Below are 72,089 nucleotides of genomic sequence, written 5' to 3' on the forward strand. Positions count from 1 at the left end.
CTTGTGGGGGAGGGGGGATTTAAATCGGCAGTGCTGGTGGAGCGGGGGTCACAGGAGGTGTTCGTTGCAGAGATCTGAATATGCACATGCGCTGCCTCCAGGGTCCATTTTCCCAGAGGCCATTGCATTGCAGCAATGGATGTGTGGAGACTCCGAGCCTTCACAAAATGTCGGCGGAGCTCCAGCACCACCGAGCACTGCCAAACCTGCCACACCAACCTGGGATGGGAGTCAGATCATTGCCCTGCAGCGTTGGACCACCGAGCACCCCCTCTCTTCCCATCCCAGGGCCAGCACATTCGCCCTACAACTGCTGCCACCACACTCCTGGCAAGTACATTTGGACTATAAGATGCACCTCCCTTCCCCCCCCCCCCCACAATTTTTTGGGGAAAAAAGGGAGTCTAATAGTCCGAAACATACAGTAATTAATTTCACACTTTTGAAATCTAGCGGGGAAGACCTGGCCGTGAGAGTTTTTTTTTGTGAAATTATGGTCTTTCCACTTCAGAATTATCATCCCAACAGTGCTCAATGGAATCTTCATTAGTTTACAAATTCTTATGTAACCAATGCCAGCAGTATGTTTTGCAACAATAAGCTTGAGGAGGTATTGAGACAGCTCACTGGTTTGACCCGTCATGAGATTTTTCTTGTGTAGCATCTTGGTCTATGAAAAGGTGTTTCATTACTATCAGTTGAGCAAGCTATTATTTTTCAATAGGAGGCAGTATTATTTTCCAATTACTGATAGATTTCTGCTGGTGTCAGGACTTTCCCTGGCTATTTGCACCTCTCTTTTTTCATGTATTCAATACATTTTCCCTGGGTCATTTCTCATTATTACACATAATTTATAGACATCTATGGTTTGATTTATTTGCCTGTGTAGACTGGATGGGCTGTTACAGACATCTGCTGAGAATTTCATGTAAATAGCTAATTTAGAAAAAGATTTACTTAGAAAATTGGTGATGTGTTCAATACTTATTTCACCAGCTGTATAGGCCATTCCACATGCCCATTTTTCAAGGATGAAACACCCATTCAAGGGCATGGGACAGCAAAAAACACCCCAGTTATGTCTCAGGGTATTAGCAATAATCCTATAAGGCATAATTAAAAAAAATAAAATTATATAGTTAGCACTGTTGCTTTGCAGCACTGGGGTCCTGGGTTCAAATCCCACCAGTTATAACATCTACAAGGAGCTTGTATGTTCTCTCCGTGTTTGTGGATTTCCTCCGGGTCCTCTGGTTTCCTCCCACACTGCAAAGACATACTGATGGGGCTCACAATCTAAATTCCCTATGAGGACAGTGCCGATAATGGCTGTAAAGCGCGGTGAAATGAATGGCGCTATATAAGTAAAATAAATGAAAATAAATATATAGACAAAAGTCCCAGGACACGGTACACTAAATCATTGAATTGGGGTTTTTCATTCAGTCCCATTGTCACCAATGTTTAATATCCGGCCCCTTACCGGATGTATGAGCTCAACTATACCAGTGCAGTCCTGTAATAGGAGGTCACTAGTGTAACAAGAAAGGTCATTACATTTCTTCACTCCTAAATATTCCAGCATCAACTGAGTGGTATTAATGGGAAGTGAAAGTAAAGCAAATCAGCCATGGAAGTGGAGACCACATAACGTTACATAGTAGGGGGGGTCACAGAGAGCATAAAAGTCACCAACGCTTTGCTGACTCCATAACTGCAGAGTCTAAACCTCTTTGGACATTAACAAATACAGCACCATGTAAGGTCTCCATGGCCGAACAGCTGCATGCAAGCCTTACATCACCAAGCATAATGCCAAACACTGGATGCAGTGGTATGAAGTAAGCTGTCACCGGACTCTGGAGCAGTAAAAACATGCTCTAGTGTGTGAGGGATCATACTTCACTAGTTGGCATCTGATGGACGAGTTTGGGGTTGGCGAATACCAGGAGAACATTGCCTGTCTGACTGCATTGTGCCGGCTGAAAAAGGAGAATATCTAGTTGTATTTGAGGGACTGGCCTCAGGTCCTTCGCTCTAATGTAGGTCATGGGCAACCAAAAAAAAGGGTCTTCCCCAAACTGTCCCTACAAAGTCATGGTTGGGCGACATTGGTGTTGGAGAACTTGACTGGTCACACTTGACCTCAATCCTCACCCAACACAATTGGGATGAACTAGAACACAGATTGGGAGCCCGGCCCTCTCCTCCAACATCAGTATCTGCCCACACAGTTGCGCTTCTGGATGAATTGGCAAAAATTCATAGACATCACTAAAATCTTGTAGAACTCCTTCCCAGATGAGTGGAAGATTCTATAGCTGCAAATCCATATTAATGTCTATGGATATAGAATGGGACGTCATAAAAGCTCCTATAAGTATAATATACATAATACTTGTGTATATAGTGTACATGCAGGGTTGAGGGAATCCAGGGAATGAGTGGCATTTGATGACCGAAACTAATTGATAGTTAAACTGTGTCTATATGGTTGAGATGAATGTTGACAGATTTGCCGACAAATGAGTATGCTCTAAATTTGCTATTTGGAGTCCTTATCGAAATTTGTAGAGGAAAGAGTGGTCATGTGTATGCAGCGCCCCAGAGACCTGGTCATTTCAGTAATGTCGCTCTGTCACTAAGGGGAGTGATGGTACGTCTGATGGCACTAAAGGAGTTCACCTGACCAGGTATCACCAGCACACATTACACTTCACACTCCGGCCACCAGGGGGAGCAAAAGGTTTTATTTATTAGGCCACTCCTCACACTGGTAAAACTAGGGGCTGGGGAGGAAGTTAGTCAGAAGCTGACTGGGTTTTGTTCAGGCAACATCCCGTGGCAGGGGGTGTTGCAGGGAAGATTCAGGGGGGTCCCTGTCAGGCGTGCGAACCTGGCAGGTACGTAGCGACAAGGCAGAACGTTACGGAACCGTGCCTGCACACCCCGCGGTGGTATCCTAAGAAAGGACACGAAGCAAAGGATATTGTGGACAGTGAGAAACGAGATCAAGCACAAAGGAGAGCCAGTAGGAGTCGTGCCCGGAGAACGGCAACATCCTTCTGAGGTGCGTAGCCGGTGCCCGGAACACAGAGGAAGTAACTGACTTTATGCCTTACTTCAAATACCGCAGGACAGATAATTATAGGTTGGCTGTCTACCTTACATCACCTAAGCAGACATAGGGGGCAACCATGGAGAGGGGCATCTCTAGGGTCCCGGAAGAGCTCCGAGCCTACCCGTCAAACGGGTGCGTCCTTGCCATAACAAACCTGGGGGACAGAGAATAGAAAGAACTAGAAAGAACTGGAACGAACGAGAATAGAAGTTGTGAGGACTATCCCGAATGCTCAGCAGGGAAGAACTACAACACACAGGCGCTAGTGGTAGGCAACGATTTCCACCTGCAAAGGGAACTCTGGATGTGCCTTCGGACCGGCCGGTCTCAGACAGCCCTGTTAACCGTGCTCTGGATTGAGGATCCTGAAGTCACCAGTAAAGAGGTAAAGAGACTGCAACCCTGTGTCCTCAATATTGTCTGCACCTCACATCATCACCACCTACCACCGTGACATCCCCAGAACTGAGCCAGAGAGGACCGGTACTGAGTAACCCGCGGCCCTGCGTCTGGGGGCGTTCCATGTAAATGTGTGTATATGTATCCTTCTGTGTCTAGAAGGGAAGGAGGCCTTCCTAATCTCATAGGACAGAAACCAGCAGAAGTGATCACTTGTCAGATGTATGATAAATGCCTTCTGCCAGTAACTGTGACCAGGGGGAGATCATTACAGCAAGTATATAGATCACTGGATGCTGTATACTTCTCACGCCCAGGTCTTCATGTCACCAAGTGGTCATCAGAATCTTCTTTTCACAGAAATGCAGTTGCAATTTGGGAAAATAATCCAAAAGCCATTGCTCCTTTATTCTAGGCTTCAGTGGAGAAAAAATAGTCACTAGGCCGATATGATGGTCAGTAGGACATTAAAGGGACACTGTCACCTGAATTTGGAGGGAACAATCTTCAGCCATGGAGGCGGGGTTTTTGTGTTTTTGATTCACCCTTTCCTTACCCGCTGGCTGCATGCTGGCTGCAATATTGGATTGAAGTTCATTCTCTGTCCTCCGTAGTACACGCCTGCACAAGGCAATCTTGCCTTGCACAGGTGTGTACTTCGGAGGACACAGCATTAACTTCAATCCAATATTGCAGCCAGCATTTTTTGGGATAATTGCATTCCGTGTAGACCCAATGGTCTAAAGCAGAATAGCACCCGATATTGTGAAATTTAGAAGATTAATTGGCCTCTGTGGGGAAAGCCAAAAACAGGATTCAATTCAGTCACCTGTAATTAGGAAAGCTATGTAAAAAAACAAATTGTCACCTCAACAAATGGCGGTCCTGACCACACGACTGGATGTGACCGGTTCTCAACATGCCTGATAGCTGCCTGAAACCAGCCCGCACCCGGCCATTATTAGGTCTACACTCGATGGAAAGGGCAGAACAAAGATCTGGCAGCTCGTTCCTATACAGAGGGGCGCTGCAGGGAGTGTATACAGCACAAAATTAGGGGTTTGTTGGTTTTTAATATTACATTTCTATGGGGGTACACATGCCTAAGCATCCCACTGTGGCCTATGCTAAAGGGATGGAGGATAACACCAAGTGAGTGGGAACAGATGAGGCCTGTACACAGCCTAAGGCCGGCGTCACACTGGCGTTTAAAATGGCCGAGTGCAATGCGATAAAAAAAAAAAAAAAAAAAAAAATCGCATTGCACTCGGACCAATGTTAACATATGGGGCAGCTCCCAGCAGCCGACTTTTTGTCGGCCGTTTTCCTCGGTCCGAGACAATCGCAGCATGCTGCGATTGTCTCGGACCGAGGAAAACTCTCAGCTCATTCGCACCCATATAAGCCTATGGGTGCGAGTGAGACAGCGCACACCACTCCGATATCATCCGAGTGATGCGCGTTATAAGCGGACCCCAGCAATGGAGGAGATGGAGAAATTCATCTCTCCGCCTCCTCCGCAGCTGTGCTCTGATCCTCCCTGTGCGAGAGAATCGGAGCACAGACGCATGACACTCGGCTCCTGCTCTGCTGCGAGCAGGAGCCGAGGGTCATTAGCATATCGCATCCGATGCAATACGCTAGTGTGACGCCGGCCTTAACCATGTAAAGGATCTGATTCCCATTATTATTTTATCCTAACCTTGAATCCAGTAACTGATAACATGGGGTCCCATCATAGGATCTTTAATATGAGGTTATTGTTCCTCATCTTCCAATTTACTTTGAACCAGCACAGATCAGATTTAAAATTTGTTTGCCTTCCCCCCTGTTAGGGCTAGCGGAACGCACCGAGAAAATAGAGATGTTTATTATAAATGGTGCGTTCACAGCCCGGGGTCCACTGTGCAGGAGGAACCTGCTGCTAGCGAATGGCGGCACTGTTTGGCGGTATAGAAAAGCTCTGTTACTCCACAGAGTAGCCGTGAAAGGAAAGCACTGCGCCCTATTAGCCTCGCAGGAGCCCAAGCTTACTGCCAAGCTGATAGCAGTCAGTGGTCATGCAACATGCAATATCCTCACCGGAGGTGCCGGTATTCTAGGGGCTTATTTCAGCCGGGTCCCTGAACACACTCATGCATAACCACACTGGCGCAAAGCACATATATGAATTGACACTAGCGCATGGCCGTGCTGCCATGCCAGCCTTAAAGATTGCCTTGTGCAGGCATGTACTACGGAGGACAGAGAATGAACTTCAATCCAATATTGCAGCCAGCATGCAGCCAGCGGGTAAGGAAAGGGTGAATCAAAAACCCCAAAACCCCGCCTCCATGGCTGAAGATTGTTCCCTCCAAATTCAGGTGACAGTGTCCCTTTAAATAGGTGCAGCAAGTAAAAGACCTTCCTAGAAGGACCAATGAGAGACTGCCATACCTGAGCATGTGACCCTAAATCTCCACGGAGAGATCTTGCCCTGGGCATGCTCAGTGTGTGCAAAGCAGGACTTAGTCCTAGCACTTAAAGGACCTTCCTGAAAGGTCCAAAGGACTTAGCTGCAGTATCTGACCATGTGACCCTCGATCTCCACTGAGAGATCTTACTCAGGGCATGCTCAGAACGAGAAAAGCAGGACTTAGTCCCAGAAGCGTCTGCTCGCCGCTGCCCAGCACTGACTCCAATGGCAGAAGCCGGAAAAGCAGCAGTAACTCTTTGTACAGAGTGGGACTGAGCAAGACGCTGGGACCAACGTCTCCACTGAGCAGGCTCCACTGCGTCAGAAGAATGGGAGACCGCAGCGGAGATGGCCCGAGATTCCCCCTGTGCAGCTCAACTCGACCCCTAACACCCCCTTTCATAAAACCCTTAGACACCATTTGTTGAAAAAAAAAAAAAAAAACAACTTGGCTTTGCTGACCCTCCCTGGGTCCAGCACCGAGTCTCTGCCACAGCTCCCAATTTCTGTTATTGTCTGCTGTGCAACAACCCTGCGGCCTACATCGGAGCTCTGCGATTGCTTAGGCAGAGCTGCTGCGTTCACAGATCGGCTGCAGCATTGCCAACATGACGTCAGCACTGCAGACAATAACAAGACCAGAAGCAGCAGCAGAGACTCAATAATGGACCCAATGAGGGTGAATAATGCGCAGGGAGGTTACTTTTTTTTTATAAAAAACAAACACAAATAGTAAACCCTTTTAAGAATTAAAGCAGCGGGAGGTCAGTACATTAAATACCATTAGTATAATAGCAGAAAGGGAAGGAATCCATTCTTAGCCCCAAGAGATCAGACAGTGGGGCCTCCCTTACCAGGCTCCTCATACTTACATGGAGCAGCACTGTCCACTTCCATACAATCCAAAAACCATATAAACTGCATGGACATTTTACTGGTTTACCCCCTCATGGATCTTGCAGATGTTACATTGCAGTTGAAATAAATCAGAAAGCCTTGTGTTGAGCGAGGATAGGCAGCCGCTCAACACAAATCCAGCCCGCCCCTGAGGTGCCCACTCTAGAGCTAGTGGTTTTTTTTTTTTATTACAGGCATGAGTTGCATTTTCTTACATCAGCTCTGCCAACTTTTTGAAAAACGGGAAGAATTTAGAAGGGCAGAGTATGATAAAGCTCAGCCGACAAATCCTTCATAATTTTTTTCACAGCAGTGCATCACTGGCATACATTTCTGCTGAAAGATGCGCCCATATCACTAGGAGGGGCATTGTGTAAAGGGCTGCTTCACATGTCCGTGCAAATCCAACCGAGCAGACTGGCCGCAGCGTCACATAAGTCTATGAGGCTGGCAGAGCCATGGCCAGGCCGAGCACAGACTTTTCTGAAGCAGCCCTTATGCCAGCGGTCTGTCAAGGATGGGGGAACAAAACAACAAAAAAACACCGGATTACGTACCGGTAATGCTCTTTTATAGAGCCACGACAGCACCCACTGAGAGAGGGGATCCGCCCCTAGGAACAGGAAACCCTACGGAGAGATAAAAGGGGCGGTCCCCCTCGCTCCCACAGTTTGGGTTACAGAGATTGCGAGGAACCGCCCACCAGTTTTAGTAGACAATTCTTTATCATCATTTATAATAATTTAACTACGTATAACTACAAGAATCCACCACCCTTAGTGCTCATATGTACACTAATATATATAAATGGGAGGGAAGTGAAGGGGTGCTGTCGTGGCTCTATAAAAGAGCATTACCGGTACGTAATCCGGTGTTTTCTCTTCGCCACGACAGCACCCACTGAGAGACTTTCAGAGATAGTTATTTGGGGGGGATTATCATATTAAGGACTGATCTACCGAAACACAAGTCAGTGGAGGCAGATAGATCTAATCTATAGTGACTATAGAAGGTAGAAGGAGAGGACCAGGTTGCGGCCTTACATATGAGTTCTATAGGAACCTCTGCTCGTTCAGCCCAGGATGATGCTATCGCCCGGGTGGAATGTGCCTTCACAGTCTCAGGTGGATTCTCCCCTTTAGATGAATAGGCCAGGTATATCGCCTCCCGAATCCATCGGGATAGTGTGCCTTTTGTAACACCAGATCCTTTCCTTTGACCCTGGAAGGAAACAAAGAGAGCCCTGCTCTTCCTCCAGGCGCTAGTCCTATCCAGATAAGCTATTATAGCCCTTCTCACATCTAAAGTATGGTATTTCTCTTCCTCCTGGTTTGTAGGATTATTATAGAAAGAAGGAAGAAGGATCTCCTGAGATCTATGAAATTTTGTACACATTTTAGGAAGGTAGGAAGGGTCTGTCTTCAGGACAATTCTATCTGGAAAAATTGACATAAAGGGAGGATCTACAGATAGTGCCTGTATGTCACTTACCCTTCTTGCCGATACTAGCGCGACAAGAAGAACAGTCTTAAGTGAAATATATTTAATGTGAGCTAAGTCTAGAGGCTCAAATGGATGACCTGTTAAGGCTTCCAGGACCAAATTAATATCCCAAGGAGGCATCTGGGGAATCTGAACTGGCTCTGATCTCTGGCAAGCTGAAATAAATCTAGCTATCCATCTATTACCCGCAACATTGTGACTATACAAGGCTCCTAGAGCAGAAACTTGTACCTTCAGAGTATTAACTGAAAGGCCTAGGTCACGTCCTTTTTGAAGAAATTCTAGAATAGTGGAGACGGGAATTTCACTAGACAACGCTGATGGATAGAGATCTAGAAATTTCCTCCACACTCTCACATATATATCCGTAGTGGATCTTTTTCTACTTGTCAACAAGGTATTAATTACACTATCGGAGAAGCCTCTTAGTTTTAACAGCTGCCTCTCAAATTCCAGGCTGTCAACCTTAGTCCCTTCACATGAGGGTGGTTGAAGGGCCCCTGGGAAAGAAGATCCTGATCCTCCGGGAGGATCCACGGATCCGAGATGGACATGGCTCTGAGCAGGGAAAACCATCGTCTTTTTGGCCAAAATGGGGCAATCAGGATTATATTTGCCCGGTCCTCCCTTATCTTCCTGATTACTGTTGGTAGAAGAATCAGAGGAGGAAAAGCGTATGCTTTCTGAAATGTCCAAGGAGTCTGAAGGGCATCGAGAATGTCGGGATTGTCGGCCCGGAACATTGAAGCGAATCTTTTTAGTTGTCGGATTTGTCTTGTGGCGAAGAGATCTATCTCGGGTGTACCCCATTTCATGGTTATCATTTTGAAAATTTGATGATTTAGGACCCACTCTCCTTGGTGGAGGGTATGACGACTGAGGAAGTCTGCTCTTGAGTTGTCCACTCCTCTGACATGTAGCGCTGACAGGGACAGAAGATGTTCTTCGGCTATGGTTAGAATGTCTTCGGTTATAGACATGAGCGTTCCTGATCTTGTTCCTCCTTGATGATTGATATAGGCGACTGAGGTCATGTTGTCGGACAGAATTCTGGTATGTGTCCCGTGTAGCTGCGGAAGGAATTCACATAGAGCATGATAGATAGCTTTTAGCTCTCTTATATTAGAAGAGTCGTCTGACTCCGTGACTGACCATAATCCTTGGACTAAATGGTCTTTTAAATGTGCGCCACAGCCAGTAGGACTGGCATCAGTATATATTATATTTGAGGGTTTAACTACCCAGGGAACTCCACTGACCAGGTTTTTTGGATCTAGCCACCATATCAGAGATTGGATTACATTATTAGAAAGGGAAATTTTAATATTCAAATGACCATGAGATTTTTCTTCTTCATGTAAAATTGCATACTGTAAATGCCTCGAGTGAAATTGGGCCCATGGAACCGCTGGGATACATGACGTGAAGGAGCCAAGAAGGGACATGCCTTCTCTCAAAGAAATTAGAGGTTTATCTATTACCGACTGAACTTTATTCCTGACCGTTATCTGTTTATTTTCCGGAAGGAAACATTTCTGGCTTGTAGAATCTAATATAATCCCTAGGAAAATTTGCCGAGTTGTTGGGATAAGTCTAGATTTTTCCCAGTTTACTATCCAACCCAATCTTTGCAGAGATGCTATCATATCACACAACCGTTGTTGACATTGCGAAGGAGAATTTCCTACTACTAAGATGTCATCTAAGTAGGGAATTACGAGAGTGTCTTTTAGTCTTAGATATGACATTACCTCCGCCATTAGTTTAGTGAATACTCTTGGGGCTATAGATAGCCCAAAAGGCATTGCAGTATACTGAAAGTGTCGGACACACCCATTCAATACAATCGCTACCCGTAGATATTGTTGATGCTCTGCATAAATAGGTAGATGGTAATACGCATCTTTAAGGTCGAGAACTGTCATAAAGCAATAGGGAAACAGGAGTTTAATGGTGGACCGGATAGATTCCATCTTAAAGGTTTGATTTTCTAGGTAGATGTTTAATTTTTTAAGATTAATAATAGTTCTGAATGTTCCATCTGGTTTTGGAATCAAAAATAACGGGGAATAGAATCCCTTTCCCTCCTGTAGGAATGGAACCTCCACCAAGACTCCCTTAGCTAGGAGATTTATTACCTCCTGCTCCAATGCCTCTTGTTGTAACTGAGTTTTTAATGAAGTCAATAGAAATGAGTCCGGAGGGACTCGGGAAAATTTTAATTGTAACCCAGAGGCAATAAGGTTATTTGCCCAAATATTTGCTGTTATGGCCCGCCATTCATTAGCAAAGGAGGACAATCTGCCTCCCACAGGTAGATCTGTCCTAACGGGGTTTTTCTTCAAACTTGAAAGGGCGCTTCCCAAAGAACGCACCCTTTTGTTTTGTGTCTCTTGTGGCCCAGCGATCCTGGTTCTTAAACTCCTTCCTTTTATTAAATGCGGCCTTTCGGAACGCTCTCCTATAAAATGGAACGTAATTATTACTATTTGGAAAGCCTTTCTTCCTTTCCCCTGCTTTAGTTAAGATCTCATCCAGTTTGGTACCAAACAGGTACTCACCCTGACATGGGAGGCTGCATAACTTAGACTTGGTCTGAGGGTCACCTTTCCAGCCCTTAAGCCATAGGGCCCTACGTGCTGCATTGGTTAATCCTGCCGACTTGGCTGCCAGGCGTATAGAGTCTGCAGATGAGTCCGCTAGAAAGGCTGTGGCACCTCTAATCAGGGGTATAGAGGACAATAATTTCTCTCTCGAGAGAGACCTCCTTTCAGCCCTTCTTCCAAGTCACTCAGCCAAACAAGCATGGATCTTGCGGTGCATGTGGCTGAGATTGCCGGTTTAAAGGCCCCTGCAGAAGTCTCCCATGCTCTTTTAAGGAGCGAATCGGCTTTGCGATCTAGAGGATCTTGTAACGAGCCTGAATCCTCTACAGGCAGTAAGGATTTCTTTGATGTAGACGCCACAGCTGCGTCTACTTTTGGGGCTTTTGACCATGTTGTGAATTCTTCATCATTAAAGGGGTAGCGTCTCTTTGAGGATGGTGGTAACCCCCTCTGCCCCTGGCTTTCCCACTCTTTTTTGATCAAACTTTTTACTGCCGTTATTACCGGAAAAGAGGGTCTCTTCTTTTCGGATAGGCCAGCAAACATAATGTCTTGCTGTGTTTTAGGGACTTTAAGATCTTCTATGCCCATGGTATTGCAAACTGAACTCACCAGATTGTCAATGCTGTCTGTGGGGAAGCACGTATCCTGATCCTCATCTGAGGATACCTCCTGCTGCGATCTATCTGAGTTTGTATCCTCTAACTCAGAGGCCTGATTGGATACAGGTGAAACGTATCCTCTTTTCTCCTTAATACGTGGCTCTCTGTCAATGCTTTGTAGGGCTCGTAATTCCTCCCTAATCATGGCCCTTATATCCTCTGATTTAACTGATGCTTCCTCATGTAACGTTGATTTTATACATGAATCACATAGCCTTTTAGTGTAACTATCCGGAAGGGGCTGGATACATAACGCACACTGCTTGTGTTTCGCTTTTTCCTTCCTTTTTGCCTATATAAAGGGAGAGGGACAATAATCAGGCTAGTGGGGTAGATGCACACTCACCCAGAAGCTGACCGATCAGGTACCGGCTGAGGAGGAGACACAGGCGCAGGTGGCTTTCTTTTGGACGATCCGCTCTGCCTATAGCGGCTGCTGCTGCTGGCATGGCTACGAGGGGCGACAGTGGTAACCTCTAGCGAAGGTACCGCAGGCTCTCTCGGTGAATCCATCTTGGACGCCGGAATGCAGCGCCGGCGTCCTTTTTACATGGAGGCCGCCATGTTCTTCCTGTTGAACCCGGAAGTACTCACCACTTCCGGGTCGCGGCCATCTTGGATCTCGTGCCACACTGCCCGACGTCATCTCTCCTCTGCTCCCACACTGGATGCATGTATCCGGCGTCCAGGGGAGCGAAAAATTGGCAGCAATACCCCCGCAATTACCGCCAGCAGCGGCGCCGCAGTTCGGGTATAATCTTCTGCCGCAGGCTCGCCCGATGCGTCCTCCTGCCCGTGACCCATGCGACCTGGAGCCCTGGCCTCACGGAGCCTGCCAGCGGAGGGGGAAACTGAAGCCAGGACCCCCGACGCTGCTTCCAGCACTGGAGCCCCTGCCGTCCTCTCAGGTAAACCGCACAGGCGGCATCCAGGCTAGGTATCCTCTTCTCCATTGGGTTCCCTTAGGAACAGGAAACCAAAACTGTGGGAGCGAGGGGGACCGCCCCTTTTATCTCTCCGTAGGGTTTCCTGTTCCTAGGGGCGGATCCCCTCTCTCAGTGGGTGCTGTCGTGGCGAAGAGAAAAAAGTGGTGCGCCTCCCAGCTAATGTGTCCTAGAGTTCTGGCTCATCTGGACAGGTTCTGCATCATTAGGCAACTCCACAACTATGCCAGCATCCTTAAAGGGACTCCGTTAGCAGAAAATGATTGGCCCCGTCATAATCTACCAATGGTTTGGCCAGTCATTTATATACACCTTCCAACCTGCTTGGTTTCCATCTATCTCCTCCACTCTCTGGGTCTATGAGGCCAGAGCTGTCAATCAAATAAGGTGGGGGGAGGGAGATTGAGGGAAAACAAGCAGGTGAAAAGGTGTATAGAAATTATTGGCCTCATCATGAAGCACTGAACAGTGGGACTTATGATTGAAGTCATCCTGTGCTGACAGAGTCCCTTTAACCACTAGTAACAGCTGAGGATTTCAGGGGGGGGGATAAATATTTTGGGATAAAGTCTTTTATTTGGCAATGTGCCTCCATGGTGAACTGCAGTTAGTCTTTGAAATGCATTGCCAAGTAAAATAAATACATTTTATTCCATAATATTTAGTCCTCCCAAAATCCTTATCCTCCCCTATGGCGCCCATATCTACTCAGTTTTTTTCTATCCTTGAATTGTTACTCCAGCAAGAGTCATCAGGACTGGCATGCAAAATTCAACTCTTAAGAAATCAGGGACCATGTGCCTAGAGGGCAAGAGGACTAGTAAAGTGTATTAATGAAGTGATGCCAACACTTCACTCCCCTGCATTATGCAGAAGACGGGCACTAGAACAGCAGATGGAGGTAAATTATATACCTTCTTTAAATAGGAAGGCGACGTGGGCAACCTGCCAACTTGTGTCTACATCCACAAGACACTACGTGGTACCAGAATAATATCATGCAATTAACAGCTTACAGAAGTTGGCCAGGGCTCTGATCTTCAGGATTTATCCCTAGGAGAAATCAATATCAGATTGGAGGGGCTCTGACACCCAGCCCCCACTAATGAGCGGGAGCAGCTTCCCTGGCCACACAAAGTAGTAGACAGAGCGGGACCACCACAACTCTACACACTGATTACAGCTCAGCTCCTAGTTACTTTAATAGGGGCAGACGCAGCACCTGAGAACATCCACTGCGCGCAGTGTATAAAGCTGTGGGCTTCTGGCTCCATTGTCCACTCACAGGAGTCAGGGGACCTAATAGCAGCTGATCAGTTGGGACACAAACCCCCCCAATCCAATACTGAGGACTTCTCCCATGGATAAGGCATCAATAACCTTTTAATATACCTCATGTTTTAAGCTCATTGCTTGTTAGGGTGAGACCGCCTATTGCTTACCTTAGGGCAGAGACAGACTGCCGTATTTCTCGTGCCAGAATCGCATCGTAAACCTCGTACTGGCTGTTGGTCCTCCTGACCTGAGCTTGGAAGCTGCATACTTATCCATCATACTGTTTTGCTCAGGTCAGGAGAAGTGCTGGCCGGCCAGTCCGTGCAGTGCGATGCTTGCGCGAGTTATACAGCAGTCCGTCTCTGCCCTTAAAGGGACACTGTCACCTGAATTTGGAGGGAACAATTTTCAGCCATAGGGGCGGGGTTTTCGGGTGTTTGATTCACCCTTTCCTTACCCGCCGGCTGCATGCTGGCTGCAATATTGGATTGAAGTTCATTCTCTGTCCTCCGTAGTACATGCCTGCACAAGGCAATCTTGCCTTGCGCAGGCGTGTACTATGGAGGACAGAGAATGAACTTCAATCCAATATTGCAGCCAGCGGGTAAGGAAAGGGTGAATCAAACACCCAAAAACCCCGCCTCCATGGCTGAAAATTGTTCCCTCCAAATTCAGGTGGCAGAGTCCTTTAAAGACTGCAGCAGCCTCATACCCCAGACGTGTTTACATCAGGCAGCCATCTTGTATTGCTGCAGATCTTTGTGGATTGGCTGTCCCATTTTAGGCCTCCCCGCCACATGTTCCCCCAGGCCACCATGAGGGCGGCAATAAAATGGCACTCAAAACAAACATTGGCAAATATTCAAAGACCCATCACATTAATGAATGCAATTGCCCCATATTACAAGCTCAGATATGGAAACCTTCTTGTACAGTAAGGACTGGTTTGGCAGTTTACGCATATAGTACTTTTTTGCACGGCCAGGAACTGCACGGAAAACCACTTACAGCATTTTACGATGCATTTTTTTTTTTTAGCTGCACGGCTTGTAAAGGTGAAGAATATGAATACAACATATTTCACATATACAAGTCGTGAGGCAGTGGAAAAAAAGTCACAGTAAAACCGTGTGCAAGGTCCCATCCTTAGGCTGGATTTACATAGTGTTACTGTAAAACTGCGTCGATTTGAAAACCACATCCATCAAATTGTCAGCAGTTTTCGGGCTCAACTGTGGTCGCACCTTAGCTGCAAATTTGCATGTCACCCCTTTGTAAAATAGCTTACAAAAAAATGTGTATGTATATATCTATATATATAATTGTCTAAGGGTTTTTCCGTCTGTCTGTATGTCTTTCTGTCCTGGAAATCCCGCCTCTCTGATTGGTCGAGGCCGCCAGGTTGCCTCATAATGGTTGCCATGGCGACGATGATGTCATAAAGGTTGCCTCGACCAATCAGCGACGGGCACAGTCTGCCGCGAATTCACCTCAACCAATCAGCGACGGGCACAGTATCGACGTAGATGTCATAATGGTTGCCATGGCGACGATGATGTCATAAAGGTTGCCTCGACCAATCAGCGACGGGCACAGTCTGCCGCGAATTCTGGAATCATCGTTGTCCATATACTACGGGGACATGCATATTCTAGAATACCCGATGCATTAGAATCGGGCCTCGACCAATCAGCGACGGGCACAGCGACGATGATGTCATAAAGGACGTAGAGATAAAAGAGGGAGGAGAGGACAAAACAACAGAGATAAAGAGGGAGGAGAAGACAAAACAGACTGGAGAAAAAAAAATGGCTCAAGATCTTTCCTCCCTTCTTCTGAGATGCAATTAACTCATTGTTGGCCAGTAGTACTGTTATGATCAGGTGGCCTTGGAGCAGCATGAAAAAACCTTCACTGGAGCAGTGGTAACTTTACTGACCGCAAACCCTGATCCTATCACCGCAACTAGAAGTAGCCGTGGGGTGTGCCTAACCAGACCTAGACACAGCCTAAGGACTAAATATCCCTAATGATGGAAATAGGAAAACTCTCTTGCCTCAGAGTAGATCCCCAAAGGATAGGTAGCCCCCCACAAATAATGACTGTGAGTAGGAGAGGAAAAGACACACGCAGACAGAAAACAGGGATAAGCAAAGGAGGCACTTCTACCTAGGTAGGAAAGGATAGTACAGGATACTATGCGGTCAGCATAAAACACTACAAAATATCTACAGCAGAAAAATACAAAAACTCCACCACCCAACTAAAGATGTGGAGAGTACATCTGCGACTCCAGCGAGTCCAACTAGACTGAGAAAAACATGAGACATAGTCTAGCAGGAACAAAATAGAAACAAGATAAGCACAGAAAATAAACACACAGAAGTGTGTCTAAAAAAAATGAAGCAAACACTTATCTTAGCTGAATTGGCAGCAAGCAGGAGAGGCCAGGCAGAGGACCAACACTTCCAAAGGAACATAGACTACTGGCAAGGACTAATGAGTCCTGCACAGCTAAATACCCCAGTCAGAATTGCAATTAGCAGAAACACCTGTCCAAGACTGCTGCTCCGGAATAACTGCATTACCATCAACAACCACCGGAGGGAGCCCAAGAGCAGAATTCACAACACCTCGAGTTCATATGAGGACATCCAGCAGAGGGCGCATCACCGCGAATGAAGGTAACTACAGGTCATTGACCTACATTCCATTCATTCGCTGGGGTTTTACTGGCACGAGCACAGCTGCATTATAGAGTTCCTGCCTGTAAAATAATTTAACCCCTTCAGATGGATTTACATCGTGGGACATATTGACGGAAGGTATGTGATATTGTTGGTTTATCATTTTTAATTTGTTACAGGTCGAGGGTCTTCAGGTGGATTGAGAGTGGAATAAAATATTACAACAACATGTGAGTTTATTTCATTAAAAAATTTTTGCAATATTGTGTGTTTTTTTATCCACAATAATCCACAAAAGGACATTGCTAAAGAAGCTTGTACATAATACTGCTTCTATCTATATATCTATATAATTGTCTAAGGGTTTTTCCGTCTGTCTGTCCTGGAAATCCCGCGTCTGATTGGTCGAGGCCTGGCGGCCTCGACCAATCAGCGACGGGCACAGCATGGCGACGATGATGTCATAAAGGTTGCCTCGACCAATCAGCGACGGGCACAGTCTGCCACGAATTCGCCTCGACCAATCAGCGACAGGCACAGTATCGACGTTGATGTCATAATGGTTGCCATGGCGATGATGATGTCATAAAGGTTGCCTCGACCAATCAGCGACGGGCACAGTCTGCTGCGAATTCTAGAATCATCATTGTCCATATACTACGGGGACATGCATATTCTAGAATACCCGATGCATTAGAATCTGGCCTCGACCAATCAGTGACGGGCACAGCGACGATGATGTCATAAAGGACGTAGACATCCCGCGTCTCTGATTCAGCAACGGGCACAGTATCGATGTAGAATTCATAATGGTTGCCATGGCGACGATGATGTCATATAGGTTGCCACGACCAATCAGCGACGGGCACAATCTGCCGCGAATTCTGGAATCATTACTGTCCATATACTACGGTGACATGCATATTCTAGAATACCCGATGCGTTAGAATCGGGCCACAACCTAAATATATATATATATATATATATATATATATATATATATATATATATATATATATATATATATATATATATATATATATATATATATATATATATATATATATATTATATTTAATGAACATTGTAATGAATACCAAGCCCTCCCTTATTAACCAATTCTCACCCACTACAAATACAAAACCTTAAAGTGTATTTACTTACCAACAATAAAAGTTACCACTATGCTGTAAGTGAGAAAAATATCACAAACTACTAATATATCAAATAAATTTGTCAATTTAAGCATTTATTTTTTTTAAAATTGAGAAAAAAAAAAGTTAATTATGAAAAAGTGGAAGACGGCAAAAAATAAAATAAAAATAATTTAACCATGAAGACCAGAATATATAAGAACACAAAGTCTCTGTAACAAGAAACAAACAGAGCTCTACAAACAACATAAAAGTCAGAGTCCGTCTTAGGATCACGCTCTCTGGCAAGGTGATCCAAGAAAGTCGGGGGTTAGTCTGGATGATATTGACCTTAGGACATCGGATCATGGGGTCGGGAGTCTTTTTATGGCTCTAAGGGAAACAGTAAACATTGAAGTGCAGGTTCCTGCTGTGGGATCAGTGTCCTGAGGGATCTGCCACCACCTGCTCCCTCTCCCACAGGAGGCGGCGGTGTTCTTCCTTCAGCTTCTCCAGTTCCATCTCCAGGCCCTGGATCCGGGAGTCTTGGGTGCCGGCCACCTGGATGGTGCTGATCTCCTTGAGCCTCAGGCGATTGTTCTCCTCTTCCATACGACTCAAGCACTTCTCCAGCTCCAGGTACTCCCGGATCAGCTCCTGCTTGCTCATGTCCTGCAAGCTTTCCGCATGGTATTTCTCATAGGTCTCAGAAAAGTCCTTTTGTAAAAACTCGACCCCATCATCACTCTCCATGCCATCACTACCAGTCCCATCATCCTCTTCCTCCGCATCCTCCTCTGTGCTGTCCCCTTTGGCAAAAGAGTTGGCATGGAGGGTTGGGAGAGAAGCAAGACCTCTCCGCTGAGGGGGGCACAGGTCAGGTTCTTCCTGGTCGTGGTCCTCCATCAGGAACTGGGTGGTATTATAAGGGGCCACCGGCTGCCCTTTGGCGAACATTTCTGCCCTCATCCTGGCTGCCCTCTGGGACTCGCGCTCCTCCAGACGCTTCTTCTCCTCCCAGGTCAGCTTATTGTAAGGCTTCCACCTCCTCTTCTTCTTGGACGGGCGCCTTCGATGCCTCTTCTTGCCCAGCTCTTTCCACTCTTCATCTTGCTGGGATTTGTCACGGCCCAGCTGCCCGGGCTTGGGATAGTCGCCCACCTTGACGCCTTGGTCCTCTTTCACAGGGCAGGCCAGGGTGGAGGGATTTCTCTGGCACTCCCCTCTCTCCTCCTCTGCTCTGGGTTGCCACCCACTATCTTCTTGGCTGGCCAGCAGGGATCCCCCACCTGACAAACCTTTGCAGGGCAGGGTTGGCTCCTGAACTCCTACTTCTGCCATGGCACCCCAACAAATGAAACAGTCACTCCTGAGGGGAAAGCTTCTGCTAGTAACTGCAGCTCACTTCACCAGGAAATATAACAATGTCCATGAGGCTCTGGGGGCAGAGAGATCAACTTGCCTGGAGGCGGCATCCACCTTGGCTGACAGCAGCTGTGTCTTGATAGAAGCTCTCCAAGCTGCACTGTGTTCTTCCCACTTCAGCGTGTTGACTACAGGCTGCACTGGAATGCAGTGGTTCTGCACTGCCACCACACACAGGAGAAGCAGTCAAGCCTCCTCCTCCTCCTCTTCCCTTCAATTCTTCGCCTTCACTTGCACACTCGCCAACCGACCTCCAACTGCTACTCCCCAGCCTGGGACGCGGGCTTTTATAAAGAACCCGGCCCCCTAACTGAAGCGCACGCGCGTACTTCACCATGCCAATGCAACATGGGAAATGTAGTCCAGACGCAAGTATCAGTGCGACGAGAGTGACGTCATCAGCAGCAGCGTAAGGGCGGAAGCTGTTTGTATGGACTGGAGGAAGAGGCGCCGCCCCTTCAGGTCACATGGGCATGACGTCAACAGAGGTCCTTTAGAGTGGACGATTATCCAATAAACTAAACTGCAGCAGGAGCGCCGCACTGCGCATGCACTAGGTCACGTTACAGGTACTTCCGCCAGTGCTTCTATACAGCTTCCGCCCTTACGCTGCTGCTGCTGATGACGTCACTCTCGTCGCACTAATACTTGCGTCAGAGATCTGTCTCTGCTCTCAGCAAGATGGCGGCGAGGGCACCGGGTAAGGACGAGTGACGGTGTGATGTAGTGTGGCGGCGCTGGGTGTCGGAGCCGGGCGCGCTCACTGTGCTGCCCCAGCTCTTCCCAGTAAGGATGGAGGAGACGTCCTGTTTGTCCTCCAGGTGACCCGGGGCTGGTGTCACTGGTAACATGGCAGTGCTGCAGTATTAGAGGGTGGATGTGACGGACACCGAGGGGGACACGGTCACTAGTGGGGTCCCTGCAGCCGTAGACTGTCAGGGGGGTTCTAGACGTGTGATAATGCTCAGCACCTGGGTGAGGACGGCGTCTGACGCTTTAGGGGTACATATAGTCTTCTGGGGTACGTTCCCGCGATCCGTAAACGCTGCAGGTCGGACGCTGCGTACTTGTGTAGCTTCCAACCCGCAGCGTCCAGATGTTAGAGAAATCCAATGCCCACTATACGTCCACAGACGATCGGTCACCCGTGGAGACGGACATGCGGCGCGTCTCTCCAGACTGCAGCATTTCTATTTATCTTGCAGAGCCGTTCAGTGTCCACAAGATAAATATCCGCGTACGGTTCAGTGATCACATGCAGAATCGCCTGCGTTCAATAGACGGCAGCGAACATACACTGCGTCCAAAGCGCTGCTACATCCGCATCGTGGGCATCCCGCCTTAGTCTTTTTGTTTCAGGCAGTGCGACACCTGACAGACAGCGATTCTGTATTTTTGGCCTTTAGATTTTGTTTTCCTTTTTATCCTTATGGCATTTACTGTACAGATTCAACTATTTTCATATATTGGACTTTTCCGGATGCCCTGATGCCACATAGGTGTGTGGTGTATGTATGACTGATAGGGTTTTGCTTGTTACAACCTTATTGTTTTTTTTTAATCTTAGCTTTAGGGAATTTGCTCTTGTGATGGTGCTAAGATGTTGATGGAGGAGGCGCAGCACTGTAACGGTCTCACCATGTGATTGTAATCGTTCTGTGGGTTAAATGACACTGGTTGTAGCTCGTTCCGGTCACTGGTGTTACAGGCAGGTGCCTCTTGTGTAACACAATTGGCACCTGCCCTGTATGGAGAAGATCCTGAGCCTTCTCCATACACCTGCACCCACCTGTGACCTACATATACGTTACATGTTGTGTTGGTGCTAAAGTGTTATTCTCACCTTGAATAGTTACATAGGGGTGTCATCATTTTCCAATTAATGAAGCATCAGGATCCCCAAAACTAAGGGACTGATATCCAGTCTAGTCATCCTGAGCCACAACGCTCCCCACCACCAACTGCTCTTCATTCTGAGGATTGATAGGGGTTCCCGTCCCTCAGACCCCACAGATTAGGAAGTGATTGCATACAATATTCCAACATATAACTATTCTGGAAAAATCATTTTTATCACGATAGACATAAACCACAAATTAAACATAACCTGGATGCCTTAACCTCAAAATGTCCTGCTTGCTGATATCCGATTACTGCAGGAATAGATAAAAATCTGATTCATATATTCAGAAAATGCTTAGAACATAGAAGGTCATTGCTATTTAAAGGGAACCTGTCAGCATTATAGACCCTAATGCTAGAAGATCGTTGGGTACAGCCGGGACCAGCTGCTTGAAAAGAATCACCAAACCAGGGATTCAAGCTTGAGGAGGCTAATTTGCATATTCCAGGTGCCTTCTGGGAAAAGCGAAGAGTCTCCCTAAGCTAGAAGATCGTTGGGTACAGCCGGGACCAGCTGCTTGGAAAGAATCACCAAACCGCGTGCCTGTAGGACATTATTGCAAGAGAGCTTGGCTGAGTAGATTACACAAGAAGGAAAACACACAGCAAGTCAGCAGGATCTAGGAGCAACATGGCAGATGTGACAACCTACATGGTGAGCTGAAGCATGTGCTACATGTTCACAGATCGACCAGAAGAAGAATTAAATTTCACCTGTCAGAAGTGTAGACTAGTGGCCCTTTTAGAAGAAAAGGTGCGGGGTCTGGAAGAAAGAATAGCAACTTTGAAACTCATCAAAGAGAATGAAGACTTTCTAGACAGAACAGAAGCATCTCTACTGGTCACAGAAGGTGAAAAAAGTGTCAGAGAACCTCCAAAAGCAGATGAGTGGAAGCATGTGACCAAAAGAAGCAAGAAGACCATGGAGAAATCACCAACCACACAACTGAAGAACCGATATCAAATCTTTGTAGAGGATGAAGCAATACCAGCAAGCAAAAAAGAAAAGGGCACACAGCAACAAGTGACAGCAAAAAGTACAGCCAAGAAGCAACGAAGAGTGGTGGTGGTGGGAGACTCACTACTGAGAGGCACAGAAGCAGCCATCTGCAGACCGGACATAACTGCAAGAGAAGTATGCTGCCTTCCAGGTGCGATGATCAAGGATGTGACCGATAGGATACCAAAGCTCTTCAGCTCCAAGGACGTCCACCCATTTCTTCTGATACATGTTGGCACCAATGACACGGCAAGGAAGGACCTACCGACAATCTGCAAGGACTTTGAAGAGTTGGGGAAGAAAGTAAAGGAACTGGATGCACAGGTAGTTTTTTCTTCTATCCTTCCAGTAGACGGGCATGGCACCAGGAGATGGAACAGGATCCTTGATGCGAACAACTGGCTAAGACGATGGTGCAGACAACAAGGATTCGGATTCCTGGACCACGGTCTGAATTACTGGTATGATGGACTCCTCGCCAGAGACGGACTACACCTCAACAAACCTGGGAAACACACATTCGCCAGAAGACTCGCTACACTCATCAGGAGGGCGTTAAACTAGAAGAAGAGGGGACGGGAAGAAAAACATTAGACTTGAACAAAGAAGATCCAGGAAAACATACTCAGAAGGGAGGTAAGAACATTTCTAAAACAATCCACAGCGAGGAGATTGGAACAAAACAAAATCCTCTAAACTGCATGCTCGCAAACGCCAGAAGCCTGACAAACAAGATGGAAGAACTAGAAGCAGAAATATCTACAGGTAACTTTGACATAGTGGGAATAACCGAGACATGGTTAGATGAAAGCTATGACTGGGCAGTTAACTTACAGGGTTACAGTCTGTTTAGAAAGGATCGTAAAAATCGGAGAGGAGGAGGGGTTTGTCTCTATGTAAAGTCTTGTCTAAAGTCCACTTTAAGGGAGGATATTAGCGAAGGAAATGAGGATGTCGAGTCCATATGGGTCGAAATTCATGGAGGGAAAAATGGTAACAAAATTCTCATTGGGGTCTGTTACAAACCCCCAAATATAACAGAAACCATGGAAAGTCTACTTCTAAAGCAGATAGATGAAGCTGCAACCCATAATGAGGTCCTGGTTATGGGGGACTTTAACTACCCGGATATTAACTGGGAAACAGAAACCTGTGAAACCCATAAAGGCAACAGGTTTCTGCTAATAACTAAGAAAAATTATCTTTCACAATTGGTGCAGAATCCAACCAGAGGAGCAGCACTTTTAGACCTAATACTATCTAATAGACCTGACAGAATAACAAATCTGCAGGTGGTCGGGCATCTAGGAAATAGCGACCACAATATTGTACAGTTTCACCTGTCTTTCACTAGGGGGACTTGTCAGGGAGTCACAAAAACACTGAACTTTAGGAAGGCAAAGTTTGACCAGCTTAGAGATGCCCTTAATCTGGTAGACTGGGACAATATCCTCAGAAATAAGAATACAGATAATAAATGGGAAATGTTTAAGAACATCCTAAATAGGCAGTGTAAGCGGTTTATACCTTGTGGGAATAAAAGGACTAGAAATAGGAAAAACCCAATGTGGCTAAACAAAGAAGTAAGACAGGCAATTAACAGTAAAAAGAAAGCATTTGCACTACTAAAGCAGGATGGCACCATTGAAGCTCTAAAAAACTATAGGGAGAAAAATACTTTATCTAAAAAACTAATTAAAGCTGCCAAAAAGGAAACAGAGAAGCACATTGCTAAGGAGAGTAAAACTAATCCCAAACTGTTCTTCAACTATATCAATAGTAAAAGAATAAAAACTGAAAATGTAGGCCCCTTAAAAAATAGTGAGGAAAGAATGGTTGTAGATGACGAGGAAAAAGCTAACATATTAAACACCTTCTTCTCCACGGTATTCACGGTGGAAAATGAAATGCTAGGGGAAATCCCAAGAAACAATGAAAACCCTATATTAAGGGTCACCAATCTAACCCAAGAAGAGGTGCGAAACCGGCTAAATAAGAGTAAAATAGATAAATCTCCGGGTCCGGATGGCATACACCCACGAGTACTAAGGGAACTAAGTAATGTAATAGATAAACCATTATTTCTTATTTTTAGGGACTCTATAGCGACGGGGTCTGTTCCGCAGGACTGGCACATAGCAAATGTGGTGCCAATATTCAAAAAGGGCTCTAAAAGTGAACCTGGAAATTATAGGCCAGTAAGTCTAACCTCTATTGTTGGTAAAATATTTGAAGGGTTTCTGAGGGATGTTATTCTGGATTATCTCAATGAGAATAACTGTTTAACTCCATATCAGCATGGGTTTATGAGAAATCGCTCCTGTCAAACCAATCTAATCAGTTTTTATGAAGAGGTAAGCTATAGGCTGGACCACGGAGAGTCATTGGACGTGGTATATCTCGATTTTTCCAAAGCGTTTGATACCGTGCCGCACAAGAGGTTGGTACACAAAATGAGAATGCTTGGTCTGGGGGAAAATGTGTGTAAATGGGTTAGTAACGGTGGGTGGTTATAAATGGTATAGTCTCTAACTGGGTCGCTGTGACCAGTGGGGTACCGCAGGGGTCGGTATTGGGACCTGTTCTCTTCAACATATTCATTAATGATCTGGTAGAAGGTTTACACAGTAAAATATCGATATTTGCAGATGATACAAAACTATTTAAAGCAGTTAATACAAGAGAAGATAGTATTCTGCTACAGATGGATCTGGATAAGTTGGAAACTTGGGCTGAAAGGTGGCAGATGAGGTTTAACAATGATAAATGTAAGGTTATACACATGGGAAGAAGGAATCAATATCACCATTACACACTGAATGGGAAACCACTGGGTAAATCTGACAGGGAGAAGGACTTGGGGATCCTAGTTAATGATAAACTTACCTGGAGCAGCCAGTGCCAGGCAGCAGCTGCCAAGGCAAACAGGATCATGGGGTGCATTAAAAGAGGTCTGGATACACATGATGAGAGCATTATACTGCCTCTGTACAACTCCCTAGTTAGACCGCACATGGAGTACGGTGTCCAGTTTTGGGCACCGGTGCTCAGGAAGGATATAATGGAACTAGAGAGAGTACAAAGGAGGGCAACAAAATTAATAAAGGGGATGGGAGAACTACAATACCCAGATAGATTAGCGAAATTAGGATTATTTAGTCTAGAAAAAAGACGACTGAGGGGCGATCTAATAACCATGTATAAGTATATAAGGGGACAATACAAATATCTCGCTGAGGATCTGTTTATACCAAGGAAGGTGACGGGCACAAGGGGGCATTCTTTGCGTCTGGAGGAGAGAAGGTTTTTCCACCAACATAGAAGAGGATTCTTTACTGTTAGGGCAGTGAGAATCTGGAATTGCTTGCCTGAGGAGGTGGTGATGGCGAACTCAGTCGAGGGGTTCAAGAGAGGCCTGGATGTCTTCCTGGAGCAGAACAATATTGTATCATACAATTATTAGGTTCTGTAGAAGGACGTAGATCTGGGGATTTATTATGATGGAATATAGGCTGAACTGGATGGACAAATGTCTTTTTTCGGCCTTACTAACTATGTTACTATGTTACTATGTTACTAAACTAATGTCATTGATTATGTCTATACCATTGTTTTATATAGCCAAAAGAGTACTTTAAAAAAATAAGCCAATATTGATCCACAAATTCATAATTTAAAGACCCCAAAATGACAAGACTAATTAAAAATGCATAACTACAGGACCTAGTGGAAAAAAAAAAAATACCGAAACTATGTTAAGAGGAGGCGGAGCAGCCACAACCAGCTGAATCCTTGTAGGATGGCAGATACAGATATAATGTGCAAGGGCACACAGAGAATTGGGTTATGTTCATAAGTTGGCATCGGGTTTTGTTGTGTTTTTGATGCCAAAACCTGATAAAGTTGAGTAAGATATATATTTTTTTTATGCACTAAACTCTATCAACAATCACACACTCCTAACATTAAGATATCTGTATATAAAATACAGTGGTGTGCATAGAGGTTACTGAACCATACATGACATAAGCCCAGACACAGGTCATGATAGGAATCTCCAGTAAGTACAACAGATTACAGGAGGAATTGCATGAACGAAAATAATGATTAGATCTATAAAGGTTATAGTGTGAGACCACAAACAATGTGCAGATTAATTTACTGACCCGGGTTCATATTGTGGATGCCGCTGTCACTGCCCCTCATTCCAACCCGCGTTTCGCACGAGCTTCCTCAGGGAGTGATCTCTAATCAGTATTTTGAGGAGCAGGTCACAGTGATATATATGAGGTCAGGAGATGGAGGAGAGAGAGGCCGAGCTTATTTGCATAAACATTCGCCTTTTGATTTGTAGAAAACGGGCTTATAATAAAAAAGGTGAGGACATAATCAACATTTTAGATGCTTTACGTAGATGTTTGTCTAGGGTCTACAGACCTGCTGACGCGTTTCCTTTAAGCGCTGGGATTCGGTGCTGGTACCTGTTGACTTGTAGATAAGGTGCGAGGTTCCCGCTTGTGCCTTGCTTTGATGAATATATTGTTAGTTTTGTGATTTTCATTCTTTGACTTGTGTTATCTTCCAGTTCAGGCTTCGGGCCGCTTTATGGAATCTATACGCAAGTGGTACTATGGGCTCGCTGGGTTCAACAAAATAGGTAAAGTGGGGTTGTGTATAATACCCGGTGAATTGCTCTAGTGGGGAGAGGAGTGATGAATATTGGCTTATACTTCATAGGGTTAATGCGCGATGACACCTTATACGAAACCCCCGATGTACAAGAGGCCATCAGGAGGCTGCCAGCTAAAGTGTACGATGACCGGATGTTCCGCATCAAGAGGGCCCTGGACCTAGACATGAAGAAAAACATCCTCCCTAAGGAGCAGTGGACTAAATATGAAGAGGTGAGGACCCTCGCTGTGCACCCAGTCGGCCATCTAGACCAGAGGTCCCCAACCGCCGGTCCGCGGACCAGGACCGGGCCGTTGGGGTTTTTCAGCCGGTCCGCGGCGCCGCTGACAGCTAGCTTCGTGGCCCTGCGCCTGGTCAGAGCACGCTCTGTGACAGCTCGCAGCTCCCGGCAGAGAACATTATGCGGGGCGGGGCGTCAGGCGGGTCTTAGTGACACAGCCCTCCTGCGCAGCATGGTGTGTTCCTGACGGGGTGGGGCGGCAGGCTCTCCTCACTGACACGCCCAGTGGCGTATCTAGGGGGGCGCAGCCGGCAGGGGGGGGCGCAGTCGGGCCGCCTCATTCGGCGGTCCGCAGTGTCTCCCCCGGCGGCTGCATTCTGCCGCCCCCGGTCAGGGAGTCAGCTGTTCTCTGTGCCGACTGTCAAGCTGACAGCCGGCACAGAGAAGCTGCAGAGCGCCGGCTCCCGACGTGTGCAGAGGTGAAGGGGAGCCCCTGCAGGGTGGCTGTGACGGGCAGGGAGAAATCCCTGCAGCTCCACTGCCCAGCGATCTGTCTTCCTGCTTCCTCTCACACAGACGCGCCGCTGGATGACGTCATCATTCAGCGGCCGGCTGTGTCAGAGGAAGGCAATGAGATGCTGTGGTAGAGTGCGAGGAGAGGTGAGAGGGGTGTGTGAATGTGTGTGTGAGAATGTGTGTGAATGTGTGTGTGTGTGATTGTGTGTGTGAGAATGTGTGTGTGTGAGAATCACATTCTCATTATAAATGTCATAATTACATGATAAGTATGCACTAAGCTCCACCCCTCCATAACTCCACCCCCATATGACCAGAGCCCCGCCCCTGCCCCACCCCCACCCCACCGGGCCATGGAAAACTGGTCTTGCTTAAAGCCGGTCCCTGGGGCAAAAAATGTTGGGGACCTCTGATCTAGACCCCATCTCTGCTCGTATGCAGTGTGGGCGTCTAGTGCCCTCGGCATGGAGCAGCTTTGCTTCATGAGAAAGTAACTTTATGGATCACTTAGCAGTTTGCTTTGTAATAAATCCTGGTCTGAACAGGAACCTTGGACTCACGGCAGCAGTAATCAGGGCTGTATACTGCAGTTTGTCTCTTTTAAGATATATCAAGACCAAGGCTGCTATCACACATCCGCTGTATATGTCATAGTGCTACCTTTTTTTTACTTTTTCTTTTTTTATATCATTTTTTGTATTCCCTTCCTAAAATGATGATTTTCTGCTTTTGTGTTTTTTTTTTTTTGTTTTTTTTTCCTTTTCTACCGAGACCCATGACTTCTTCATTATACTGTTGTGTCAACAGAGCGACCACTTGCATTTTGCAGGACGATTTGTAAATTTGAACAGCATTTAATTTACCATTAAATGTCCATGAAAACGGGAGGAAAAAAATGCAAGTGCGCTGAAAAAAATGTTGGGTTTTGTTATTACAGTATTCATTTTATGGTAATTTGAGCTGGCCAAGTGATAAGTCCAATTACAGCAATACCAAACTTATGGGTGTGTAAAAATTCCTCCATTTTCCAAGACCTGTAATGGTTTCATTTTTTTGATTGAGGCTGTGTGAGGACTTTTTTTTGTAATTTTTGCATGTTTTTTGTTTGTTTGTTTTTTCTTCTTCTTCCTGATTACACTATTTATACCTATATCAATTTTTTTTCTTATTTATAGTAAGGGATTTAAATTTATTTTGTTTTTTATTACTTTTTTTGTGGTCTCTTAGGAAGCTTGAATCTGCAATTGCCTTTTAGCTTATACTATATACTGCAATACAACAGTATTGCATTATGTAATAAAAATCAGTCTCCCATGAAGACCAGGCATGGTTTTCTATCCGTTTTTAACTAATCTATAGTTATTCTTTTGAGAAGAGTCAATGAATTTACAAGTTGTCTACCTCCCTCAGTTTTTAAGTCCTTTCTGCCAGCTGACGGAATAGTACGTCAGCTGGCAGTATTCCCCACTTTGAGGTGGGCTCCGGCGGTGAGCCCACCTCAAAGTCTCAACATTTCAGCTGTTTTCAACAGCTGACATGTGCCCGCAATGGGCGCGAGCGAAATCGCGATCCGCCCGCGCCTATTAACTAGTTAAATGCCGCTGTTAAACTCTGACAGCGGCATTTAACAAGCGCTGCCGGCCGCGCGACTGGAAGTACGCGCACTGATGACCCCCGTCACATGATTGGGGGTCATCGGTGCATTGCCATCACAACCAGAGGTCTCCTGGAGACCTCTATGGTTGTTGATGATGGATTGCTATGAGCGCCACCCTGTGGTCGGTGCTCATAGCAATGCTGTTAATTCAGCTACATAGAGGTGATCTGTGCAACACCTCTATGTGGCAGAGGCGATCGAGTAGTGGATGCTTCTAGCCTCCTATGGAGACTATTGAAGCATGGCAAAATAAAAAATAAAAAAGTGTATAAAAATATTAAAATATAAAAATTAAAATCACCCCCTTTCGCCTGAATCAAAATAAAACAATAAAAAACTCAAATCTACACATATTTAGTATCGCCGCATTCAGAATCGCCCGATCTATCAATAAAATAAAAAAAGGATTAACCTGATCGCTAAACGGCGTAGCGAGAGAAAAAAATCAAAACACCAAAATTACGTTTTTTGTTTTCTTTTGGTCGCCGCGACATTGCATTAACCCCTTAGTGACGGAGCCAAACTTTTGAAATCTGACCAGTGTCACTTTATGTGGTAATAACTCTGCAACGCTTCAACAAATCCCAGTGATTTTGAGACTGTTTTTTGTGACATATTATACTTTATGATAATGGTAAATTTAGGTCAATATGTTTTGTGTTTATTTATAAAAAATATTAAAAATTTGAGAAAAATGTTAAAAAATTTGCAATTTTCAAAATTTGAATGATTATCCCTTTAATCCAGATAGTCATACCATAGCAAAACATTAATAAATAACATTTCCCTCATGTCGGCTTTACATCAGCACCATTTATAAAATGTAGTTTTATTTTTTTTAGCATTTTAGGAGGTTTAAAAATGTAGCAGCAATTTTTCATTTTTTCAAGGAAATTTACTAAATTTATTTTTATAGGAACTTATCCATGTTTGAAGTGGATTTGGGGGTCCTATATATAGTGAAACCCCCACAAGTGATACCATTTTAAAAATAGCACCCCCTGACATATTGAAAACTGCAGTCAGGTAGTTTATTAACCCTTCAGGTGCTTTACAGGAATTAATGCAAAGTGGTATGACAGAAGTGAAAATGTGTATTTTTACCAACTAAATGCCTCTAATTCTGAACAGATTACTACAGCCGTCAGACTCTAAGGTCACTATTTGGTCATGAATTGCCATGGCAAACATCAGGACCACAAAATCATGATCTGAGGGCACCAACTGGGATAAAGAGGAAGCCCCCACACTCTGTTACTCATATATAATTATGTAGTCACTATTTACAGCAGCATCTAAGGGGTTAAACAGAGTTGGACTGTGCAAACACTGATCGTGGCTGATACAGCAAGTTGTCAGCTATAGTGGACAGCCAACAGCTACTGGATTGTCTCCTGTATGGGGAGGATATTCTCTTATATCTCAGGTCAGTTAAAAGACGTATTGGCTGTCATTAAGGGGTTAAAATGCAATAACGGGCGATCAAAAGATCGTACCTGCACAAAAGTGGTATACTTAAACACGTCAGCTTGGCACACAAAAAATAAGCCCTCACCCGACCCCAGATCACGAAAAATGGAGACGCTACGGGTCTCGGAAAATTGCGCAATTTTTTTATTTTCTTAGCAAACTTTGACATTTTTTTACCACTTAGATAAAAGAGAACCTAGACATGTTTGGTGTCTATGAACTTGTAATGACCTGGAGAATCATAATGGCAGGCCAGTCTTAGCATTTAGTGAACCTAGCAAAAAAGCCAAACAAAAAACAAGTGTGGGATTGCTCTTTCATTGCAATTTCATCGCACTTGGAATTTTTTCCCATTTTCTGTTATACGACATGGTAAAACCAATGATGTTGTTCAAAAGTACAACTCGTCCCGCATAAGCCCTCACATGGCCATACTGACGGAAAGATAAAAAAAAGTTATGGCTCTGGGAAGGAGGGGAGCGAAAAATGAAAAAAGCTCCGGGGGTTAAACATAGATGGAGAAAAAACATGAAAAATAGATGACACATAAGAGCAAAAAATAGTCTGTATTACACAATGTGTGAATGTAGCCTAAATGTGGGTTCTGAAGGAAGGTAAGGAACACTTGAACGTGTTTTTTATAAAATGTGTCTGTTTTCTCCATTGCTCAGTGCTGTACTGTTAGGGTATCCCCCAGGGAGTCTTTACTTTTAAGGATCTAGGTGCATTTACCACTTTGGGGATGTATATATATTTGGAGGGCACCTGGACCAATTACTAGAACGGAGGCCCTGAGTGCCCGGTGTACCTCGGTGTGAATTTGTAATCTCTTAGGGCTCTTTTCGATGTTCATGATTATGAGGTCAATCTCAGATTGCAATGCTAAGGCAATATGTGGAGGAGTTGTGCTCGGGTCAGGAGGTGCGCAGCCAGTCTGTGCACTGTGATCTGAGATTGGACCAGTGATCACGGACGTCTGAGAGAGCCCGTACCCATTTATGATTCGTGAATCTCCTTTAACATTTACTTGACCTAAATCCATTTTTTTGGCTGACTTCACTTTTGTCAATTGAGATTTCTATCTTCTGTCTCATTTATTCAGGGTAAGTTCCATTATTTACTAACTTCTATATATATATTTTTTTCAATAGGATGTTTCTTATCTGCAGCCATACATCAGAGAAGTAATCCGCGAGAGGAAAGAAAAGGAGGAATGGGGCAAGAAATGATATGCCCATCACTGTCCAGAAATCTTTTTAGAATATTTATCCCTCATGTACACACTGGAGGACTGAACTTTCTGAGCTCTTATACCGCGCTCTCTACAGCAATAGAGCCAATAAAGAAAACTTTTCAATCACCATTTCTGCATATTCTCACAGCTCTTTCATTTTAGACCGTACGTTCCTCTGATCGGGTATAATGAACTGTTCAAAAAACTACTGCCAGGGGTTCTCAAGGAAAAGAAAAAATACAGTTTTCATACATCAGTTTATTCATTTTATTTAGCAAATCAGTCTCTTGAATCTTGGGAGGTAATCACTTTGAAACATTAAATTTGCCTTCATCTTGTTACACAGATAGAAACCTGTACTAGAATCGAATTTTAGGACGTAGGTACCTGTGAGCATGTGCAGTAGGAAGGAAGCTTTGTTGCTGTGACAGTACACAATAAATACCTACAAAAGAAAGGCACCACACACAAACTACCGTATAAAAAGTCCTTTATTGATAACAAAAAGACCACAAAGTGGTCATAAAATTGCCTAGACAGGCAACTGTGAGACACAACAAACACAAAACAATGGTGGACAGAGAAGCCTGGAGGTAACAATAAGACATGTATATGCACTTGGTGTGACGATATCATACACAGATGGGATATAGGTATGCTAAATCATGCGGCAGGATAAATAGAGAAGCATATCACAAAAGTAATAAATAGCCAGTACTCTAAATATTGCACACAAAACCAGTGGGTACAGAGTTGTAAATAACAAGGCTAAATTAAGCCATATACACTGGTCAGTAGGCAATATAGAAGCCACAATAGCTTAACACATAACCGCTTAAAAAAACCTAATAAACAAGTGTTTACCCAAACTGTGGAAAAGAGCCAGGAGTCCACCACACCCGACGCGCGTTTCGCAAGGAAATGGACCACCCCTGGACGAAGCATTTCCTTGCTAAACGCGCGTCGGGTACTGAGTACTGGCTATTTATTACTTTTGTGATATGCTTCTCTATTTATCCTGCCGCATGATTTAGCATACCTATATCCCATCTGTGTATGATATCGTCACACCAAGTGCATATACATGTCTTATTGTTACCTCCAGGCTTCTCTGTCCACCATTGTTTTGTGTTTGTTGTGTCTCACCGTTGCCTGTCTAGGCAAATTTATGACCACTTTGTGGTCTTTTTGTTATCAATAAAGGACTTTTTATACGGTAGTTTGTGTGTGGTGCCTTTCTTTTGTAGGTATTTATTTCATATTTGGCTAACCACGATAGGATACATTATTGGTGTTGTGTGACAGTACACAGTATAGATTATTTCCAGGCCACAGCAGTTTCTCAGCATTCAGATAGACTGGGATTACAGCAGTGTGAGCAGCCTCTTCTAACCTCAGCACCTCTGGTATCTCCAGTATTAGATTAGATAGATAGGGTGGACAGTAGTGTGAGCAGTCTCTTCTAACCTCAGCACCTCTGGTATCTCCAGTATTAGATTAGATAGACAGGGTGGACAGTAGTGTGAGCAGTCTCTTCTAACCTCAGCACCTCTGGTATCTCCAGTATTAGATTAGATATACAGGGTGGACAGCAGTGTGAGCAGCCTCTACTGACCTCAGCACCTCTGGTATCTCCAGTATTAGATTAGATGTACAGGGTGGACAGCAGTGTGAGCAGTCTCGTCTAACCTCAGCACCTCTGGTATCTCCAGTATTAGATTAGATAGACAGGGTGGACAGCAGTGTGAGCAGCCTCTACTGACCTCAGCACTCCTGATATCTGCAGTATTAGATCAGATAGGATGGACAGCAGTGTGAGCAGTCTCTTCTCACCCCAGCAGCCTGATATCTCCAGTACTAGATCAGGTAGACATGGTGGACAGCAGTATGAGCAGCCTCTTCTTACCTCAGCACCTCTGGTATCTCCAGTATTAGATCAGATAGGGTGGACAGCAGTGTGAGCAACCTCTTCTTACCTTAGTACCCTGATATCTCCAGTGTTAGATGAGAATATCCACTGGGAGCACATCTTCCTACACATGAAAGGAGTGGGCACAACTTCCTTCATGCTTTTGTCTATGGATCTGATGTGCATGACTGAGCATGGACACTGAATAGAGCTCTGTAGTTGCATATAACTGATTTTTTTTTTTTCAAGCCTAAATACACTGCTCAAAAAAATAAAGGGAACACTAAAATCCCACATCCTAGATATCACTGAATGAAATATTCCAGTTGTAAATCGTTATTCATTACATAGTGGAATGTGTTGAGAACAATAAAACCTAAAAATGATCAACTTAAATCACAACTAATATCCCACATAGGCCACAAAAAAGCACAGTGAGGTTAAAAATACTCTGTTGTAAAAAAAAATCACAGTAATAAGCAAGTGCTTGTCAAAAGATGGAAAATACAGGGTATTTAGTTGATACGTTTTTTTTTTTTTTGCAAAAAAAATGTATACTAAGCTGCTCCACCAATCGTCAAGGTATACCCTTATAGAGCAGTCCTATCTAATGTACAGTGGGGCAAAAAAGTATTTAGTCAGTCAGCAATAGTGCAAGTTCCACCACTTAAAAAGATGAGAGGCGTCTGTAATTTACATCATAGGTAGACCTCAACTATGGGAGACAAACTGAGAAAAAAAAATCCAGAAAATCACATTGTCTGTTTTTTTAACAATTTATTTGCATATTATGGTGGAAAATAAGTATTTGGTCAGAAACAAACAATCAAGATTTCTGGCTCTCACAGACCTGTAACTTCTTCTTTAAGAGTCTCCTCTTTCCTCCACTCATTACCTGTAGTAATGGCACCTGTTTAAACTTGTTATCAGTATAAAAAGACACCTGTGCACACCCTCAAACAGTCTGACTCCAAACTCCACAATGGTGAAGACCAAAGAGCTGTCAAAGGACACCAGAAACAAAATTGTAGCCCTGCACCAGGCTGGGAAGACTGAATCTGCAATAGCCAACCAGCTTGGAGTGAAGAAATCAACAGTGGGAGCAATAATTAGAAAATGGAAGACATACAAGACCACTGATAATCTCCCTCGATCTGGGGCTCCACGCAAAATCCCACCCCGTGGGGTCAGAATGATCACAAGAACGGTGAGCAAAAATCCCAGAACCACGCGGGGGGACCTAGTGAATGAACTGCAGAGAGCTGGGACCAATGTAACAAGGCCTACCATAAGTAACACACTACGCCACCATGGACTCAGATCCTGCCGTGCCAGACGTGTCCCACTGCTTAAGCCAGTACATGTCCGGGCCCGTCTGAAGTTTGCTAGAGAGCATTTGGATGATCCAGAGGAGTTTTGGGAGAATGTCCTATGGTCTGATGAAACCAAACTGGAACTGTTTGGTAGAAACACAACTTGTCGTGTTTGGAGGAAAAAGAATACTGAGTTGCATCCATCAAACACCATACCTACTGTAAAGCATGGTGGTGGAAACATCATGCTTTGGGGCTGTTTCTCTGCAAAGGGGCCAGGATGACTGATCCGGGTACATGAAAGAATGAATGGGGCCATGTATCGTGAGATTTTGAGTGCAAACCTCCTTCCATCAGCAAGGGCATTGAAGATGAAACGTGGATGGATCTTTCAGCATGATATTGATCCCAATCACACCACCAGGGCAACCAAGGAGTGGCTTCTTAAGAAGCATAGGAAGGTCCTGGAGTGGCCTAGCCAGTCTCCAGATCTCAACCCTATAGAAAACCTTTGGAGGGAGTTGAAAGTCCGTGTTGCCAAGCGAAAAGCCAAAAACATCACTGCTCTAGAGGAGATCTGCATGGAGGAATGGGCCAACATACCAACAACAGTGTGTGGCAACCTTGTGAAGACTTACAGAAAACGTTTGACCTCTGTCATTGCCAACAAAGGATATATCACAAAGTATTGAGTTTAAATTTTGTTTCTGACCAAATACTTATTTTCCACCATAATATGCAAATAAAATGTTAAAAAAAACAGACAATGTGATTTTCTGGATTTTTATTTCTCAGTTTGTCTCCCATAGTTAAGGTCTACCTATGATGTAAATTACAGACGCCTCTCATCTTTTTAAGTGGTGGAACTTGCACTATTGCTGACTGACTAAATACTTTTTTGCCCCACTGTATATAATCCCTATCTGATTTATTTAAAACCTGATCATCTGTATAGTACCTGTATAAGCAGGGTTCAGAGAAGGTACGTCCATGTGGACATGCAGGATGGAACAGCATAAATGCTAATGACCCACAGAGGAGTGGTGTGAACAGGTTCCTACAGACTTGTTCAATGTGCAAGTAGCCCATGTGTTTCTGGTTCTATAATTGTTCTCTTGTTTCTACAAGACTGGGGAGTCCACCACTCCTCTGTGGGCCATTTGCACTAAAGCTGTTCCATCCTGCATGTCCACATGGATATTTTCTCTCTGAACCCTGCTTATACAGGTACTATACAGATGATCAGGTTTTAAATACATCAGATAGGGATTATATACATTAGATAGGACTGCTCTATAAGGGTATACCTTGACGATTGGTGGAGCAGCTTAGTATACATTTTTTTGCAAAAAAAAAAAACGTATCAACTAAATACCCTGTATTTTCCATCTTTTGACAAGCACTTGCTTATTACTGTGATTTTTTTTTTTTTTACAACAGAGTATTTTTGACCTCACTGTGCTTTTTTGTGTCTTCAAGTTTTTTGGTGGTGTGAACAGGTTCCTACAGACTTGTTCAATGTGCAAGTAGCCCATGTGTTTCTGGTTCTATAATAGCCCACAGAGGTCTGAAGTTGGAATGATGCTCAAAATCAAAGTGGAAAACGAAGTTACAGGCTGATCCAACTTCAGTGGAAATGCCTCAAGACAAGGAAATGATGCTCAGTATTGTGTGTGGCCTCCATGTGCCTGTATGACCTCCCTACTGTACAATGCCTGGGCATGCTGCTGATGGCCTCCTGAGGGATTTCCTCCCAGACCTGGACTAAAGCATCCGCCAACTCCTCGACAGTGTGGTGCAACGTGACGTTGGTGGATGGAGCGAGACATGATGTCCCAGATGTGTTCAATCAGATTCAGGTCTGTGGAATGGACGGGCCAGTCCATAGCTTCAATGCCTTCATCTTGCAGGAACTGCTGACACACTCCAGCCACATGAGGTCTGGCATTGTCCTGCATTAGGAGGAACCCAGGGCCAACTGCACCAGCATATGGTCTCACAAGGAGTCTAAGGATCTCATTTCGGTACCTAATGGCAGTCAGGCTACCTCTGGTGAGCACATGGAGGGCTGTGCTGCCCTCCAAAGAAATGTCACCCCACACCATTACTGATCCACTGCCAAACCGGTCATGCTGAAGGATGTTGCAGGCAGCAGATCGCTCTCCACGGCGTCTCCAGACTCTGTCACGTCTGTCACATGTGCTCAGTGTGAACCTGCTTTTATCTGTGAAGAGCACAGGGTGCCAGTGGTGAATCTGCCAATCCTGGTGTTCTGTGGCGAATGACAAGCGTCCTGCCCGGTGTTGGGCTGTGAGCACAACCCCCAACTGTGGACGTCGGGCACTCAGACCATCCTCAAGGATTCTGTTTCTAACCGTTTGCGCAGACACTTGCACATTTGTGCCCTGCTGGAGATCAGTTTGCTGGGCTCTGGCAGTGCTCATCCTGTTCCTCCTTGCATAAAGGCGGAGGTAGCGGTCCTGCTGCTGGGTTGTTGCTCTCCTACAGCCCCCTCCATGTCTCCTGGTGTACTGGCCTGTCTCCAGGTAGCGCCTCTGGACACTATGCTGACAAACACAGCAAACCTTGCCACACCTCGCATTGATGTGCCATCCTGGATGAGCTGCACTACTTGAGCCACTTTTGTGGGTTGTAGAGTCCGTCTCATGCTACCACGAGTGTGAAAGCACAACCAACATTCAAAAGTGACCAAAACATCAAACAGAAAGCATTGGTACTGAGATGTGGTCTATGGTCCCAACCTGCAGAACCACTCCTTTATTGAAGGTGTCTTGAAAATTGCCAATAATTTCCATCTGTTGTCTATTCCAATTGCACAACTGCATGTGAAATTGATTGTCAATCAGTGTTGCTTCCTAAGTGGACAGTTTGATTTCACAGAAGTTTGATTTACTTGGAGTTTATATTCTGTTGTTTGTGTTACCTTTATTTTTTTTTGGAGCAGTGTATATGCCCTTGTTCGGCTCTCAGCGGTGAGACATTTATCATCCTATGGATAGGTAATAAATGTCTTTCATGGTAAAAATCTATTTAAGATCGGCACACTTGTAGGAAAAAAAAAATTATCTTGCCACACCTTTCCCAAATCATTTCAGGGCTCAATTAAAGGTAATATGTCAACAGGTTGTTATGTAATCTGACAGCATTATACAGAGGCAGAGACCCTGATTCCAGCAATGTGTGGTTTTATCAGTAGCCGTTACTGTAACTTTAAAGCTATTTTTTAACATGTACAAAAAACATCCAAGTAAGGCTGCAAGTTTATGGCTGCAATAGACACTATATCAGCACTGCGCGCGTATTTTATACATGGATTCGACTATTGCTGCACGGAAATGATGAGATTCTTTGGTGACATTTTGATCAAAGCCTGCTTGCCCATGTGCCAGGTAAACACTTAGATAAGACCCTATTCTAAAGCCTCATCTCTATGGCTAGACCACAAATGACCTGGGTAAGAAGAGGACCCAGTTATACTTGTCCATCTATTGTCTGGTATCGGAGCTCCATTGTAGTGAATAGGGCTGAGCTGCAATGTCAAACACAACCTGTTTACAGTGCAGCACTGTGTTTTGTTTTTATAGAAAGTAGCCAGTGTTTTTACATTTCTGGACAAGCCCTTAATTTACTACTGTACTGTAGCAGCATCTGATGTTTAGATCATGATTCGGGGTGTCATGTCTATATGTTTAGTGTAATGGATATTTCCTTCCTGACTAGGATGGGGTGATATTTCATGGTTATTCAATCCCTGTATAGCAGGGGTGGGGATTTTTTTTTTTAATTTTCCTGCCAAGGGCCATTTTGATATTTATATCATCCCTCGGGGGCGGTACAAATTGTGCTAGCTCCACCCACAAAGTACATCCTGACGCTGTCACTGTAATCTTTCATTGCACGTGCTCAGTAGTGAACACTGCGTGCACGTCCTCACAGCAAGAATGAATTAATGTGCCTGCACTACGGTCCCCGGGAAACTGCCCGAGGGTTTGATAAAAGGTCATTGAGGGCTGAAATGGCTCGTGGGTCTGAGGGTAATGCCATGTTCACACTATGCGGTTTTTACTGCGGAACCGCGGCGATTTTGCCGCTGCGGGTCCGCAGTTGTTTTCCATACAGGGTACAGTACAATGTTACCCTATGGAAAACAAAAACCGCAGTGCACATGATGCGGAAAAACCCGAAAAAAACCGCGCTGAATTGCTGCGGAAAAAAAGAAGGACCATGCCACTTCTTTGTGCAGAATCGCAGCGATTCTGCACACATAGAAATGCATTGATCCGCTTACTTCCCGCATGGGGCTGTGCCCACCATGCGGGAAGTAAGCGGATAATGTGCGGGTTATACCCAGGGTGGAGAGGAGACTCTCCTCCAGGCCCCGGGAACCATATTTGTATTAAAAAAAAAAAAGAATTAAAATAAAAAATCATGTTATACTCACCCTCGGAAGTCTCAGCGCTGCACGCGGCCGTTCGGTCTCAGGTTTGCTATGCGACCAGGACCTTCGGTGACGTCGCGGTCACATGACATGAAGGTCCTGGTCGCACAGCATCTTTGGAACCGGACCGCCGCCTGCAGCGCCGAGGAGATCAGGACGTCAGAGGGTGAGTATATCATCATGATTTTATTATTTTTAACATTACTATTGATGCTGCATATGCAGCATCAATAGTAGGGGTAAAATCCCGCAGCGGAACCCGCAGGACAAACCGCGATAAATCTGCAGGGATAACCGCAGCGGGTTTGCCCTGCAGATTTATCAAATCAGCTGCGGGAGAACCCGCAGGATAAAAAGGAACGTGTGAATGTGGCCTAATGAATAGGATCTAATGTAGTCACAGGTTGTGGTCTATTTGTTGTCTTACCCCCTTCTGACATGCCCATGTGTGGTCAGAGGGTTAGGTTAGCATGCAATAGTTCTTTTCCGATAATGGCGATTACATGTAACAGAGCGCCCCCATAAGGCTTAATTCGCACGAGTGTATGAAAAAAATCATCAAATTTTCATCCAGAAAACGTAGACAATTTTTTTCTCTGTATTGTCATCCATACGGCCTCCGATTTTATACATAAACAGTTATTAACATAAACAAAGCATAGTTTCCAGTGTTACAAAATTGCAATGTATCTGTAAAAATTGCTGCATGGATGATCCGTACGAGATTAATTTTTTTCTGTGTGCACCTATAGACTTGAATGGGTGAGTCTTATCCAACGTAAAGAAGAAACTAGTGAATGCTACTTTTTTCAAAAAATCGCTCATTTATATAGTCCTATTGAATAACATTGGTCCAAGTGCTATCAATTGTGTCATGGACAGAAAACTTGGCCTTAGCGACACCCCCAACAGCTCATCAGGCTACCTTCACACACATTTTTTGTCAGTCTTTTTGGCTAATAATATGTACGTAAACGTGTTTGTGTGTTAAGCCACTTATAGGGAATCTGTCAGTAGGTTTTTGCTGTGTATTCTGAGAGCAGCGTGAGGTAGGAGATGAAACCCTGATTCCAGCGCTGTTAAAATTCCTATGCTGTGTTTTGCTGTTTGAATAATATCTGTGATTTATCAGCAGGAGATTATCACTACAGGACTAGATGTCTCGTGTCACCTAGTCCACACCCACACCACTGATTGGCTGTTCCAAAAACACAAAGAGGCGGGCACTGCACACAATTAGTACTTAAAGGGATCAACCACGTGCATATAGAAGATACCAAAAAAACAAAAACAAAAGAAAAAAGGAATATGCACACAGTGGGCTCAACCTAATAAATTTTATTTAATTGTAACAATCCACTATACATAAAGGCAAGAAAAGGGAGAAACAAACATTTAAAAGCAAAACGGACCTACCCGCATCCCCCCAGATGCAATAACACGGATCCACATAACAGATATATAGCAAATGTACAAATAATGCAAGGAACCTCTAAACAAGTCGGCAGATTAATACAATAACAAGCACATTTATTAAATACACCATACTGCCACCTGACAGGGTCCTAATAGAAAGAAGCTTTATCAAAAGTCAGATCCCAAAAATGACTACTACCCCTCAGTCATACAACTGGCCTATAATCAATCAAGTTGCTATTCAAAAAAAGGGATTAGATGTAAAGCTGACAAAATGGTTAAATAACTGGTGCAGCTAGCTAGCAACCTTCCCTAATACTAACACCCAATATCAGCCAGTATCATACTTTACCAAGATGCGGCAAAAAGCTCCCAGTCACCAAAGAGTCAATACCCCATTGGTGTCCATGAGTAGTGTATAATAGCCATGATCCGTCAAACTCAATCTGACAGGTGCCCCGCCCCTATCAAAGTGTATCAAAGTGTGTAACCCCTCCCCTCCCCTTGTCTGACGGCTGGTATCCAGCTGTCCCTCCTTGTTTGATTTCCCCTTTTGATATAGTTTAATATAGTTTAATTTGTTGTAGTTTTGATATTATTCCCGTATTTTGTGGAATAACACATGTTTATAATTATAGCCTAGTCGTGTATTTATTTTACACGTGGTTTATAACACCTTTCTCATTTGTTTTATAATAGATTTTATACGTATCCCCGAGTTTGATTCTGTAAGCTTTTGTTTTATTCACAGTGTATTCATATAGTGGAGAACTTAAAGCTGTTTATATGTGTCTCTACTGAACACTATGGTGAACATTAACTAAATGTTTATTTTTCACAAACAGAGAATCTGCTGTGGGTATTTGCAGTGTATTCATATAGTGGAGAACTTAAAGCTATCTATTTGTTTTTGTAAATGGTGAACACTAACTAAATGGTGAACATTACCTAAATTAGGTTAACTGTGGCTCAGAGGTTTATAGCACCTAGGTCAAGCAATTGTTGTTGTATTTGCGTACCCCATAAATGTTTATTCTCACAAACAGAAAAGTTATTGTGTCCTGAAGATGACATCTGAGGTTATTTGTTTTTTGTATTAGCTTTCTCAGAAAACAGCTGTGTTATCGGAGGGTCAGATATTTTTGTACAAACTCATGCTGTTTGGTGATCTTTGTGAAGCAGAACTTTGTTTTATAACACATTTGTACTTGTATTGTACCTGGATTGATATTTGCTTTCTCTTTTTTGTGTCCTGAAGATGGCATCTGCAAAGTTATTTGTTATCTACTGAGGCCATTGCAAGTTGTGTTTATTCACATTGTAGCAGGTTTTATCCTTGTGGCTGCCTTATATACACAGAAGAGATATGCACCAATGTCACAACACAAGTTATAATATGACCCAATGTTACAACACAAGTAAGAAGCGGCGTGTTTTATACGAATAAAAACCAAAGACACGATATTGTAAAAAAAAAAAAAAATTTAAAAGATTTATTTCTCACGATAAAACAGCATCTCAAAGACATTTCAACACTATAAAAAATTCTTACAGAATATAAAAAGTAAAAACATTAAAATAGTACAATGAACAATTACACTTCTTACAAAATAATTAATATAGAGTTACAAGGCGAGTACAGCATTTTAGCCAGTACATTCTTTACATCGTGAGCCACATGGTTTGCAGCATCGGTAGAGACCTTTTTTAGGTAGCAGAGTTCCACGTGTGGTACCTAATGACGGGGAATGTAAAGATTGAATTGTACGGGGAACCGCCGCTAACTTCAGCGGTGTAGATACAGAGCGTGTCTCACTGTTGGTAATTTTTAATTCATCTAAAAGCTTCCTAGTAGCGGTGTTACCCACAACTGTAGACGGCATATTTAGTTCGGCCATAGCCTGCATAAATGAATCCCAACCCGGTGGTAAATTTCTACTGTTCAGAGCATGGCTCTGCGTTGTACTACGTACCAAATCCAGTAAGTTAGACCCTGGTATTACGGATCCTTTGAAAATAAATTCAGCATTATTATTCCATGCTGTGACATTTTTATTCTGCAGCAGCCTGTTTAGTAAAAATTCAGCATTCTTTTTATATCTCTGGTTTATATGGCTGACAATTTCAGCGATCTCATGATTTTTATCAGAGTCGGTATGATTTTTATCAGAGTCGGTATTTGGCAATTGATATATATATATATATATATAATATGACCCAATGTTACAACACAAGCAAGTAAGAAGCGGTATGTTTTATACGAATAAAAAAACCAAAGACACGATATTGTAAAAATAGAAAAAGATTTATTTCTCACAATAAAACAACAGCTCGAATTTTAACATGAAATAGACATTTAGGACTTATGTTATTATCTTTATGCACGTTGCCTGTGCTGTCTATAATTTGACTCTATCCTTGTTTTGTTGAAAATAACTGGACATACATAAGAAACCGGGCAATATATCTTTATAGAAATAACACTTCTGCACTCTTTGTGCATTTCTATCAGTTTTATTCATGCATTTATAACACACCATGTTTGATATTGGTAATTTGATTCTGGGAACACATTTTAAGTTACTTCTGCACATGTATTACTGTTTTTAGGCCATATAAATAGAAAATTATGTAGAAACCCAAAGTTTTGATAAGTGTATGAAAATACACCAATATTAACTATTTGTGCTATTTTAGGCGTAAATTTGTCCTATATGTATAGCAGTCAGGAGTTGGGGCGATGAAATATGTGTTACAAGCGTAGTGAATTGCAGATATATTCTACAGTGTATGTCATTTTGAGAAATGTGTGGCATAACCAATGTATACAGTAACAGGCGGAATGACTGAGTGTAATACTGCACTCAATACTGTGCAAAGGGTCTGAATACTTATGACCGTGTGATATTTCAGTTTTCTTTTTAATAAATTCGCAAAAAATCTACATTTCTGTTTTGTTCAGGCATGATGGCGTGCAGAGTGTACATTAATATATATATATATCTCAGAATGCAACTGAATAGTATTGCTAATTAGGCCATATAAATAGAAAATTATGTAGAAACCCAAAGTTTTGATAAGTGTATGAAAATACACCAATATTAACTATTTGTGCTATTTTAGGCGTAAATTTGTCCTATATGTATAGCAGTCAGGAGTTGGGGCGATGAAATATGTGTTACAAGTGTAGTGAATTGCAGATATATTCTACAGTGTATGTCATTTTGAGAAATGTGTGGCATAACAATTACCTATTACGGCCACATTTCTATGCAGTGTATTTTAGAACCAGTGTTTCTGGCTGCAGACTGTAATGTGTAAGGTATTCTCATTTTTATATATTGTATTTTATAACACACCATGCCGTTTATATAATAATCACAGTTGTGTCTCTACAGGACAACGTGGCTTACAAAGACATTTCATTAATATAAGTGTGAAACTGACCGACAAGCACAGCTGTGTCTCTACAGGACATGCTGGTCACTAGACAGCCAGAGTTTCTGTGGGGGAGATATACTAACAGAGGTTCTGTTGACCCAATAAACCGGTGTAGAACGTACACAGAGAGCAACTTGCAATATTTACTAAGGTAGCGGAAATGAGTTTACTGCAGTTATCAGAGCATTGTATTTTATTTGACAGCCACAAGTCACACAGGTCATGATGATAGTGTATCTGCAGCATGTTATTTGGAAATAAAGAAGCCTTTTTTGTATTCGCCCGCATTTTATATAAAATCTGCATAAAAAAATCTTCTTGGCTACACCAAAACACGTAAGAAACAAATGTATAACTTTTAGATCTACCGCATCCACAGATATTATTCCAGCGTTCTTTAATTCTACATTATTTTAGCACATATTAATTTCACAACTTTTATATGATATTTATAACACTCATTTTATATGAGTTTTCTAACACATTCTCACGGGAATATTATATATATATATTTTGTGTTTTGCGCAATTATTTGACACTGTAATTGGCATTTTATATAAAATATGCATAAAAAATCTTCACATTCTCACGGGAATATTATATATATATTTTGTGCTCTGCATCATTATTTGACACTGTAATTCGCATTTTATATAAAATCTGCATAAAAAATCTTCTTGGCTGCACCAAAACACGTAAGAAACAAATGTATAACTTTTAGCGCTGTCGCATCCGCAGATATTATTCCAGCGTTCTTTAATTCTATATTATTTTATCACATATTAATTTCACAACTTTTATATGATATTTATAACACATTCTCATTTATAAGGGATTTATAACACAATATTGTAAAATCATTTATTGGTTCGCGGCCTTACTAATATCCTTTGAAAATAAATTCAGCATTATTATTCCATGCTGTAACATTTCTATTCTGCAGCCTCCTGTTTAGTAAAAATTCAGCATTCTTTTTATATCTTTGGTTTATATTATATTAGCTTTTTGATAATCCCGGGAGTGCCATCTATCTAGCCCTAGTATTTTTGTTATCTCAAAAGGGTGTGACACAGTCCCATATATTATTCCAGCATTCTTTAATTCTACATTATTTTAGCACATATTAATTTCACAACTTTTATATGATATTTATAACACTCATTTTATATGAGTTTTCTAACACATTCTCACGGGGATATTATATATATATATATATATACTGTATATATTTTGTGTTATGCACCATTATTTGACACTGTAATTCGCATTTTATATGCCGCTGCTTTTTCTTGTTTTTGTGTAAAAATCTCTGGCAGACAGGCACAGCTGTATCTCTACAAGACATGCGGGACACACCAGAGACATTGGAAATTGGGGGTTATAATGTCGAATTCAGAAAATAACCATTTTATATTGAATGACTAATGATTTCTATAGGCCTACTTTACTATGAAATTATGCATAAAAAATCTTCTTGGTTAACCCAAAACCGTAAGAAACAAACGCATAACTTTTAGCTCGAACACATCAGCATATATTATTACAGTTTTTTGCTGAATTAAAAATTATACAGTTATTTCATATTTTTGGGGCTTCATGACAGGAGAAATTATTGATAGAAACCCAGAGTTTTGATACGTGTATGAAAATACACCAATATTAACTATTTGTGCTATTTTAGGCACAAATTTGGTCTATATGCATAACAGGCAGGAGTTGGGGCGAAGAAATATGTGTTACATGCGTAGTGAATTGCAAATATATTCTGAAGTGTATGGCATTTTGAGAAATGTGTAGCATAACCAATTACCTATCACGGTCACTAGATGGCAGAATATCATATTAATTATACATTGGGGTTTACTTTTGGAAGCTTATAAAGGCGGTGTGTATGTGCACAGGATGACTTATTTTGTTTTTATAGTCACTAATATCCATATTAAATGACTCTTTAGCTTTATGAGTAAGAGACAACATACAAATAGAATCCTTTTCCCTAGTAGTTTTATATTCTATGTCTGATATATTTCTACACAAAGCTACAAAACTATTTTGTAGTTTATAATGTATCACAGTAGTTTCATGTGAAGTTACATCTTAGGTTCTGTTCAGACTATTGTAATATCTATAGCTTAAAATAGAGCCAAATAGCTACTTTCAAACACGGACATACACCATTGATTTTCGTCACAAATGGATCCAATATATCTCGTGTCACGGTTTATTTTTACCGCGTTGCGGTTTAAAGTTATAAGCATTTAAATAATAATTTTCTCATTAGATATGTGACTCGCGATATTTATTTGCTTAGGTTAGATCATTTTCAGTTTAACAATACATTTTATCACAAAAATGACCTTATTTGGGGCCCTAGAAACAACATAGCAGCATTAGTAAGCCCCTTTCTTTTTACATTATCAAGAATCCCTGGGTTAAGATAACGTAAGTTTATATGCATAAAGCATTTAATATAGTGCACCAAACATGATATGGTTTTTGATTTCTATGAACTGTCGCGAACAAATCATATAAGGTTAAAAATATGAATATTATTGAATATAATGTTTTACTATTGTTTACAGTATTTTATTTTCCGGGTGTTACTTTTGTTCATGTACTACTGGTTTCTTCCTCAGTTGTGATTTTTACCTTTTCTATATAAATATGGGTAAATGAATTGGCCATTATAGATTTATGGCGCTGTAAAGAGAGAGGAGAATTACAGAAAGGAGATGGCTGCAGGCAAACACACACACACAACAAACACACATAACATACAGAAAACACACAACACATACAACAAACATACATACACAACATACAGAACACACACACACACACAACACAGAACCCACACACCACAAACACACAACATACAAAACACACACACACAACACATACAACAAACATACATACACAACATACAGAACACACACACACACACAACAAACACACATAACATACAAAACACAACATAACATACAGAAAACACACAACACTTCTGTATGTTATGTTGTGTTTTGTATGTGTTCTGTGTGTTGTGTGTGTGTGTGTATGTTGTATGTGTTGTGTGTGTTTTGTATGTTATGTGTGTTTGTTGTGTGTGTGTGTGTTCTGTATGTTGTGTATGTATGTTTGTTGTATGTGTTGTGTGTTTTCTGTATGTTATGTTGTGTTTTGTATGTTATGTGTGTTTGTTGTGTGTGTGTGTGTTCTGTATGTTGTGTATGTATGTTTGTTGTATGTGTTGTGTGTGTGTGTTTTGTATGTTGTGTGTTTGTGGTGTGTGGGTTCTGTGTTGTGTGTGTGTGTGTGTGTTCTGTATGTTGTGTATGTATGTTTGTTGTATGTGTTGTGTGTTTTCTGTATGTTATGTTGTGTTTTGTATGTTATGTGTGTTTGTTGTGTGTGTGTGTGTGTGTTCTGTATGTTGTGTATGTATGTTTGTTGTATGTGTTGTGTGTGTGTGTTTTGTATGTTGTGTGTTTGTGGTGTGTGGGTTCTGTGTTGTGTGTGTGTGTGTGTTCTGTATGTTGTGTATGTATGTTTGTTGTATGTGTTGTGTGTTTTCTGTATGTTATGTGTGTTTGTTGTGTGTGTGTGTTTGCCTGCAGCCATCTCCTTTCTGTAATTCTCCTCTCTCTTTACAGCGCCATAAATCTATAATGGCCAATTCATTTACCCATATTTATATAGAAAAGGTAAAAATCACAACTGAGGAAGAAACCAGTAGTACATGAACAAAAGTAACACCCGGAAAATAAAATACTGTAAACAATAGTAAAACATTATATTCAATAATATTCATATTTTTAACCTTATATGATTTGTTCGCGACAGTTCATAGAAATCAAAAACCATATCATGTTTGGTGCACTATATTAAATGCTTTATGCATATAAACTTACGTTATCTTAACCCAGGGATTCTTGATAATGTAAAAAGAAAGGGGCTTACTAATGCTGCTATGTTGTTTCTAGGGCCCCAAATAAGGTCATTTTTGTGATAAAATGTATTGTTAAACTGAAAATGATCTAACCTAAGCAAATAAATATCGCGAGTCACATATCTAATGAGAAAATTATTATTTAAATGCTTATAACTTTAAACCGCAACGCGGTAAAAATAAACCGTGACACGAGATATATTGGATCCATTTGTGACGAAAATCAATGGTGTATGTCCGTGTTTGAAAGTAGCTATTTGGCTCTATTTTAAGCTATAGATATTACAATAGTCTGAACAGAACCTAAGATGTAACTTCACATGAAACTACTGTGATACATTATAAACTACAAAATAGTTTTGTAGCTTTGTGTAGAAATATATCAGACATAGAATATAAAACTACTAGGGAAAAGGATTCTATTTGTATGTTGTCTCTTACTCATAAAGCTAAAGAGTCATTTAATATGGATATTAGTGACTATAAAAACAAAATAAGTCATCCTGTGCACATACACACCGCCTTTATAAGCTTCCAAAAGTAAACCCCAATGTATAATTAATATGATATTCTGCCATCTAGTGACCGTGATAGGTAATTGGTTATGCTACACATTTCTCAAAATGCCATACACTTCAGAATATATTTGCAATTCACTACGCATGTAACACATATTTCTTCGCCCCAACTCCTGCCTGTTATGCATATAGACCAAATTTGTGCCTAAAATAGCACAAATAGTTAATATTGGTGTATTTTCATACACGTATCAAAACTCTGGGTTTCTATCAATAATTTCTCCTGTCATGAAGCCCCAAAAATATGAAATAACTGTATAATTTTTAATTCAGCAAAAAACTGTAATAATATATGCTGATGTGTTCGAGCTAAAAGTTATGCGTTTGTTTCTTACGGTTTTGGGTTAACCAAGAAGATTTTTTATGCATAATTTCATAGTAAAGTAGGCCTATAGAAATCATTAGTCATTCAATATAAAATGGTTATTTTCTGAATTCGACATTATAACCCCCAATTTCCAATGTCTCTGGTGTGTCCCGCATGTCTTGTAGAGATACAGCTGTGCCTGTCTGCCAGAGATTTTTACACAAAAACAAGAAAAAGCAGCGGCATATAAAATGCGAATTACAGTGTCAAATAATGGTGCATAACACAAAATATATACAGTATATATATATATATATATAATATCCCCGTGAGAATGTGTTAGAAAACTCATATAAAATGAGTGTTATAAATATCATATAAAAGTTGTGAAATTAATATGTGCTAAAATAATGTAGAATTAAAGAATGCTGGAATAATATATGGGACTGTGTCACACCCTTTTGAGATAACAAAAATACTAGGGCTAGATAGATGGCACTCCCGGGATTATCAAAAAGCTAATATAATATAAACCAAAGATATAAAAAGAATGCTGAATTTTTACTAAACAGGAGGCTGCAGAATAGAAATGTTACAGCATGGAATAATAATGCTGAATTTATTTTCAAAGGATATTAGTAAGGCCGCGAACCAATAAATGATTTTACAATATTGTGTTATAAATCCCTTATAAATGAGAATGTGTTATAAATATCATATAAAAGTTGTGAAATTAATATGTGATAAAATAATATAGAATTAAAGAACGCTGGAATAATATCTGCGGATGCGACAGCGCTAAAAGTTATACATTTGTTTCTTACGTGTTTTGGTGCAGCCAAGAAGATTTTTTATGCAGATTTTATATAAAATGCGAATTACAGTGTCAAATAATGATGCAGAGCACAAAATATATATATAATATTCCCGTGAGAATGTGAAGATTTTTTATGCATATTTTATATAAAATGCCAATTACAGTGTCAAATAATTGCGCAAAACACAAAATATATATATATAATATTCCCGTGAGAATGTGTTAGAAAACTCATATAAAATGAGTGTTATAAATATCATATAAAAGTTGTGAAATTAATATGTGCTAAAATAATGTAGAATTAAAGAACGCTGGAATAATATCTGTGGATGCGGTAGATCTAAAAGTTATACATTTGTTTCTTACGTGTTTTGGTGTAGCCAAGAAGATTTTTTTATGCAGATTTTATATAAAATGCGGGCGAATACAAAAAAGGCTTCTTTATTTCCAAATAACATGCTGCAGATACACTATCATCATGACCTGTGTGACTTGTGGCTGTCAAATAAAATACAATGCTCTGATAACTGCAGTAAACTCATTTCCGCTACCTTAGTAAATATTGCAAGTTGCTCTCTGTGTACGTTCTACACCGGTTTATTGGGTCAACAGAACCTCTGTTAGTATATCTCCCCCACAGAAACTCTGGCTGTCTAGTGACCAGCATGTCCTGTAGAGACACAGCTGTGCTTGTCGGTCAGTTTCACACTTATATTAATGAAATGTCTTTGTAAGCCACGTTGTCCTGTAGAGACACAACTGTGATTATTATATAAACGGCATGGTGTGTTATAAAATACAATATATAAAAATGAGAATACCTTACACATTACAGTCTGCAGCCAGAAACACTGGTTCTAAAATACACTGCATAGAAATGTGGCCGTAATAGGTAATTGTTATGCCACACATTTCTCAAAATGACATACACTGTAGAATATATCTGCAATTCACTACACTTGTAACACATATTTCATCGCCCCAACTCCTGACTGCTATACATATAGGACAAATTTACGCCTAAAATAGCACAAATAGTTAATATTGGTGTATTTTCATACACTTATCAAAACTTTGGGTTTCTACATAATTTTCTATTTATATGGCCTAATTAGCAATACTATTCAGTTGCATTCTGAGATATATATATATATTAATGTACACTCTGCACGCCATCATGCCTGAACAAAACAGAAATGTAGATTTTTTGCGAATTTATTAAAAAGAAAACTGAAATATCACACGGTCATAAGTATTCAGACCCTTTGCACAGTATTGAGTGCAGTATTACACTCAGTCATTCCGCCTGTTACTGTATACATTGGTTATGCCACACATTTCTCAAAATGACATACACTGTAGAATATATCTGCAATTCACTACGCTTGTAACACATATTTCATCGCCCCAACTCCTGACTGCTATACATATAGGACAAATTTACGCCTAAAATAGCACAAATAGTTAATATTGGTGTATTTTCATACACTTATCAAAACTTTGGGTTTCTACATAATTTTCTATTTATATGGCCTAAAAACAGTAATACATGTGCAGAAGTAACTTAAAATGTGTTCCCAGAATCAAATTACCAATATCAAACATGGTGTGTTATAAATGCATGAATAAAACTGATAGAAATGCACAAAGAGTGCAGAAGTGTTATTTCTATAAAGATATATTGCCCGGTTTCTTATGTATGTCCAGTTATTTTCAACAAAACAAGGATAGAGTCAAATTATAGACAGCACAGGCAACGTGCATAAAGATAATAACATAAGTCCTAAATGTCTATTTCATGTTAAAATTCGAGCTGTTGTTTTATTGTGAGAAATAAATCTTTTTCTATTTTTACAATATCGTGTCTTTGGTTTTTTTATTCGTATAAAACATACCGCTTCTTACTTGCTTGTGTTGTAACATTGGGTCATATTATATATATATATATATATATCAATTGCCAAATACCGACTCTGATAAAAATCATACCGACTCTGATAAAAATCATGAGATCGCTGAAATTGTCAGCCATATAAACCAGAGATATAAAAAGAATGCTGAATTTTTACTAAACAGGCTGCTGCAGAATAAAAATGTCACAGCATGGAATAATAATGCTGAATTTATTTTCAAAGGATCCGTAATACCAGGGTCTAACTTACTGGATTTGGTACGTAGTACAACGCAGAGCCATGCTCTGAACAGTAGAAATTTACCACCGGGTTGGGATTCATTTATGCAGGCTATGGCCGAACTAAATATGCCGTCTACAGTTGTGGGTAACACCGCTACTAGGAAGCTTTTAGATGAATTAAAAATTACCAACAGTGAGACACGCTCTGTATCTACACCGCTGAAGTTAGCGGCGGTTCCCCGTACAATTCAATCTTTACATTCCCCGTCATTAGGTACCACACGTGGAACTCTGCTACCTAAAAAAGGTCTCTACCGATGCTGCAAACCATGTGGCTCACGATGTAAAGAATGTACTGGCTAAAATGCTGTACTCGCCTTGTAACTCTATATTAATTATTTTGTAAGAAGTGTAATTGTTCATTGTACTATTTTAATGTTTTTACTTTTTATATTCTGTAAGAATTTTTTATAGTGTTGAAATGTCTTTGAGATGCTGTTTTATCGTGAGAAATAAATCTTTTAAATTTTTTTTTTTTTTTACAATATCGTGTCTTTGGTTTTTATTCGTATAAAACACGCCGCTTCTTACTTGTGTTGTAACATTGGGTCATATTATAACTTGTGTTGTGACATTGGTGCATATCTCTTCTGTGTATATAAGGCAGCCACAAGGATAAAACCTGCTACAATGTGAATAAACACAACTTGCAATGGCCTCAGTAGATAACAAATAACTTTGCAGATGCCATCTTCAGGACACAAAAAAGAGAAAGCAAATATCAATCCAGGTACAATACAAGTACAAATGTGTTATAAAACAAAGTTCTGCTTCACAAAGATCACCAAACAGCATGAGTTTGTACAAAAATATCTGACCCTCCGATAACACAGCTGTTTTCTGAGAAAGCTAATACAAAAAACAAATAACCTCAGATGTCATCTTCAGGACACAATAACTTTTCTGTTTGTGAGAATAAACATTTATGGGGTACGCAAATACAACAACAATTGCTTGACCTAGGTGCTATAAACCTCTGAGCCACAGTTAACCTAATTTAGGTAATGTTCACCATTTAGTTAGTGTTCACCATTTACAAAAACAAATAGATAGCTTTAAGTTCTCCACTATATGAATACACTGCAAATACCCACAGCAGATTCTCTGTTTGTGAAAAATAAACATTTAGTTAATGTTCACCATAGTGTTCAGTAGAGACACATATAAACAGCTTTAAGTTCTCCACTATATGAATACACTGTGAATAAAACAAAAGCTTACAGAATCAAACTCGGGGATACGTATAAAATCTATTATAAAACAAATGAGAAAGGTGTTATAAACCACGTGTAAAATAAATACACGACTAGGCTATAATTATAAACATGTGTTATTCCACAAAATACGGGAATAATATCAAAACTACAACAAATTAAACTATATTAAACTATATCAAAAGGGGAAATCAAACAAGGAGGGACAGCTGGATACCAGCCGTCAGACAAGGGGAGGGGAGGGGTTACACACTTTGATACACTTTGATAGGGGCGGGGCACCTGTCAGATTGAGTTTGACGGATCATGGCTATTATACACTACTTCCATGGATGAAAATGCCCTTAACGCGGGTATAAGAGCAGCGAGCGTACAAAGATGCATAAACCCAAGCAAGGTAGGGGCGAGCAGGGAATAAGGCCGAGACCAGGGAGGTCCAGAAAGGGGGGATGGAGGCCCCACGCGTATCGACGCTGCTTAGAGCGTCTTCGTCAGGGGAACGTAGTGAGGATAACCTCCCAAACATGCCCTATATACATGGGATTTGATAAGTACAAATACCTTTCACCTGTGAGGCCGCCGACGGCGTCCCAGTAACCCATGGATGTAAGTTGCTGGGGAGATGACTCCGGACATGCGCACAAGGATTCCGTGGGTGTAGCCAGTATATCGGCCAATCGGCTCCCACGTGACGCGCGCAGACCTGATCAATTCAGTAACACCAATCCCAATTGGTCCAAGAGAGCGGTACAGACAGTGCGCACGCGCACAAGTCCGGTAAGCAGGCGCCAATGCGGCGTTCAATGAGGCGGTGCAATTAGTGCGCACGCGCACAAGCACAGAAAGCGGACTCTAATGCAACGATCAGTAAGATCCATACGCACACGCCCGGGCTACCAAAAAGAGGACGCCCAGGCATGCGCAGTAAAGATGGAGGATAATTTCCTCTGTAATGAGCGTGAACCTTATGCGCACCAGATACTCTGGGAAGAGCACCCAGGCACGAGACACGAAATCTATAAGGTGCTAGTCTAATCACAAGCAGTCTGGTACCACATCACGCACCATATACATGATCTATCGGTGTGCCGAATAGCATACATGCCCTATCTAGGCCACTAAAAATATTGTGCACACAGTATGGTCAAAAAGCCATATTCCTGCCTTCACCCACTCATAAGTGGGAGATGTTACAAATATAATGAAAAAATGCGTAAGCCCAAAACTAGTCCGCAGTACAGATATGGACTTGATAAGTGGGCAAATATACATGACCTAAAATCCCCACTCATTTGGCATATCCCTTAAGTGGCATTAAGTTCCAAAATACAGGCAAATAAACCCGAAGAATGACGGCGGCCTGATATAAGTCGGGCGCGAATCACCATTATGTAGGTCCCCATCCCACAGAAACAGCCCTCACAAAGAGATATAAGATCCAAATATGGGTATTCTCCAAACATAAACGGAAAAATCATAGCCAGACAGGTTTCGACATAATGCATGAGAGCGTGAGGGATCCCACACAGACGATCAAGCCGATTTTAAGGTGATTACACTGGATACCGGATATGACACAAGAAATCAGATAAATTATGAGGAGACACCCCAACTCTCTAGTCGCAAGACCACCTTTATTGTTATTATTGCTTTTCCCCTTATATATCGAAAATTCAGGGATAGGCATATAAAACTGCCAGGGGATACTGAGTACGTGTGAACAACCGGGGCTCCCCACTCCACAGCACCAACCACTTAGTGCCATATGAATCCATACCCCCCATATATCAACCCCCACCACCAGAGATAAGCTGACTGATGGGGGGAGGAAGGGAAAGGGAGAGCGAAAAAGGAGAAGGGTGAACCATATACAGCCATAGGGCAACACATAAGGGGAGGAGGGAAGGGGAGACCAATGGAGGGAGAAGAAATTTACATTTCCAGGATTAGACCTGTTTGTAGAAACCGGTAAAAAGAAGTTCTTCATTGATTCCTACCGGAGCCCGGCTATTCAGATTGTAGATCCACTTGGACTCCCCCCTAAGTAGGTCCAACGTAATGTTACCACCCCTTATATCAGGCTTCACCCCTTCCAGCCCCATAACCCTCAAATTACCAAATTATTTTTCTTTTTTTGTTTGCTCTCAATGTCGCCATCTAACTTGTTGTTTATTGTGCCTTGTTGTCTCATGTTCTAATTTAATTTGCTTTTTTGCATTTGATTCTATATTGGTTCATTAAAAACTTCAAAATCTAAAATCTTAAAAATCCCCCTCACGTTTTACATGTGAGGTAACAACTATTTTTGCATTGAAATTTCTCCAACATGCGGTCCCTCTTGATGCGCCTATGACGGCAAGTGGAATCTCTACACAGAGTTATAGGGAACTGTCTGCCGACAAGCAGTCTCCATACTCTTGTCTAAATGTGGTTGTCCCTTTACAGTTCACGGTTGTCTGTCAGCGCAGTTTGTATTTAAAAAAAAAAGGCTATACTCTCCTTGCCTGGGTCCACCGGTGAGTCTCTGCCACAGCTCCCAGTAGCTGGCATTGTCTGTAGTACTGACAGCATATCCATGGTGCAGCAACCAATCAGTGATCTAAACACCGCCGCCGTACTGTCTATGTTAGCAGAGCCACTGAGCTCTGTGATTGGGCTGTCGGCGTGACAGAAGTGCCATAGCCAATGCCAGAGAACGGCAGCGGCGGCACAGACTCGCTGAAGGTGATTCCAAGTGCAACTGTCTTTTTTTTTTATTCTTATTTCATAATCAATAGTACACATGAAAATAAGTAACTTTGTAATATATCTTATTACGAAAATCTGCTTCTTTCTCCCCTTGGATTGATTTATCACTCTCAATTCATGTGTAAAATCTACATGCGCCGTACTAGTACTGCTCTGTGGGAACTCAGTTCCCGCAAACTGCAGTACTAGTACGGCTGCACGATCGCACGGTGAGCACCGCGGTGATCGCGTGCGGGTGCCAGCTGTATATGACAGCTGACACCCCACAGCAATACCCACGATCAGCGCTAGCGCCGATCGCGGGCATTTAACCCCTCCGATGCCGCTGTCAGTCGTGACACCGACATAGAGGGGCATCGCGTTGTTCCGGTGTTCTGGAAGGAGTCCCCGGATCCAAAATGGCTGCTGGGCTCCTTCCAGGTCCTTCACTGAGGTGGCTTGCTCAGAGCAGGCGCCGGAAAGCCCCCTGCACTGCTTGTCAGATAGCTGATCTGACACAGTGCTATGCAAAGTGTCAAATCAGGGATCTGATGAAATATAGCGATAGGACAATGTTAGAAAGTAAAAAAAAAAAGTGCATAAAAAAATATATTCCAATATATCAGTTCATTTATGTAAATAAAAAAAAAACAATAAATGTACACATATTTGGTATCGCCGCATCCGTAACGACCCGCTCTATAAAACTATCCCACTAGTTAACCCCTTCAGTGAACACCGCAAACAAAACAAAAAACGAGCCAAAAAGCAATGCTTTATCATCATACTGCCGAACAAAAAGTGCAATAAAATGTGATCAAAAAGACGGATATAAATAACCATGGTACCGCTGAAAGCGTCATCTTGTGCCGCAAAAAAAAAAGCTGCCATACAGCATCATCAGCAGAAAAATAAAAAAAGTTATAGCTCTCAGAATAAAGCGATGCAAAAACAATTATTTTTTTATATAAAATAGCTTCTATTGTGTAAAAGCACCAAAACATTAAAAAAATGACATAAATGAGGTATCGCTGTAATCGTACTGACCCGAAGAATAAAACTGCTTTATCAATTTTACCACACGTGGAACGGTATAACAGCCTCCCCCAAAAGAAATTCAGGAATTGCTGGTTTTTGTCAATTCTGCCTCACAAAAATCAGAATAAAAAGCGATCAAAAAATGTAATGTGCCCGAAAATGGTAACAATAAAAACGTCAACTCGTCCCGCAAAAAACAAGACCTCATATGACTTTGTGGGCCCAAATATGGATAAATTATAGCTCTCAACATTGGTGATGCAAAAAACTATTTTTTGCAATAAAAAGCGTCTCTTAGCGTATGACAGCTGCCAAACAAAAACCCGCTATAAAAACCCACTATAAATAGTAAATCAAACCATTCTTTATCACCCCCTTAGTTAGGGAAAAATAATAATAATTAAAAACAATGTATTTATTTCCATTTTCCCATTAGGGTTAGGGTTGGGGCTACAGTCAGGGTTGGGGCTAAAGTTAGGTTTGGGGCTAAAGTTAGGGTTGGGGCTAAAGTTAGGGTTTGGATTATGTTTACGGTTGGGGTTAGGGTTGGGATTAGGTGTGTGTCAGGGTTATGGTTAGGGTTGAGATTAGGGCTGGTATTAGGGTTAGGGGTGTGGTCAAGGTTATGGTTAGGGGTGTGTTTGGGTTAGGGTTATGGTTGGGATTAGGCTTAGGAGTGCATTGGGGTTAGGGTTGGAGTTAGAATTGGGGGGGTTTCCACTGTTTAGGCACATCAGGGGCTCTCCACACGCAACATGGCATCCGATCTCAATTCCAGACAATTCTGCGTTGAAAAAGTAAAACAGTGCTCCTTCCCTTCCAGGCTCTCCCGTGCGCCCAAACAGGGGTTTACCCCAACATATGGGTTATCGGCGTACTCAGGACAAATTGAACAACATCTTTTGGGGTCCAATTTCTCCTGTTACCCTTGGAAAAATACAAAACTGGAGGCTAAAAAATAATTTTTGTTTTAATTTTTTTTTTTTTATTCACTGCCGCCGTACTGTCTATGTTAGCAGAGCCACTGAGCTCTGTGATTGGGCTGTCGGCGTGACAGAAGTGCCATAGCCAATGCCAGAGAACGGCAGCGGCGGCACAGACTCGCTGAAGGTGATTCCAAGTGCAACTGTCTTTTTTTTTTATTCTTATTTCATAATCAATAGTACACATGAAAATAAGTAACTTTGTAATATATCTTATTACGAAAATCTGCTTCTTTCTCCCCTTGGATTGATTTATCACTCTCAATTCATGTGTAAAATCTACATGCGCCGTACTAGTACTGCTCTGTGGGAACTCAGTTCCCGCAAACTGCAGTACTAGTACGGCTGCACGATCGCACGGTCTCACGGTGAGCACCGCGGTGATCGCGTGCGGGTGCCAGCTGTATATGACAGCTGACACCCCACAGCAATACCCACGATCAGCGCTAGCGCCGATCGCGGGCATTTAACCCCTCCGATGCCGCTGTCAGTCGTGACACCGACATAGAGGGGCATCGCGTTGTTCCGGTGTTCTGGAAGGAGTCCCCGGATCCAAAATGGCTGCTGGGCTCCTTCCAGGTCCTTCACTGAGGTGGCTTGCTCAGAGCAGGCGCCGGAAAGCCCCCTGCACTGCTTGTCAGATAGCTGATCTGACACAGTGCTATGCAATGTGTCAGATCAGCGATCTGATTAAATATAGCGATAGGACAATGTTAGAAAGTAAAAAAAAGAAGAGTGCATAAAAAAAATCCCCAAATAAAGAAAAAAAAATATTTTCCATTATTTCCATTCATTTATGTAAATAAAAAAAACCAATAAAAGTACACATATTTGGTATCGCCACATCCGTGACGACCCGCTCTATAAAACTATCCCACTAGTTAACCCCTCCAGTGAACACCGCAAAAAAAACCGAGCCAAAAAACAACGCTTTATCATCATACTGCCGAACAAAAAGTGCAATAAAATGTGATCAAAAAGACGGATATAAATAACCATGGTACCGCTGAAAGCGTCATCTTGTGCCGCAAAAAAAAAAGCTGCCATACAGCATCATCAGCAGAAAAATAAAAAAAGTTATAGCTCTCAGAATAAAGCGATGCAAAAACAATTATTTTTTTATATAAAATAGCTTCTATTGTGTAAAAGCACCAAAACATTAAAAAAATGACATAAATGAGGTATCGCTGTAATCGTACTGACCCGAAGAATAAAACTGCTTTATCAATTTTACCACACGTGGAACGGTATAACCGCCTCCCCCAAAAGAAATTCAGGAATTGCTGGTTTTTGTCAATTCTGCCTCACAAAAATCAGAATAAAAAGCGATCAAAAAATGTAATGTGCCCGAAAATGGTAACAATAAAAACGTCAACTCGTCCCGCAAAAAACAAGACCTCATATGACTTTGTGGGCCCAAATATGGATAAATTATAGCTCTCAACATTGGTGATGCAAAAAACTATTTTTTGCAATAAAAAGCGTCTCTTAGCGTATGACAGCTGCCAAACAAAAACCCGCTATAAAAACCCACTATAAATAGTAAATCAAACCATTCTTTATCACCCCCTTAGTTAGGGAAAAATAATAATAATTAAAAACAATGTATTTATTTCCATTTTCCCATTAGGGTTAGGGTTGGGGCTACAGTCAGGGTTGGGGCTAAAGTTAGGTTTGGGGCTAAAGTTAGGGTTGGGGCTAAAGTTAGGGTTTGGATTATGTTTACGGTTGGGGTTAGGGTTGGGATTAGGTGTGTGTCAGGGTTATGGTTAGGGTTGAGATTAGGGCTGGTATTAGGGTTAGGGGTGTGGTCAAGGTTATGGTTAGGGGTGTGTTTGGGTTAGGGTTATGGTTGGGATTAGGCTTAGGAGTGCATTGGGGTTAGGGTTGGAGTTAGAATTGGGGGGGTTTCCACTGTTTAGGCACATCAGGGGCTCTCCACACGCAACATGGCATCCGATCTCAATTCCAGACAATTCTGCGTTGAAAAAGTAAAACAGTGCTCCTTCCCTTCCAGGCTCTCCCGTGCGCCCAAACAGGGGTTTACCCCAACATATGGGGTATCGGCGTACTCAGGACAAATTGAACAACATCTTTTGGGGTCCAATTTCTCCTGTTACCCTTGGAAAAATACAAAACTGGAGGCTAAAAAATAATTTTTGTTTTAATTTTTTTTTTTTTATTCACTGCTCTGTTATAAACTGTAGTGAAACACTTGGGGGTTCAAAGTTCTCACAACACATCTAGATAAGTTCCTTAGGGGGTTTAGTTTCCAATATGGGGTCACTTGTGGGGGGTTTCCACTGTTTAGGTACATCAGGGGCTCTGCAAATGCAACGTGATGTCTGCAGACCAATCAATCTAAGTCTGCATTCCAAATGGCGCTCCTTCCCTTCCGAGCTCTGCCGTGCACCAAAACAGTGGTTCCCCCCACATATGGGGTATCAGCATCCTCAGGACAAATTGGACAACAACTTTTGGGGTCCAATTTCTTCTGTTACCCTTGGGAAAATAAAAATTTGGGGGCTAAAATATCATTTTCGTGAAAAAAAATGTGTTTTTTATTTTCACGGCTCTGCGTTATAAACTTTAGCAAAACATTTGGGGGTTCAAAGATCCCACAACACATTTAGATAAGTTCCTTGGGGGGTCTAGTTTCCAATATGGGGTCATTTGTGGGAGTTTCTACTGTTTAGGTACATCAGGGGCTCTGCAAACGCAACGTGACGCCAGGAGACCATTCCATCAAAGTCTGCATTCCAAAACAGCGCTCCTTCCCTTCCGAGCTCTGCCATGCATCCAAACGGTGGTTCCTCCCCACATGTGGGGTATCAGCGTACTCAGAACAAATTGGATAACAACTTTTGGGGCCCAATTTCTCCTGTTACCCTTGGGAAAAAAAAATTGCGGGCTAAAAGATCATTTTGTGGAAAAAAAAGATTTTTTAATTTTCACGGCTCTACATTCTAAACTTTAGTGAAACAATTGGAAGTTCAAAGTGCTCACCACACATCTAGATAAGTTCCTTAGGGTGTCTTCTTTCCAAAATGGGGTCACTTGTGGGGGGTTTCTACTGTTTAGGCACATCAGGGGCTCTCCAAACGGACATGGTGTCCGAACTCAATTCCAGCTAATTTTGCATTGGAAGGTCAAACGGTGCTCCTTCCCTTCCGAGCCCTGCCATGCGCCCAAACAGTGGTTTACCCCCACACACGGAGTATCAGCGTACTCAGGACAAATTGCACAACAACTTTTGGGGTCAAATTTGTCCTGTTACCCTTGGAAAAATAAAAATTTGGGGCAAAATGATCATTTTTTTGCGAAAAAAATATGATTTTTTTTTACGGCTCTACACTATAAACTTCTGTGAAGCACTTGGAGGTTCAAAGTGCTCACCACACATCTAGATTAGTTCCTTAGGGGGTTTCCTTTCCAAAATGGTATCACTTGTGGGGGTTTTCCACTGTTTAAGCACATCAGAGGCTCTCCAAACGCGACATGGTGTCCGATCTCAATTCCAGCAAATTTTGCATTGAAAAGTCAAATGGCGCTCCTTCCTTCCGAGCTCTGCCATGTGCCCAAACAGTGGTTTACCTCCACATATAGGGTATCGGCGTACTCAGGACAAATTTTACAACGACTTTTGTGGTCCAATTTCTCCTGTTAACCTTGATAAAATAAAACAAATTGGATCTGAAGTAAAAAGTTAAATGTTCAATTTTTTTTAAATATTCCAAAAATTCCTGTGAAGCACCTGAAGGGTTAATAAACTTTTTGAATGTGGTTTTGAGTACCTTGAGGGGTGCAGTTTTTAGAATGGTGTCAATTTTGGGCATTTTCTGTCATATAGGCCCCTCAAAGTCACTTCAAGTGTGAGGTGGTCCCTAAAAAATATGGTTTTGCAAATTTTGTTGTAAAAATGAGAAATCGCTGGTCAAAGTTTAACCCTTATAACTTCCTAACAAAAAAAAATATTTCTAAAATTGTGCTAATGAAAAGCAGACATGTGGGTAATGTTATTTATTAACTATTTTGTATGATATGACTCTCTAATTTAAGGGCATAAAAACTGAAAGTTTAAAAATTGCTAAATTTTCGCTAAATTTCCATTTTTTTCACAAATAAACGCAAGTCAAATTGAAGAAATTTTACCACTATCATTAATTACAATATGTAACGAGAAAACAGTCTCAGAATCACCAGGATCCATTGAATATGCAAATTGCCTCTTCTGAGAAAAAGAGGACTTAAACTCTATAGCGCCACCTGTTGAAAGTAGCGATCCTACAAGTCAAAATCAACCCTTTAACGAGTCGTGCAATATGACTTAGGATAAAAGCCAAATCAGTATCTCAATTCGCAGACACGGTGTTTCGGGCTGTTGGCCCTCGTCAGTGCGAAGCATGAGAACTAATTTGGCTAGGTGAGAGGCTCTGGACTGGGGTCTAAGGGGTATCGTTTCTCCTTATGGAGAGTGACATACCAACAGGTGGCGCTATAGAGTTTAAGTCCTCTTTTTCTCAGAAGAGGCAATTTGCATATTATATTTCCCAGAGGAGCATTGCACGGTGAATAAGCCTCTTTACCTTGACAAGCCAGAGATGGTATGTCACTCTCCATAAGGAGAAACGATACCCCTCAGACCCCAGGATCCATTGAAGCGTTTCAGAGTTATGACCTCATAAAGTGACAGTGGTCAGAATTGAAAAAAAATGGCCTGGTCAGGAAGTTGAAAACAGGCTTCGGGGTGAAGGGGTTAAAGGGGAAAAAAATAAATAAAATGATGCTATATAATTGGAAGGGAACAACTCCTTTAACTAAAATTAAATTGTTTTAAAGTCAGTTGTAGAAAAAGATAATCGTCTGCTGGTTCTCGCGGTGAGTCCAGGCCGTTCTTTGGCCATAAATTGTAGAATGATATTATATTAAATGATTGCATTGAATAAAGTACCTGCTATTTCTGATTGCCTCATTTGCTGCACTTTATACCTCATTTCCTGCGACTAAATAGTTCCCAAGGGATGGATGAGTGTTGTGAGCCCATAAGCCTCAGCAGATCCATCTGCTATTCATCCTTCTCCCTCACACATCTCCAGCTCCTCTATGGAGGACGAGGCCTGTGTAAACACTCTTACCCCGAGAATGATGTGTTCCTGCTATCCAGGCCGCCAGAAACTGATTATAAGTCCTCCTCTGGAGAGTAAGAAAGATAGCTCAGGAAAGAAATGTGTTAATCGTACATCATTTGGTAGAAGCTCTGACAGCATACACCTCATTTTCGTGTTTAGATCATGGAACATGGCCTATTAAAAGTGACAGGTAGCTCTAAATATCGCAGATAGATTTCTCTCTGAAGATAACTCCGTCCCTCCTCTCCAGGACGCCGGTGAAAGTTGTTGAACTTGATTCTTGGAGTTGCAGCCAGGAATATCAAGAAAAAGCTTCCAGAAACGATAATTTATGACTTACAGTTCTCAGGATAAGCTCAGAGGTTTCCATATAGAGCACAGGTGTAAAATCCTCCACATCATTAGAACGTGGGGTAAGAGGGAAAAGAAATAGCGCTGACACACATATATATATTCATGCCCCGTGGAGATTTTCACGTTACACCACCCAAACTTAAATGTACTCAAAGTAGCAAGGTTTTCAATTTACTTAAAAAATATAAATCTGAACATTGTGATGTGCATTTGTATTTAGCCCCCCTGAGTCAATACTCTGTAAGACCACCTTTTCCTACAATTACTGCTGCAAGTCTTTTGGGGGTATGTCTCTACCAGTTTTGCACATCTAGAGCCTGAAATTTGTGCCCGCTCATCTTTGCACACTCGCTTGAAGTCAGTGAGATTGGATGTAGGCGTCTGTGAACAGCAATTTTGAAGTCTTGACACAGATTTTTGGAAGATGGATAAGTGCCCATCACGAGAGAAGGTAAGGGAAGGGAGATACCTGGGGCTAACAGAGCCAATGGTAAAAGAGATATAATAAGGAGGAAAGAATGGTAGGACTGAAGATGTGTTGAAATAAGAAAGTAAGGAATATGAATTGCTGTGTCCTATGCCACTTGATGAACTTGGACTGACTAGTTAACGTTTGCTTGTTGCAATCAACTTGTCCCCTGAATTGTGTGCGGCAACTTAGGATGGAGGCTTGGAGACAGTGGAGGCCCGCGGCCTACAAGTGAGTTTCATGACAGCACGCTGGGACTTGGACACTGGTTGTAATGTGCCAGAGTGTAACCGGACAGCAGCTCGGTCATGACTACCACTCGTGCACTTTACAACAGGTTCCCATTAATGAGTTTGACGCATCTTTCAGAGCAGCCATGCGCCAGTGTAAAAAATGTACTTCAGTCCTTGACTTGAGTACATTTCTGTCGTAATATAGGATGTAATTAATGATTACATCCACAATCCTCCTTGCCAAGCTCTGGACACTTTTATTTTAACATGGCACAGTTGGCCAAAGGTAGTGTAAAAATACCAAAAGTTGTAAATTTTGACCAATTTTACTCCAGAATTTTGGTGAATTCGTCAGGATTTTTTTTTTTTTTTTACCAAGAGTGGTTTAAAACCTGGTTAAAGAAAAGGCTAAAAATATTTCTTGCTGGGAATAGTTTTCCAGGTGGTTTTGAGGGTATGGTGCACGTATCATCTTTCAGACACCAGTTGGCTTGCTGAGGTTTTCCTAGGAGAAGCCACTTCAGGAAACAGCCCTCTGTTGATTTTTTCTGCCCCTGGCATCTTTTTCTTTACTTTGATTTAAGCTATAGCTGGCAAGAGGTTTCCTAGTGGAAGCCATTCACAGGATGAGCGCACTTCTTTTAAGCTCTTCCCAAACTTTTTTCTGATATCTGAAGTGGTTAAAATAAGTAACAAAAGACTGAACATGGGCACAGAAATGTGGTTTTCATATTGTCGTGCACCATATTCATTTTTGTGGCGGTTTTCAGTGCTTTGTCAGGTACATTCCAGGCAGAATCTGTCTGAAAAAGACGTCGTACACATACCCAAAGCGGTTTTCCGAAAACTCTCAATGTGAACATTGCCTTATTAGTACCTTGACACTTGAGACATATTTTCCGAGCAAGAGTTTGGTCACCTGCCATGCTGATTTATGGAGGGGAAAGCCGATTTTATGAACGGTACCATGCAGAACTATGATCCCATAGAACGTGGAGGGATATTTGTGCTTAAAATTCCATTCTGAGGGGTTTCTTGTTGAGGCTTTTAACAGTACAGATCTGCTGCCATTAAATTGATTAGAGGGATTTACTTCTTTATAGCATCATTATAATTGTGCATTCAGCCTTACTCCAGTGGGAGGAAAGGTCACGGACATCCAAACACATGTCCAAGTTCATTTAGGGACACAAACTTTGTGAAGACCATTAATTGCTATAGGGACAGCACTCCATTGAATTATTGAGGTCATGTTCTGTAAGTTACAAAACAAGATATTTACCATAATTCTGCTGAAATGACTGGTTCTAGTAATAATTGCTATATCTAAATGATGACCCTGCCCAAAACAATTTACATTCAATCATCAGTTCTTATCCAATCTCCATTATCTGTAAATGATTGCATAAAATTGAGGATTGGAGAGGAAAGCCTAATTATGGAGAATAACACAGTCTTGTTTTTCTAGGAGCATTTCTTGTCAAAGGTTTTCTGTATTAGGCACGCAAACTCCGGCAATCATCCCAATAATGAATTATCTATAATTCCATCTCATTGGGGTCAAGTACTGTATGTGTGAAGCCAGACTTGTACTTATATATCTATTATTTGTTTATTCATCTACATCTTCTTGGCCATAAGCATGTGGACACCTGACCATAACACCTATAAGAGCTTGTTGAACATGCCATAACAAAATCATGAATGTTAATATGAAGTTGATCTTTCTTGTACACTCCACTCTTTTGGGAAGGTTCTCCACAAATTTCGGTGGGTTTTTGTGGGAATTTGTGCCCATTCAACCAAAAGATTAGTTGTTGGGTCAGGTAATGATGTAGGATGAGAAGGTCTCGCTCAAAATCGTCACTACACTTTATACCAAATTTGTTAAATGGGTTTGAGGACAGGGCTACGCGAATTCTTCCACTGAAAATCAATCCCTCCAAGTCTCTATGGACTCGACTATGTGAAACAGACAATCACCATCTTTGTTGCCAAAAAGTTGGAATCATACAAGTGTCCAAAATGTCTTGTTATGCTGACGTTTTAACATTGCCCTTTGTTTCTTGAGACACAACTTTTTACTATTATCCCTTCTCCACCAAATGCTGCACTAGGCACTATGTATTCTAATAGGCACCATGTGATAAACCCAGATCTATCAGACTGTCAGATAGTGAAACATTATTTATATCTCCAGAAAACCTGTTTGCAGTGCTCCAGTGAATGGCAGCCGTCAGCCATTGTCAAGCCCAAGCTTAGCACTGCATGGGTTGTTAATCATTCTTCTTTTGTGCTAAAGCTTTTGGTTGATTTCACATGTTCGTTACACGTATCATGCTTGGATCAGAATTTTCAGCAAACCTCCAAGTCTCCTGACGTGGACTAGCAACCTCATAGGCATCCGCAAGGTTTTTAGAATCATAGCATGCTAGAGTTGGAAGAGACCTCTAAGGTCATCGTGTCCAACCCCCTACTCAATGCAGGACTCACTAAACCATCTTATGCAAATTGCCTCTTCCTAAACCATCTTAGACAGATGTCTGTTCAGCCTCTATTTGAAGACTTTCATTGAAGGAGAAATCACTACTTCTTGTGGCAGCCTGTAATCAGTTTGCGGGATGCAGTGACAAACAGGAGGCAGAGCAAGAGTTAACAAGATGTAACAATTTAATAAAGCAAGGTATTCACTCCTTGCAAGGAGGTTAAAGGAGGGATAATAGGGGTAGCAACTGTAAAACAATAGCAGTCCAATGAAAGAACTTATCGTTTCCTGTATGGTCATTTGCAGCAGATGATCCCGCAGGGGGGGGTTTTAGAACCGGCAGCGGCCAGGCGATGTCCTCAGATGGGGTCCTATAAGCGATGGTCCGTCTTCTGGTGGCACCATCCGCTGAGCCCCTAGTCCATAAGCCAGTGCAGCCGAAACAGCCCGGTACTCGGCCTTCTCTCCTCTGCACATGCACGGTACTCACAGTCACTGAGCGCACAGCACTTCTGTCTCTGGCACTTCCCTCTGCAGGGGTCCCGCTGGAGGCAGTGGGGACCAAACAATGCAGCCCGTTGTGGCACCGGTGCTCAGAGTATGGAGCATGCTGCTCACCCGGTTGCGCACTGCTGCTGATTAACGCCAAACTGCCTGTGGCTGTGCGCGCTTTGCTTTTTAAGCTGCCCCTCCTACCCGGGTCATGAGGTCGGTCTGGCTCCTCATTCCTCCCCCGAAACAACAAGGGAGGCCGCCTCAACAGTTCCGAACCCGGCTCGGTACAGGTACCCGCGGCCCGGTCTTCTTCCTTACAGTTTTCCAAGTTTTTCCACTTTCATTCTTAATAGGTTGCACCTCTACATAGCAAAGTGAAAAGGATATGAAAGGTGACCAAGGCGGTAGCCTTACGCGAGCTGCTGCTCCTCCGCATCCTGGGACACCACAAGCAAACAGTGTCCCAGTCCATTTGTGATGTGCTATGAAGTTTGCTTTGCACTCACTTGTAGGCCAGAGACCCCCTCTGCATCCGTGTCCTTCTTGCAGGATCAGCCGCACGCACACCAGAGGACACCTGGTTCAATTTAACAAGATCAACTTTACTGGACAGTTCAATTACATCAGTATTTAACATGCAGTATGGGCACAGCGCTCTCCAGTTCCAATTCCATCAACACAGAACATTTCAAGCCTATGCTTAAGATCAGATTGGACTATCCCTCCACAGATCCTCTTGTCAGCCCCAGGGTTTTCCCATTCAGCCCCACAGCACTTTTGAGATCTGTTACATCTCCCTCTTGCATTTCATCATCTGGTTTCCTCTTTCCCTAAGATAATGTGCCTGGTTTTGGTATTTCCCAGATGGTTATGGTGGCTTTATCATGGTTCTAGCATGCACTTAGTTTATATAGTGTGGTATTATGTCTTTATATAGCACGTTTTTTACTCCACTTGTCCTTGCTGAGAATAAGGTCCCAATAGGGCCAAAAGAATCAGCTGTCGGTAAGCGGGGCACCATTTGCGCAGACAGTATGGTGCCAACCTCTGTGGAAATGCAGGGTTTTGATAGTGAATTAATAGGGCGAGACATACTACCCCTGTTTTTGTTATCCTGTGTTATTAAGTTAGTGTGTTTCTAGGCTTTATTTGTTTGCTTTTAATAATTAATGAGAGTTATATTTTACTATATCTTGCAAGTACAGAGTTGTTTACAGTGAAACCAGTGAAACTGCTAATAACCAAGAAAAATTATCTTTCACAATTGGTGCAGAATCCAACCAGAGGAGCAGCACTTTTAGACCTAATACTATCTAATAGACCTGACAGAATAACAAATCTGCAGGTGGTTGGGCATTTAGGAAATAGCGACCACAATATTGTGCAGTTTCACCTGTCTTTCACTAGGGGGACTTGTCAGGGAGTCACAAAAACATTGAACTTTAGGAAGGCAAAGTTTGAACAGCTTAGAGATGCCCTTAATCTGGTAGACTGGGACAATATCCTCAGAAATGAGAATACAGATAATAAATGGGAAATGTTTAAGAACATCCTAAATAGGCAGTGTAAGCGGTTTATACCTTGTGGGAATAAAAGGACTAGAAATAGGAAAAACCCAATGTGGCTAAACAAAGAAGTAAGACAGGCAATTAACAGTAAAAAGAAAGCATTTGCACTACTAAAGCAGGATGGCACCATTGAAGCTCTAAAAAACTATAGGGAGAAAAATACTTTATCTAAAAAACTAATTAAAGCTGCCAAAAAGGAAACAGAGAAGCACATTGCTAAGGAGAGTAAAACTAATCCCAAACTGTTCTTCAACTATATCAATAGTAAAAGAATAAAAACTGAAAATGTAGGCCCCTTAAAAAATAGTGAGGAAAGAATGGTTGTAGATGACGAGGAAAAAGCTAACATATTAAACACCTTCTTCTCCACGGTATTCACGGTGGAAAATGAAATGCTAGGTGAAATCCCAAGAAACAATGAAAACCCTATATTAAGGGTCACCAATCTAACCCAAGAAGAGGTGCGAAACCGGCTAAATAAGATTAAAATAGATAAATCTCCGGGTCCGGATGGCATACACCCACGAGTACTAAGAGAACTAAGTAATGTAATAGATAAACCATTATTTCTTATTTTTAGTGACTCTATAGCGATAGGGTCTGTTCCGCAGGACTGGCGCATAGCAAATGTGGTGCCAATATTCAAAAAGGGCTCTAAAAGTGAACCTGGAAATTATAGGCCAGTAAGTCTAACCTCTATTGTTGGTAAAATATTTGAAGGGTTTCTGAGGGATGTTATTCTGAATTATCTCAATGAGAATAACTGTTTAACTCCATATCAGCATGGGTTTATGAGAAATCGCTCCTGTCAAACCAATCTAATCAGTTTTTATGAAGAGGTAAGCTATAGGCTGGACCACGGTGAGTCATTGGACGTGGTATATCTCGATTTTTCCAAAGCGTTTGATACCGTGCCGCACAAGAGGTTGGTACACAAAATGAGAATGCTTGGTCTGGGGGAAAATGTGTGTAAATGGGTTAGTAACTGGCTTAGTGATAGAAAGCAGAGGGTGGTTATAAATGGTATAGTCTCTAACTGGGTCGCTGTGACCAGTGGGGTACCGCAGGGGTCAGTATTGGGACCTGTTCTCTTCAACATATTCATTAATGATCTGGTAGAAGGTTTACACAGTAAAATATCGATATTTGCAGATGATACAAAACTATGTAAAGCAGTTAATACAAGAGAAGATAGTATTCTGCTACAGATGGATCTGGATAAGTTGGAAACTTGGGCTGAAAGGTGGCAGATGAGGTTTAACAATGATAAATGTAAGGTTATACACATGGGAAGAGGGAATCAATATCACCATTACACACTGAACGGGAAACCACTGGGTAAATCTGACAGGGAGAAGGACTTGGGGATCCTAGTTAATGATAAACTTACCTGGAGCAGCCAGTGCCAGGCAGCAGCTGCCAAGGCAAACAGGATCATGGGGTGCATTAAAAGAGGTCTGGATACACATGATGAGAACATTATACTGCCTCTGTACAAATCCCTAGTTAGACCGCACATGGAGTACTGTGTCCAGTTTTGGGCACCGGTGCTCAGGAAGGATATAATGGAACTAGAGAGAGTACAAAGGAGGGCAACAAAATTAATAAAGGGGATGGGAGAATTACAATACCCAGATAGATTAGCGAAATTAGGATTATTTAGTCTAGAAAAAAGACGACTGAGGGGCGATCTAATAACCATGTATAAGTATATAAGGGGACAATACAAATATCTCGCTGAGGATCTGTTTATACCAAGGAAGGTGACGGGCACAAGGGGGCATTCTCTGCGTCTGGGGGAGAGAAGGTTTTTCCACCAACATAGAAGAGGATTCTTTACTGTTAGGGCAGTGAGAATCTGGAATTGCTTGCCTGAGGAGGTGGTGATGGCGAACTCAGTCGAGGGGTTCAAGAGAGGCCTTGATGTCTTCCTGGAGCAGAACAATATTGTATCATACAATTATTAGGTTCTGTAGAAGGACGTAGATCTGGGTATTTATTATGATGGAATATAGGCTGAACTGGATGGACAAATGTCTTTTTTCGGCCTTACTAACTATGTTACTATGTTACTATGTTACTATGTCCAATTGATACTTGTACTTTATGTACTTTATGATCTAAATAATAGTGTGAAGTCTCTGCATGGAAGGGATTAAGGCACACTGCTCAGTGTCTAGTTCGGACCATAGGACCCGGACATTGCAGGAACATCAGCAGGAAATTTGGCACAACCTCATGCTGCCAGAACTATATGTACTCCACGTATCTCCAGCCCACTGCACCTTGAACTTGATCCTGAGGCAAACCTCACACTTTCTCTAACTAAACCAGGAAGTGGTTCCCCTTAACCTTACCTCTGCCATTATGGGCTATTCCCAAAACATTAACTGTATCTTGTCTCACTGTATCTACCCTAAGCACTAATCTATATTCTATACTTTCCCTGTACCTGAGCTGAGTCAACCAGAGTTACCTTAGGTGTTACCTTATAGTACCCAGACAGCAGACTCGGTATTTATCACATTTTACACATTTCACATTACACAATAAAATCACTCACAATACTCTCCACAAATTGTTGTTTTCAGCTGCAGGTATACGACAGTCTCTGTCGCACCATTACACATGGAGCAATTCCTAGAAGTATATGTTATAGATGCCATCCTCTAATACACAGACCCCCGAATTATTGGGATTTCAGCGATGGATCATGGAACGCTAGCATTAACAGTTTGCAAGGAAGTAAATAACTCAGAAATAAGATCTCTTAATTTCACGCTTGGCTCTTGTGCCTAAAGGGCTGATAATGTGACAAAACAAAATGTTGCAACCATCTCCTCCCGCTGTCTTCTTAGGATCTTGGGAAAACAACCCACTGTTCTAACTGAAGGAAAAATCCCATCTAGGCAATATCTACACCACTCCGCGGGCGGCCTGCAAATAATAAAGCCCCTGCTGACAAGATTATAGGAGAATCCCATCCTGAATGTGCTACACACTGTAATCCACGGAGCAGCGAGATGGGGCACTAGGCTCCCCGCGAGTCCTAAAGGAGGATAGGTCACAGCTATTATTTATTAATTAGTTGAAATCAGCCTCCCCTCTTACGATGGCACGCTGAATTAGGCAACTGCGTGTGGGAACCGAGCTCCAACTTTTGTCAAATTTAGGCATTCAATTCTACATTTCCTAGGGAGATGTACAACAACT

The 72,089-nt window shown here is 42.2% G+C and overlaps 2 protein-coding genes across 2 annotated transcripts; one reads left to right on the plus strand and one right to left on the minus strand.

Annotated features, from left to right (window-relative positions):
* Positions 1 to 17,784: 17,784 nt before the first annotated feature.
* Positions 17,785 to 19,416, minus strand: LOC138643008 (protein HEXIM1-like). Its single transcript, XM_069731679.1, has one exon. It carries the CDS (start codon positions 19,024 to 19,026, stop codon positions 18,124 to 18,126), a length of 903 nt encoding a protein of 300 aa, XP_069587780.1. The 5' UTR covers positions 19,027 to 19,416; the 3' UTR covers positions 17,785 to 18,123.
* Positions 19,417 to 19,677: 261 nt separating this feature from the next.
* Positions 19,678 to 31,930, plus strand: UQCRB (ubiquinol-cytochrome c reductase binding protein). The gene is made up of 4 exons (XM_069731680.1): positions 19,678 to 19,810; positions 26,598 to 26,669; positions 26,750 to 26,916; positions 31,719 to 31,930. Exons 1-4 carry the CDS (start codon positions 19,792 to 19,794, stop codon positions 31,794 to 31,796), a joined length of 336 nt encoding a protein of 111 aa, XP_069587781.1. The 5' UTR covers positions 19,678 to 19,791; the 3' UTR covers positions 31,797 to 31,930.
* Positions 31,931 to 72,089: the final 40,159 nt, after the last annotated feature.

Source organism: Ranitomeya imitator, chromosome 6, assembly GCF_032444005.1.
Source record: "Ranitomeya imitator isolate aRanImi1 chromosome 6, aRanImi1.pri, whole genome shotgun sequence".
In the NCBI taxonomy this organism is placed as follows: domain Eukaryota; kingdom Metazoa; phylum Chordata; class Amphibia; order Anura; family Dendrobatidae; genus Ranitomeya; species Ranitomeya imitator.

Bases quoted from the DNA above. Each gene is read 5' to 3' on its own strand.
- UQCRB (XM_069731680.1), top strand. The intron at 26,670-26,749 runs GTAAAGTGGGGT...TATACTTCATAG, and splicing joins CGCTGGGTTCAACAAAATAG to GGTTAATGCGCGATGACACC. The intron at 26,917-31,718 runs GTGAGGACCCTC...TTTTTTCAATAG, and splicing joins AGTGGACTAAATATGAAGAG to GATGTTTCTTATCTGCAGCC.
- LOC138643008 (XM_069731679.1), bottom strand. From the start codon at position 19,026: ATGGCAGAAGTAGGAGTTCAGGAGCCAACCCTGCCCTGCAAAGGTTTG.